Source organism: Esox lucius, chromosome 23 (assembly GCF_011004845.1).
Source record: "Esox lucius isolate fEsoLuc1 chromosome 23, fEsoLuc1.pri, whole genome shotgun sequence".
Lineage (NCBI taxonomy): Eukaryota > Metazoa > Chordata > Actinopteri > Esociformes > Esocidae > Esox > Esox lucius.
The window spans coordinates 11,545,451-11,617,539 of NC_047591.1; the positions used below are offsets into that span (position 1 = coordinate 11,545,451).

The window sequence follows — 72,089 nt, forward strand, 5'->3', positions numbered from 1 at the left end:
TGGTCAATTTTCATCATAATGGCCTTTTTGCATCACAGCAACTTCCTGTGGACTGGGGAGAGTTGAAGGTTAAGCCACATTTCACTAATAAAATAAACTTCAGAACATTAAAACCAACTGATGAAGATCTTAAAGTGAAAGCTTATAAAATAATTGAGTATGTATCAAGTATTTCAACATGAATTCTAGTTACTGTTATTGATGTTGTCTGTAACAGCTTCTGGACCAATCCATACCATGGCACATAGGCTATTTATACCTGCATACCTTTATTACCGTCCATACTACCAGCCCTAAGCTGGTCTTCCTGATATCACACTGCTAACTCAACCAGAGTGGGTTGGACAAAACACAACTGGAAAAGAGCATACCACAAGAATCGTGGACATGTTTGGTTTGCCATGCTCAATATGAGAACCTGGGTTGCGATGACACTGTGATACAGTGCCTTGATCCATGCTGCCAGTCGGGAAACACATATGGCCACTATCAATGTTCAGTTAAATGATTTGTAAAGAACTGCAATTCTACTTCAGTCACTTCTTTAGAGTCGGAGGGAAATTAATGTTGAAGAGCATACAAGTTTGTACATTTACGAATGTAATGGTTTTTTTTTCTGAAGTGTTATCAGGTTACAAACGTTTTCCTTTGTGGATTTTAAATAAAAAGGATGGTTTACATGTTTTTTTTGGATTAGTGCATTTGTTTTTCAGTGCTGTAAAAGACTGCTGTGAGCCAGATACCCATTCTGGCTTTGGCCCACTGCACATTTAGTTTATAGATTAGACAGTTCCTCTGTGAACCAAGGATCATCTCTGCCGTTAACTTTTCTTGGGGGCCTGATTGTCACAGATTGTTAAGAACAGCTTATGGAAATAGGAGTAAGCCCATCACCTTGTCTGGAATTACTCCAGTCTGCTGCCAGTCACAAGCCTAAAGTTTACGCAGGAAAGTCTGTTCACAAAACTGCATACAATTCAGTTTGATTATTATCACAGGGGAAGGGATTTTAGTGTCCCTTGGCTTACTCACACAACTGTGTTAATGATATATTCTTGAACTTGGTGAATTCCAATATACAATAGCATCCTGTGGTATCATATTTCTATCATATGCTAATGGTGATTTGACCTAATTATGACCACTCATAGTCAATCAGCATGAGACACTGTAGTAAACATTGGCCTACTATAAATGGATTATTCTGTCTGTTCAGTACAGTGAATAAAGACAGACATTTCTCCTGTGAAGACTGTGATGGGACTGTCAGTGGCGGTTTTGACGCAACATCATCCCAAGTAAGAGATATATCATGGTTAATAAGTACTATCATGCCATACTGTACTGTTTAATGTGCATTACATTTGTAAGATAACAATAGATCTTCTTTCACCCCAAACAATTGTAGATTGTTTTATGTCAGAACAATATTCACCAGCAGTCCCACATGAATCGAGTTGTAACACATGAACTCATCCATGCCTTTGACCACTGCCGGGCTCACGTTGATTGGTTCAACAACTTCAAACACTTGGCCTGCTCAGAGGTTAGACCAATAAATGAACATGCATTGTAATGTTGCCCAGTCACATGTCAATGAAATGAAGGTGTCTTTTTTTTGTTGGTTTTTTTTTGGGCCCTTACTCAGATTCGAGCAGCCAATCTCAGCGGGGATTGCTCCTTCCAGAATGAAGTATCAAGGTTCAACTTTGGCCTCAAGAAGCACCATCAGGTAATCCCTGGAGAAAATAGAAATTCACTGCAGCCAAATTTCATTAGCCTTTTTCTTTTAGCTCTGTCTTGGCTGGTCACTATTTTATTGAGTAAAATGTACTTCCTATTACTGGGTTGTGTGGTTTTCCAACCTGGGTATTTTGCGGTTAATTCTCTAAATGTTGCCCTGGATAATCAAATCATTAACTCAGAAGACAAAATAAAAGTAGCATCTGATTGTAGCCTATTAAAACAGAGGAAGCGGTGCGTCCCCCTCCTTTAATGACCTGCTGCACACCTGAACCTCGTTTTGATTAGGATTGGAAATGATATGTCTGAGACAGGATAAGGAGGAGACGGGATGTTTTTGGGGGAGCAAAAACTAAAGTGTCACTGTGTGCGTGTGCATGTGCGTGTGTGTAACCCCAAAAAATATTTCCGCAATGTTGGAAATCCATGGTTCAAAATAACCAAATGACATATTCCAAAATATTTTAATGAAAGGTTCAGATGAATGTGTCCATGTCTAAATGTAAATGTCAATATTCACATCTAGAACTCCCTATGTCACCCCACTACTCCCCTCCCCCCAGGCATGTGTTCGGGGACGTGCCCTGCGCTCTATCCTGGCCGTAAGGAAGGTCAGCCCAGAGGAGGCGGAGAAAGTTGTAGACGAGGTTTTTGACACCTGCTTCAATGACCACGCCCCCTTTGGCCGAATCCCACATGACAAGGAGGACGCCAAGTTTGCCTACAGAGAGTTTGAAAGCCGCGGACGGTATTATGCAAACCTTTAATGTGCACAAATGGATTATCCAATTCAAGATGATTTCCTGCTGGTGCGTCTGTGAACAGGAAGCTTGGTAATATCCAGATGACAGGTCCTATCCTCAGCAGAATGTGTCCAAATCGGTATGCAATTATGTTTTGAAGGGAATAATTAGACAGTGCTTTCTCTCAAAATTTAGATAGATCAGAAGATATGCTGAATTATGGTATGCATTTGTGAACACTCATGCTGTAACAAAGGAATGTGATGGAGGGGTCCCCTTTTGGAAATTGATCTTGTAAGGTTCTTGTAATTGTTATCCTAGAGAAGAGGTTCTGAAATCATTGTTACTGTGGGGAATGATGCCTGTACAACTAATTTAAATACAGAGAAGCTGGGGATATGTTTCCATAGGCAACTGACCACCATTCTCTTGCTGGTGGGTTGCCACTGAGAGTTCGCTGTAAATAGATTTGATTGGTCTATACTGAATTAGTTAATGTGTTGAAATAAAGATATAATTCTCATGAATAATAGTACTGTATTAGTATTTATGAATGGTCAAAGTTTAAAAAAAAAACACAAGTGTATAAAGAGCGCCTTAGGGGATAATGCCAAAGTTACGAGGCACCATTCCATGAAGGCACTATGAAATCTAATTTGTCTAAGCATGTCATGCCTTAATCTGTGTTAGCATAATTCCTCTATCCATACAAGGTAATCCTACAATAAGGTTTTACATCCGTATCAGAGAATTCTGGCCTGTATTGTAAGGTTACACTGCTTCCCTTAGAACATTAGTGCAACTGAAACCTCTTCCTCAGTGTGTGAACAAAGAATGAACCCTTCAGTCCCAGACAGACAAACCCTCCCTATACAGTGCCTTTAGGAAATGTTGAGTTTTTCATAGTTTTGTTGCATATTTTTGTTGTATTATTAATATTAATTCAATTGTATTTTATTGTCAACAATTTACACAAAATTCTCTAATGTGAAATATCTTCAAAAATTAAAGAGACCACTGCACCTTTTTCTTTCCCGAAAAAGTTGAAAAGGAAAGTTTTGAGTGAGGAACAGAAGCGTTCAATTTCCAGTGGTCTCTTAATTTTAACCCTTCTGTTCCTCACTCAAAACCTTCCTTACAGACTTTTTTGGAAAGGAAAGAAAAAGGTGCAGTGATCTCTTAATTTTTTCCGGAGCAGGATATTCACGCCCTCAGTCAATACAAGTTAGGAACCCCTTTGGCAAGGACTACAACTGTAAATCCTAATTGGTTTGGTAAGTCTCTAAAACATTTGTAAACCTGAATTGTACAATATTTGTCCATTTTATGTAGTATATAACTTGGCAAGTTCTGTCAAGTAGGTTGTTCATCATTGCTAGAGAAATTTTTCAAATCTTGCCATAGATTGTAAAGCCAATATTTGTTAACTATAATAAGGCCACTCAGGAACATTCAATGTCTTCTTATTAAGCAACTGCCAGATAGATTTTCCCTTTCATTCTCTGTAATTGTACTGCTAAAATGTGAATTTTTCTTCCAGTGTCTGTAATAAAGCCTGAACCAGGGTTTCCTCAAGGATTTTGCCTGTGTTTAGCTCTTTTAAATTTATTTTTATCCCCATAAACTTCAGTCCTTGCTGATGACCAGCATACCAAAAACATGATCGAGCCATCACTATACTGGAATACATAAAGTGGCATTCAGTCATCTGGATTTGACTGAATGCAGAAATATGATGCTTTCTGTTCAGGACAAAACGTTTTATTTAACTAATTCTTCACAGTACTTCTTCAGAATCTGGTTGCAGCAGGATGCATGCTTTGGAATATATTTATTCTGTACCGGCTTCCTTCTGTGCAGTCTGTCATTTAGGTTAGTATTTTGTTGTTGATCCAGCCAGTATATTTGTAGTGAATGGGTGGGATTGATGCACTATCCAATGCCTAAAGAATAATGTTAGATTGTTGAAGTGGATATTTATTATCTGCTCTGTTTATGTTTACCAATCTACCAATCAGTGCCCTTGTTTACCAGGCCCTGGAAAGCACCCTGGTTTTGTGGCTGAAAATTGAGGGACCTTACAGGTGATTGCATGTGTAGGAAACAGAGATGGGTACAGTATTGAAGCCATGGAACTCATGTAATTTGTTAAGCAAATGTTTACTCCTAAACTTATTTTGTCTTGCCATAACAAATAGGTTGAATATGTATTAACTCAACATTTAATCTTTTCATCTTTCAGTACTTCTTAAGTGTCCCCAAAGCAAAAAGTCCACTATGCCTTTATGGGATATTCCACGTAGATTAGTGTCATTTAATTGGTTCTTAATTCCGGCTGCAGCACTCCAAAATCAAAGTCAAAGTGGGCTGAATACTTCCCGAAGGCACTTATACACTCTTATACATGTCCTCTACAAATACAATTTATAGGACATTAGCATTTTGTGGATCAGTTATCTATTTTGGGATTATTGGAGAAAGTTACGTGGAAATTAGCCTTGTAATCCTTCCCCACTGTTTGCTGCAGAATATTGTAGCTTTCAGGCTATCGCAAAGAGTCCAGACATGGTGGTCTGAATTGTAATGGGCATACATCATACATGACAACAAACAACAAGAGTGGGAGGAATAGGATGGAGCAAAGAAGATTAGTTTTATTTGAGAAGCTTCCAGAATATTGCACCCTCATAGCAGGGGATTAGTGTTACATGCATAATGACAAGTAAACAACAGCAGTTAGAGGATATTAACAGGACTATGCTAATACCACACAAGAAAATTTACTGGCAATCAAATAAAAACAATAGAATTACTTGTAGAATTAACTTTTTGTTTTGCCATACTGAACAACTCTGTGTTCTTTTTGGACTTTCTCCTTATATTATTCATGAATGCACACTGTTAAAGCACTGGACTCAGTGAATGTGCAGTACTCTTCACCAAATGCCTACTATCAATACATAAAACCTGTGGACATCTGATACTTGTGTTCATGTGTAGTACCATCAATGTCCTTAGGATGGCAGTCTTGATATATCAAACTTGGGCTACAGTGAACACCAAGACGGAGCAGTGCGATCACATGTATTGATACAGATAATTGAAGACTTTTCAATAAGCCGTGGTTCAGGTGAATGCCAGGCCTATTGTCGGGTTTAATTGCATGGTAAGGAAGTTACCACTGAGCGAATTACTTCTCGTATTACTCCATCCATTTAAACCGGCAGCTCCCACTGAGTTCTAATTAGAATGTTCCGGCATAATCTAAGTCCCCTGCCTTGTCTAAGCTACTCTAGGACAACACATTAACCAATACATCACTAATGAACCAAAGTGAATCATTGGAACATAGCTGTATCCATAGGGTTGTAGAGACACTGAAAACATCCACTTGACTTTGGTCAAATGTTCCTGGAAGTCCCTTTTAAACATGAAAAGAAGTAACTACGACAAGTCCTGTTCAGTGAAAGAATTCCACCTTGGTTCCCGGCATTTTGAAATAGTGGATCATATGCAATGTCGGCGCTACATTCTACTACCTTTGCAAGAGCAGCCCTGATTTATAACATTTGTGCCACAGTACAGTTTTTGAAGAGACAGGTGTGAAACCCAACTTATGCCAGGACTGAAGGAGATACACCTCCAAATCAGCTTTGCACTGTTCCATTCTCTCACTGAGTCGTTGTATTTGGGTGGCTCTTCCTCTCCCCAGAGTGAACTAGGGAGCTTGGTATAGGGTAATCATGAAACATCATTGAAAACTGTTTCAGAGGAACTATACCAGTAATGTACACAGTATATTGAATCTAGTGCCTTCTTCCCTGTAATGTGTTGTGTATAGAGATTTCCTTAAATGAAAATCTCATCCACAGACAACAAAGAGTATTACAGTTGTGTTATGAGGTATGAGGTTTAACATAAAACCAAGTAAATTCAAATGTCAGCTCTTTTTTTGCTCAGATGGTAATGTAACCTACTGCCCAACAGTCCACCCTCACTCTTGGGGAATACTATTCTAACAAAAGAGATATATTTGAGTCCACCATTGCCTGTTCTTTAGCCTGAAGTGGACAATGACTTTCAGCCTCATTGAGGACAAGATTGCTCCTCTAAAGATGGATTCCTGAATCGTTTATTGTCCTGGTAAATCACTTAATACCTAAAAATACAAACAAAAAAAAACTACAAAAATACTGGCTGATTTACTAAAGCTTTTAACAAAGTTAAATGTCAATTCTGAGATCAGTGATAAAATATCACACTGTAAATTAATAAGTGCACTCATTTTGGCATTATAGGTAATAATATGATTAAGGAAACAGTTTTCAGCTTACTTTGATGGTAATGAAATGACTAGCTATCATTATAATTCACAGCACAAGGCCACCTCAGGCTAGGCATCTAACCTTACGATTAACTTGCCCAGCAGGTAACTGCTGTTGGAGGCGCTCAGCATGGTGGTTGGAAATCAATTAATTATGTGTGTAAGAAATTTAATTAAGAAGGTGTTTAGAGGTTGGAACAGACCCAATCATCTATCTATATATATATATATATATATATATATATATATATATATATATATATATATATATATATATATATATATAACATTTATTTTCTTTAAGTTAATGAAGGCTTGGTACTTACACTATATTAGCAATCAAATACCTACAGTATGTAGTCAAACTCCACCATGGAAAAAGCTGCATTGAAAGATCAATACGGGCCTAGTATTCTTGCAAGAACATAACTTATGAGTGACTGTGTCAAAAGCTGTGTAACATATCAACAACAGTCTTATTGATCTCTGTTCTAAGACATACATTGCATGTAAGGTCAGGGCAGAACAACTGCTGATTTGTGATAAGACTTGACACTGCACCTCATTGTGTCTGCTGGATGACACAGATAAAACAAATGTTCATAAATGCCTCTTGGCAGATTGTTAACATTCATGGCAGAAGTGCTCTACAAGTTCTTTGGTGGTAATTAATGTTTGCTGGCATTTGAATCTTCATTTTGCGCTAATGATATGCGTGGTTTTAATTAAGCGATTAACATAACAACCATTGGACAATATCCTGGGGGAAGAGCAGGGGGCTGCTTTTGCTCTCAGAGACTCGTGTGCTCATTAATGAATAATTTCAGCTAACTCCAATAACCTTGACAAAATTTCCTCCCCAAACGAAGTGCTTCTGTCGATATTATTGGGTAAGTAATTAATATGCCCCATTCCAAGAATCTGGAGGCAGATTTGAGACTTCTCGCTGCGCCACCTCGAAAGAAAACATAATATGGCTTAAAATTGCATATCTTATTGATTTGAAATGAGTTTACATGAAAGGTACGTTGTTCAACATAAAAGAAAATTAAATCTTGTTCAGAACGAGTGTGATTAATTGTCCAATACCATATTAACAGGGAGCCAATATTAAAATCGAAGCATCGAGAGTGAGACTAAGAATTGGGAAAACTGTTATGGTGGATTTAGGGGTGGTTAATCCACGTTTAGCATGGTGTCACATTCTGATAAGCTGGACTGTATACAATATGATGCCTTCTGCACAGAATTCGGAAACAGAGAAAACCTTTGTTTTGCTCCGGTAGAACTGAGCCTCCCTTCTGCTAAGCACAACTGGCTGTCCCATAGCGCCACAGAAGAGGCATGACATGCCAGCAACCACTACAGCCCAGGGCTCTGCTTTGCCTCGCAGCTCTAAGACACAGAGAGAGGGATCCCTCCTGATACAGACAGGCAATTAGCTTGAAGTTTGTGCAGCAGAGCTTTTTGCATACACTTGACTTTGAAACAGTGGAGACATTTTCTCCCCGAGCCTTCTGTGTCGTGTCTGGGAGTGAGATGCAAGACAGGAAAGTAACCAAAAGTAACCATAGCTTTGATAGCCTGGGGGTCAGAGATTACTCCGGTGGCTCTGCGTTGAAACATACTGTCACAATCAAGGCCAAACCTGCAACCATCAAACTTGATATGAAATAACAGTATGGCGGTAAATGCTCCCTGACTTTGAGCTCTTTGTCATTTCTCTGCTCCAAGGACACAGAGGAGAATCACTCCATCCACCTAGTAGTTGGCCCATTTGTAAGACAGCGGCCGGCCTTCTCCATGCTGCAGAGTGGCCGGGGGAGTTACACATCATTGAAGGGAGGAGCAGGACTCAGATTGCCTTTCTGGTGGTGGGCAGATCTCTCTCGTGAGCCAATTTAAAGTGACCTCAAGTTGTCCCATGCGTTTGGAAGTCCTGATAAGTGTCCCCTCAATCTGGGGGCTTTGTCACACCCCTGTGCATGAGGTCCTGCAGCAATGAGGAGGAAGTGAACCTGAACCACTCTGACCAATAGGGATTTACCTTGACTTCGCTGAGCTGCAGAACCGGGGACAAAGATAAGAACAGGATTGATGAGTTTTCCCCAAAAATATTCAGCACTTTCCTGAGGTTTAAATGGATTGTATAAGTATGCCTAGCTTACAGTTAGAACAGTGTTTTAATTTTGAGGAAATGTCAAACATTTGATCAGAAATATATGCTTACAATTTCAATTTAATTTCATAACTTAAATAAAATGACATTCTCCTATCCAACCAAACCTAACATGCCATCAACACCTCATCAACCTCTTTAAGATACCCCAGTCAAACAAGTCCATCTAATTGCACTTTGCGTGTTCGTTAACCTGCGCTGGCCCACAGTCCGCAGGGGGTTCATTATTCGGGATGGTGGCACTCTGTGGGACGTCTCTGACCCAGCCTTTGACCTAACCCATGTCACTGTTGCATCCAGCGCTCATTAGTAATAGCAAGGCAGGCGAACCACAAGCCCAGTTCTGGAATGCAACCCACTGTTATTGATCAGCCTTTGTATTAAATGCTGTGTTCGCCCCGAGGCAGTGAGCAATTAAAAAGCAAAAGCTGTGAAAGAATAAACACTTAGCGGGACATAATGAATGCATTCTAATTACGTATTCCATATGGAAGTAGAGAAATGAAAGTCCACTCAGACAATGAGGTTGAGTATGAAGACTGAAAACAAAGTCATATTAATAGCAAAGTTGTCTTGGGGAAAACATAATCATACAGAAATCTTCAATCAAAGAGATGTTCCTTGTCTGACACATCAATCTTCATGGTCAACCATACTATCTACCACAGAGCTTTGCCAACTGGCAAAGGCACTTGGAACTATGGGTAAAATAATGTGGTGTCATGCTCAGTGAGCCAACATCTTAGAGCATTTTACACCATAATAGTTTTATATAGATATAGAAGACTTGCCAGATTTAGTCTGGTTCTGAAGTCCGTCCATGTATAAACAGAATCAGAAGCCAAATATTTCACTTTCGCCAGAAACAGCACTTGTTTGAACATTATCTACTAGGTAAACAACATAGTCAATGGGTTTGTACGCTGGCCAGGTCAGAAATCTGTCCTAAGACTTTCTTATTGCTAGTATGAACACAACATTTTATTCACATACTGAAATAAAATAGAAATAAAATCTCACAATGATTATTTTAGTCTAAATAGACTATTAAAGTAGAACCAGGCATCCTCAATTGAGGGGATAAGATAGATTCTGGGTAAGTGTACTGAAAGCATACTCATAAAAAAAAATTACTGACAATTTATACTAATTAGAGGAGTGTTTTGACCATAGGTGGCAAAAGCCTGCAGCAGTGCACCTAGCAGGCATATTAGTGAGAATGATATTTATGGGAGCTGCTTTGACTTGGGGTGTAATCAGGTGGGAGGCCGAATATTTTGAGAAAAAAATAAAGTGTCTAATTGCGGCTGAACTGGCTTTGGTGGTTGAGAAAATCTCACATGAGGTCTAACTGAGACAGGTTAGCAAAACATTCGCCAGCAATGAAAGCCTCTGACATTCAGGCAGTTTTTCAGAGCAGAGGTGGCAAGAACATCCAATCCGGACGTATGAGCTAATGCTGTCAGCCCGTGGTATTTGGTGAAGGGGACCACCAACGGCGGTTTAGACCCCCTGCAGCCGCCAATTCAGCCGATGCTGGTCCACTGCACAGCGTGAGACACACAGCATTATGAATTATACTTTTGTCTGAGCGAAATGGGAAAGTCTTCCAGCAGTACCATTTCAAATAGAAAAGAATGGGTGCCTGGATAAGTTATGGAAGGCCCTCCCCAGATACTTGGAGCCCCTTCCCTGACAGTACTGTATCTCCATGTCTATCTTTGTGTCTGCCAGTCTGTCTGTGCGTATTCTAATGTGTTTCCCCAAGGCTGTGTTTGGCTGATGGAGGAACGCAGGGACCATGCAGCTGAGCAACCACCACATGTTTTCTCACTTAAACGTTTTAGACGTCTGTAGCTTTCATCTACACCCTCCCTCCCAGTCTCCTTATTCCCTCAGTCCCCTACACCCTCTGAAAGAAAGACGACTCTAAAACCACTTCTAATGGAAAATGCAGCTGTTCGCAAGTTTGATCTCTGAGAGAGCACGTTCCGTCAGGCAAAACCCATGTACAAGAGATTGGAGAGCAAGGGGAGCGGGTGGGTTGAGGAGAAGGAACATACTCAAGGGCACAGACCATGGAGCATGGGGTTGAGAGTTATTGACCAGAAATAAGATTCTTCACTCAGAGCATGGTGGGGCGTTTCAACCAAAAGTATTGCCAGAAGTATGTGAAAATAGGGATTTAAAGCCGAACATAACTGATTTTTATAATAAAACGTAACACTCATTTGCGTGAAACCAGTGAAGTGGCTTGAAAAAAGGAAATTGACAGAAAAGTATTTAAGCTTAAAAACACTTCATTGTGGAGAAGACAGCTGCTAGTCTGGGAATGCTTTCTCCCCCAAGCAGTATTTGCCATCAAACGTGAGAAAATGTTGTTTTTGAACATGGTGCTGAATAAGAATAGGTTTTGATGTTGTTTATCCAAGGCCATACAAATTCATTCAGGGATTTTGTTTGAAATAACAATACTGACTTCAAGAGCTGTGCTATGATCTGGTTGTACAGCCTACACAGAAACAGGCAGTGTCACCTTCTGTTGTTATAGATACAAACACAATTTCATGGCAGATTTACAACATATTTCCCCTCTCTGTCTTTCTTTTATTTTCCGAAAAGTTACGTCTGAACCGCTTTGTGGGTGTCAGAAGAATCATTCGAACCGTGGCGAAGTGATTAAAATCGGACGCTCCTCTTTGATTGATGCTGTATCACCCACATATGTTCTATTGCACATTGATAATTACAATCTGTGGAATTCACCTTCTGATGTGAATCCATCCGCACCGACTTTGAAGAGTCCAACCAAAGGCCATCTCGGATTGAAAAGAAAAACGTGTGTCAGGAAAAGAATGTTACAAAAATACCCCGTTCCTTCTGACATTTGTGTCTTAAAACAGGGCATTAGACCCAAGCGGTCTGATCTCGACATTAGAAAAAGCTGTGACATGTGTCCAGTGTTTATGTCATAGACGACCATATGTTTCTTTTAAGACTCACGGGTAGTTAGAGACGGCCTGAGGAAGGTGTTCATATGAGTTATATGGAGCGTGGAGGTTTAAAGGGGTCAGTGTGTGCCGGTTTGGTGCACGGTGGGAGCATTAAGGGGATTCGCCTATGTAAAAAATGACAAAGCGATTTTCCCCTTAAAGCAGGACAGATGAGGCACGTAACCTAGACTATAATGAAGACGAGCTGTCTTTCCACTTCATTTTAGTCGGGAGTAAAAAGAGCACTGATCAAATGTCCAAATTCAGAGCTTTTCTGTCTTTATAGTACAAATTAACGGCACGATCAAATGCTTTTGAGTGGTCTTTTGGTGTATACAGGCAAACCGAGGAAAAACACTGTATCAGACAATAGTGTTGGACAATGGAGGTAAGTAAGAATAAGAAGATTAAACATAAAGAACAGGTTATCCTCTCTAACTTTTCTGCCAACCAAAATGTGCATGTTTCCTACCTCCTCTATATGGGCATGATTAGTTTAAATGCAGCAAAGCAGTTCCACCCACTACCATGGAAAGCAATGTGTTTTTCTGGTGGGAGTAATTTGTCCACCTGCACTTCTGAACACCAGGTTTGGTAACAATTACTGGCCCCGGGAAAGAAAACATTACAGAGCCATTACAATAATGATAGTAATTCAAGCCAGGATTGATGTAGAGCTCTGCAGGCTTTCTCTCTACCTCCTTTCCTCAACCTCTCTCTTGTTCCTTTTTCCTCTGTTCCTTTTACTTTCCCTCTCCTGTAACTTTTAATTCATAATATATATATATAAACCCACACATGCATCTGAAATAGCAATGATTAGCTCCACTCAAAAGCTGACTAAAGCTTTCGCCTGAAGTGAGTTAGTCCAAATGCAGACTTGGAGTGCCCGCAGATTCAAAGCAGCATATCACATATGAATACAATCTGTGAAAAGTCTGAGTGATTGATGTTATTTGAAATGTGCACTGGGTTTTCCAGCAGGGGGCACAAGACAGCAGGCACACAGAGAGCTGCTGGACTCATTCTGCCACCACCGCCGTCTTTTATAATAATCGTATTTATGTTTCAGAGAGCCAGCCGACAGTGCCAAAACATTATCTAACACGCTGATGGAGCCGCCACAGTGACTTTCTTTCTATTTGGATCATTGTCAATTAGTGTGTCTGTGTGTGTGTGTGTGTGTGTGTGTGTGTGGGAGGGGGGTTAAAGTATAGTTAATATATACAAGACTTTACAAGCAGTCAACAACGGAGAGAAGTGTTTTGTGTATCTTAATAATTTATTGGACTACTCTTCTGGGTGGGCTGGAAGATGTACATCTGAATTAGCCGTTAGGGGTTTAACTGTGCTTCTCCTTGGCTTTGGGGCAATGTAAAGCAATACACTTAAAAGACAATAGCTGGAATAGACCCATACATGAATAGAGAACCCCTCTGGACAAATCCACCTAATATGGAAATACTTGACCTATCGACTAGTCAGTGTTGTATCTTAAACCTACAGACTGGATACCCACTAGCATGCTATTCCTTATGTAGGTCACTTCTTTTGACTTACAGTAGGGCTCTGGTCACAAGCAGAGCCATTTAAAAGGCAAAAGTCTGGGCTGGGAAAGTGGGAAATCCCCCTGCCTCCTCTGTCTCCACTGTGGGCCTTGTCTTTACTCCAGTCCAGTGCCTTAATTCAGCTCTGTAATCCAAAACCAAACAATAAATATTAGACAGTTGAGTTGTTTAAAAAGCAGCAGTGTTTCCCCAACACTGCACGCCAGAACTTGCTCGCTGTACGATGATATATACCTTTTCTATTGTCAACCACCAGATTGAATACTTTGGGTGATGTCTAGAATTCCGGTTCCCTGAAGGAGGGAGTGGGTTAAGTGGTGTTGAGGGTTCTTCATCTTCACAAACCTACTTTGAATACGGAATTCAGCCAATAATGGCTGGAGTCTGCCTGGAAGCCCACCTTTCAGGTGATAAAACCCTGACATGAATAAACCACAGGTCTGCTCTCCACCAGGTCCTCGAGGTCTCTTACAACATTCAGGCCTTCAAAATATAGACATAACCCAAAGATCCCTTTCAGTCTGTAAGTCATTACGACACTATGGGGACTAATACAATCTCGCCCATAAGCCAGAAATGTAGAACACTGAATGTTGCTGCCTAAGGCAGCCCACCTACAGAAGCAATTGGACACACCAGCTGTCACCTAGGGCAATGTGGAAACACAGGCTACCTAATCACCTACTTCCGTTCTGACTGACATCACATTATGTGCCAGGCTATGAGCTGTGATGTCAAGAGGCTAAAACCTAACAAATGTGTCAAGTTTTTAGACTCCCTGACAATGTCCGCCACAGACACTTTTGAACAGTGCCCAGGGTGCCTTTATACCTCCAGTGGAGTAAGCACGTAGCATGGTAACCCTTTCTTTGCTGTCATTAACTATGGAAATGGCATCTAGTGGCACAAACGCCACCAAAAACCACATGTCCAGAGGGTGCAGTCCTGGGCTTGTTCCACTTGTTCAACTCCTGAATAACATGCTGATATATCAGTAAGAACATTAAAATGACCACAATGCTTTGCATTCAACTTCATGCCCCTGGGTCATACAACACATAATCATAGACCCTACAGGTCTTGAGTCTTCAATAAAGACTTGAGACTGCGTGTCATTAGGTACATGTAATGTTCTGTAGTTTAGCTGTAAAACCCTAGCCTTAACAGGCAGTTTTGTAGTTTAGCAAACAGTCCAAGCCTTAACAGGCTGCCAGGGTAGAGAGGCTAGTACTAGAGTAATGTTACTTTCTTTTTGGTTGTAGACTTGATACTACCAACTATATTTAGCAATAACTGAACTTTATTTAGTGTCTTTTCAGGGTAGCTGGAGAGAATAGCATTGCAATTAGCTTTCCTGCATAGTTCTTCGACAAAAACGTTCAAATTCTTTGAAATGTTACTGAGATGAAAAGACACTCAAGGTCAATTTTGAGGTCCTTTACAGATTTTTTTTTTTTTTTTTTTTTTTTAGAGATGACTGCAAATTTGTATGGTTTAATGTTAGATCTGAGAGCAGATACTTTTTTGGAGGTGACATAAAACAAGCAAAATGTTCTGTCATCCACTTCCTTATGTCTGAAGCTTCCAGGGTAGGAATTTTGGATTTTTGTTTCATTGGAATGTACAGCTGTGTTGTCTGCATAAATGTGGAAATGTTGTCTGGATGACACCAGGAGGCATTACATATAGTGAAAATAAATGTAGTCATAAAAGAGTGCCTAAGGAAAACCAAATAACTTTGATTTTTCAGACAAAAAGCTATCCAATGATACAAACTGATATCTTTCTTATAGCTAGGACTGAAACCAAGCAAGAACTTGTCTGCGTAGACCTATGGACATTTTCCAACCTCAATGGTGTCAAAGGCAGAACTACAGTCAAAAAGCACAAGGACCAACACAGAGCCTTAATCAAGCCAAAGGTAATGTACAACTTTCACTAGTGCTGTCTCAGTATTATAATTGGGTCTAAAACCTGATTGGAGCATTCTGTAAATATTACTTGTCTTCAGGAAGGCGGTGAATTGCTGGGAAATAGATTCTCTTAACTGTTTGAGAGGAACTATTCAATATTTGCCAACAGTAATTTAATTTTTCTGTATCAAAGTTTGGCCTTTTTAAGAGGCCAAACTTTTACTGCTCCAAGTTTGGTACACCTCTGGAGGATAGAGAGCAATTTATTTGGAAAGCCAAGCACAGGAAGTAGCTCCTTAAGTAGTTTAATTGGAATTAGGTCCAGTTGACAGCTGGTTTTTACTATTTTAGAAAAGGTGTCTAGCGGTACAGGAGTAAAATATGTAAGTTCCCCATTGATTTCAGGTCCTGGTAGTTCCATGCCATCGCATTGCATTTAAAGTTTTAGGTCAAAGAATAACCACTCAGATCAGAAACAAAGTTGATCGGAAACAAAGTAGAATGCAGGAATAACTATGTAGGGAGTCTTGGCTAATGTATCCGCAATAGACAGAACAACTCAGGAGAATGATATAAGCCTGCTACTGTACCTTTCTAGATATCATTTAAAATTATTTTGCTTCAGCTACTCATCTATGTTCTTGTGGATTTACATGGACAATTTACACAGAATTGAATCTGGTATGATTGTTTTCAAATCTCCAGAGCCAGTGAGACGTCAGAATTCCAATTATTTTATAAATCTTACCGGCAAAAGCTATAAGAAGAAAGTAATTTTCAAGAGTTTTCTTCTCAGATATTGGAAGCACACTTTAAAACAAATGTCCTTTGAATTATATTTGGAGTTCATGTTAGCCTTGTTTGCATATGTTTTTCAATGAGTATCTATACACTATAGCAGTAAAGGCCAATTGCACTGTAATTTTAAAATCTATATTATTTATTATTACAGTTCCTAAAAAAAAATGTATTGCTATATTATGATCCATAATATGACCACCTTAATGCAATTGTTAGTAAAAATTTGCTACAAAGATAAAATAATTTTACATATTACAGGTTAAATGATTTACGCACAACTCAATCACCTGATCTCAACCCGATTGAGCATGCATTTCACTTGCTAAAGACAAAACATAAGGCAGAAAGACCCACAAACAAACAACAACTGAAGACAGATGCAGTAAAGGCCTGGCAAAGCATCACAAAGGAGGAAACCCAATGTTTGGTGATGTCCATGCGTTTCCAGACTTCAATCAGTCATTGCCTGCAAAGGATTCTTGGTAAAGTATTAAAAATGAAAATTGTATTTATGACTGTGTTAATTTGTCCAATTACATTTGAGCCCCTGAAATAAGGGGACTGTTTGTGGAAATGGTTGCAATTCCTAAACCTTTTATACAATATATTTTTCCAACCCCTTGAATTAAAGCTGAAAGTCTGCACTTCAATTACATCTCGGTTGTTTCACTTCTAATCCATTGTGGTGGCATACAGAGACAGAATTGTTTAAAGAAAAGGTTTGCTATTTTTTAACTTGGCCCATTTTTTCAGATCATCTAGCATTTTCCTGGACAGTAGAGACATTCTTTTTTGGATTTAATTCATTTCTGAGTTTTTTTAATGAAATATTCAGCGATAACCATGAATAAACAGCAATAACCTTTGATGCAATGCTCATTTTGGCACAAATTGTTTTCGGAGAACATACAGAGACCTTTATCAATATACCCTGGCCTTCCCGTTTTATCATACATTTTCTAACACTATATCAGTTGCCCCATTCACTTACATTTGCCTGGAGAGTCTTCCTTAAATAATTTGAAAAAACTCAAAACTGCATTAAATCCAAAAAATTATGACTCTACAGTCCAGGAAAATGCTAGATCATCTGGAAAAAAACTAGGCTTATGACTGAACTGGGCTTATGACTGAACAGAGACTGAACCACTAGTAAAATGTATCTTTGTGTTAAAACAACTTTGTCAATCTCACTATGATAACTGTCCATCCAATTCTACACCTAGGAGTTCAGATAAGGTTTAGGTCTTAATGTTTTGAACCAAATGCAATGATTTTGGTGAATGGTTTATTTAAGACCAGTTTAATGTTAATCACCTATTCTGAGTTTTTACACCTCTTTCACACTAACCTGACCAAATCTAAAAAAAAAGCTACCCAATAAACAATGGCCAAATGAATACTACAACTTCCCTGACATAGGTAACATATTAACCCACTTTTATATGTACAGCACATCTTGAAAATATGTGAACCCTACAGGCATGTTCATTAATTATAATAAAATATTAAAATAAACTCATAAAATCCTTATCTAAACCCATTCATTTATTCCATTAGGAATTTGAAAATAGCTTAAAATAAGGTCTGCGTTTCGTTTAGACGTAGTCCTACTCCGGCTCAGTGTTTAAACAACCATGTAGATCTCGTCAGGAGGTGGTGATGCTTCAATTAGCTCTACAAAAAAAATATTTGCATATATTTGGCCAATGTTGACACAAGTCAACCTGTCCTATAGATATTTACATGGTTATCAAAATGGTGGTGCTGTAAGCCTACACGAAACACAGACCTTATTTAATTTGGATCTCAAAATCCCCAATGGAAGAAATTAAAGGTGTAAGAAGCAAGAGAGACATTTTTTTTCAGATGTGCCGCAAGGATTTATGGAAATTGTGACTCATACTATTTCAGTAAGCATTGTAAAATAGCATTGTGACCTATTGTCACTCCTGAATATTTGTTCTACTGATGCCACAGTTGATCTATTGAAATGAGTCTGGACACACGTCCGATCTCACATTGAAAGGTCATAATTGACAGCATGGTCAATAATGGGGTGCATGAATTTCATCAGAAACTATAGTCCTTATTTTCAGATTTGAGCTACTCCAGCACCACACATCTGAATACCCTTTTCCTTGTTCTTCTTCCCTTGTTTGGTCCATTCTTAAAACCTAATTTGAGCACGAATAAGGAGTGACTGCTTATTAAACACTTCTGCAAATGTGCAGATGTTCATATCTACTGTGACCAAATGTTTTAATTTTGACGTGACAATTGAGTTCTGCGTTTCATTTGTATAGAGCTGTTTACTGTTAGGCAAAACGTTCTCAGCATTGACATTGTGAAATGAGAAACTACTATTTTGCAATAATAAAATAATACTGCTGCGCTCATTGTTATAATTGAGATCAACAGGTACCTAGTGTAATTAACATTAACTTAGCAATCGAGGAAAAACAAACATTGCACACACCTCTTCTAGATACTGACAGTTTGCACTAGATGGCCTTAGATGAGGTTTTAGATGAGTCAGTCAAACCTGCAATTTGTATGCGCAGATACGATACTGCCAACGGAAATGTGTCCTTTAAAGGCTACAAATGCGGGGTCGGGTCACGGGGACTGCAATCTCCTTGAGCAGATGCCATGAAATAGATCGTTCTAACAACGTGCAGTAAAGTGGGTGACCGTGTAAAGAAGCTAAGCTAGCTAAGCTTCCTATTTGGGTCTAGCTAGCTTACCCCAAATAGGAAACACCTAGCTTAGTTAGCTAATGCCAGGCTAAAAGAGAATACTTCATTTAGATTCATACCTATATAGCAAGCCTACCTGTTTGGAGTTCTGTATTTAATTGATTTGCCAAGAAGACTCCTGAACTGCCGGAGTACTACTTCGATCAAGTTTTGATTTGACGACAACTATAGTGTGTACTTGAACATATTTTTTGTTAGATATAATTTTATCAAATCATACGATTTTGTGTTGTTAAAATGGTCAAAATTCCACTATCATAAATATTGAGAAAGTTAATGAAAAAATAGTTTTGGGCAATCATAGCAAACGTCAACAACTTTTAAAAAAAGCACTATCGGATCAATACTCCGTATCGGCTGATATTCAAAGTTGATCGACAATGACATTTTTTTTTTATGCATCTCAGCCAGCAACCAAAGCACCACTATTTTTGGTTTTGCACTTTAGTCCCATCCATTAAAGTACTGGGAAGAGATTGAAGAGGTATGGTGCTATGGCATAAATGTCATTAGAGCATTGTTCTTTCTTTCTCGTAAACCTCCTGTCATTCTTACTCTACAATGTTGTCATCCATTGTTCCAAAAAACTGGTTAACTAACCTGTGACCTAATTTATTCATGGCAAAATCCTGATTGCTTCTTGACAAATTATGCTTGTTATTAAATCTTAGCAGCTGTTTGTTGAGAAGGAGCCTGGATTCAAATTTCCACATTTTGGTGTTTGTTTGCTTATGGTCAACAAAGGCGCATCTTCCATCCTTTCATTGCAGAGCATCAATCATACCTTCTGATAGTGCATCAATTGACTTGTCCTAGGTCATCAGCAATGTAGTTAAGTGGAGTCCAAATGGTGCAAAGAAGATATGTAATTTAAGTGCTTGTCAAGAACTCTACTCCACCTTAGTTCCCCGACAGCATCCTCAACAAGCTGTCTTGTTTTTTAAATAAATGAAGAAATTAAATGACAGCCTATTGAGGTCAGGCCTTAGCCCTTGTTTGTAGGGTGAGTTGTTTAATTGAACGTTTCTATGTGAGTGTGCATGCATCCGCCCGTATGCGCACTTGTACGGTAATCTCCTACCTGGTGGTGCAGGTCTGGTACAAACACTCAGTTTCTGTACATTTGACACTGAAGTGGCAGTGCGCCAACAGGTCAAGGGTCAGATGTCAGTAGGTGCTGCGGTGTGGGAGTCTTGCTGTTGTATGGAAGATAAAACAATGTGTGGCACCCCAAGTTTTGCTCCATCTTCCTTGCTGTTCAGGTACTTTGAGAACAGACTTCAATGAGCAGGTATGTCTGATACATCTTTATCTACCCTATTAAAGAGGAAGGTCATTCATTTTTAGGTGGCCTAATTTTCACTCTTTCTGTACTTTTAGTTGACCCCCCCCAAAAAAAATGCATTACCATACTGGCTTGCCTCAAGCAGGGATGGTCCGGGTCAGTGACAAAGCAATAAGGTAAAATAAACTATCATCAAGCGTGCAAAGGCTAGATATGGCTACATATGATCTAGATGTTTTATGTGGCTGGTAAAAGTACCATAAAGGGCATTATCCGTGTATATTTTTGTTTATTCATATATTTTTCAATTTTCTATAATTTTCCTAAATATACTTTATTGTTTTTGAATGTTGCCTACAAGTTGCTTCTGGAAGTAAGTTATGAAGTGCAGGTTTGAATCGTTAAACAATAATATACACCGATCAGCCATAACATCTTGACCACTGACAGGTGAAGTGAATAACATTGATAATCTCGTTATCATGGCACCTGTCAGAGGGTGGGATATATTAGGCAGCAAGTAGACATTCTATCCTCAAAGTTGATGTGTTAGAGCCACGAAAAATGGGCAAACGTAAGAATCTGAGTGACTTTGACAAGGGCCAAATTGTGATGGCTAGACGACTGGGTTAGAACATCTCCAAAACTGCAGCCCATTGTGGGGTGTTCCCGGTCTGCAGTGGTCAGTACCTATCAAAAGTTGTCCAAGGAAGTAAAAGCAGTGAATCGGCTACAGGATCATGGGCGGCCAAGGCTCATTGATGCACGTGGGTAGCGAAGGCTGGCTCGTGTGGTCCGATCCCACAGTTGAGCTACTGTAGCTTAATTTGCTGAAAAAGATAAAAAGTGCCTACTATGGGCATGTGAGCATCAGAAATGGACCACAGAGCAATGGAAGAAGGTGGCCTAGTCATGAATCATGTTTTCTTTTACATCATGTGGATGGCTGGGTGCGTCACTTACCTGGAGAACACATGGCACCAGGAAGGAGGCACTATGGGAAGGAGGCAAGCCAGCAGAGGCAGTGTGATGCTTATGGAAATGTCCTGCTGGGAATACTTGGGTCCTGCCATTTATGTGGATGTTACTTTGACATGTACCACTTACCTCAGCATTGTTGGAGACCATGTGCGCCCTTTCATGGCAATGGTATTCCCTGATGGCATTGGCCTCTTTCAGCAGGATAATGCACCCTGCCACAAAGCAAAAATGGTTCAGGAATGGTTTGAGGAACACAACAACGAGTTCAAGGTGTTGACTTGGTCTCCAAATTCCCCAGATCTCAATCCAATCAAGCATCTGTGGGATGTGCTGGACAAACACCTTCAGAGGTCTTGTGGAGTCAATGCTTCGACGGGTCAGGACTGTTTTGGCAGCAAAAGGGGGACCTACACAATATTAGGCAGGTGGTCATATAATGTTATGGCAGAGTATTTTCCTAGCAACCAGTGGCGTCGTTAGGCCTGGGGGTCCGGGGTTATCTCAAGTTGACAAAAAAAAAAGTTTCCCCTGATCTATTCATCTACAATTCCGATCGCGCATTATGACAATGTAGACTTGTAGGCCGCCAGCGTGTACATCGACATTTTCCGCGTGTACATTCAAAAACCTGTACTTTTAGTCCCGGGCGGGGCGGGGGTGTGAGCTAAGCCCCGAATGTATTGTGATCCTAGCGACGCCTCTGCTAGCAACTAAGCGTCAACATCTGCATTGTTGTTCTTTGGTTTAGGGAGGGTGTCTGTATAAGAACTTTGTGACAACTGCCGATGTATAAAGGATTTTATCCAGTGATAGATTCATACATTTCTTGATTTATTAAGTCATGGCAATCATAAATAAGGGCTCAGTTTCCGTTTAGGTATTTCCCCACAGAGATTTGTGGATTCCTCTGACAGGAATCCAGTCATGGTAAATACAAATAATTAGGTTATTTAGCTTATTCTTTGTTTAACAACCTCCTGCCTCCCTCTCAGTCTTAGTAGACAAGTTCCGTTGCAAAAAAGCTTTCACACCATATTTTGAAGGTTTTAAAAAAAACGTTGAAAAAAGGTTCTGATATTTCCAATGCCGATGACAGTATCCACTGGGCAAAAAGTCACAAGGAGCATTGTTTATTTGATGCAGTGGGTCTTTGCATACAGTGAAAGAATGCAAAAAGGTTGGAAAATCGATCACGTTGACAGAAGGAGCGGAACTAAACAGGCAATATCTCTCTCTCACAACCTCTCTCTCCACTCAAAAAGATGCCCCAAAGACATACACTTAACCAGTCTGGATTTGTCTAAGGCTGTAATTTCAGTGAGACAAAACACAGATAACATTTAGGTCTTTATTGGCAATTTGTTTAGGGATTATTTCTGAAGGGCTTGACAACACCTGTATTTTAACACCTAATGTTTTTGATTTGGATATCCACTGGCTACTTACAACTTATTGTACTAAATTCATGTACTATTCAAATTAATTAATTTCCAAAAAACATTCTTGTTTTGATAAATTATGGGGAATATGCCATGAAAGGAATCAAACTGTTCACTCTGAAAGCACAAATACATTGATGGACTTGCTGTTGTGTAAAAGTTTAAAAAATACTAGCCTACTTAGGAAACCTGAAAGCACACCCTGCAGTCAAGCTTCTAGGCCACTGCAAACCAAAACAAAATTCTTAATAGGGTAAGCCAGGTGCAGGTGAGCCTGATGGCCTCTAGCGGGTTGCTGTCACCATCACCTCCACAAATTCTGACACTTATCCTCCGGTCAGTGCAATCCCCCATTCCTCTCTCACCCAGGGTCCTCACCCTTATCCTTCACTACACTCAAAGAAGAACGCTACTAAACTCCCATTACAAAGTTGGGGAAGTGAAAAGACCACTATCAGTTAGACTATATTTGACCTGCAGGGCTTGCCTAAACTGAAATGGAATAAATATGGGGGCATTTACACTACAGCAGGAAAATGTTCGACAGTGATAAAGAAAACATTTCATGAATTGGAATTCAAACCCATCTAAAGATGGATGGTGTGGAGATAGTTTTCTTGTATCCTACTCTAATTAAAAGTAGAATAGATCGATGGACAGTACCGTGTTATCTATTATTCTGTTATTTGTATCTACAGAGCAAAATGTCTTTACCCCTGGATTTAAACATTAAATCCCACATAGACCCTGTCCTAATCCACCATTATTACGTTTACAAATTATTTTAGTAATGAATATTTAACAGACACTCTTATCCAACATGACATACAGGAACCCTTAGGGTTAAGCGTTTTGCTCGAGGGCACGACGTACGTTTCCCCTCAGGGATTGGAATCAGCTACCTTTTGGTTGCTGGCCCATCGCTTTAACCACTAAGTTGTCTGCTTCCCCCTCATTGTGAAATTAAGTGGGATGGGATTCCCATCATGGGAGTAGTGTAGCTCTAAGGCTATGGTGAGGCAGCATCTTTTTCAAAGCCTTCCAGAGTCTGATTAATGGCCTTGGTCGTCGCCTCAGTCATCATGGCTTTTTTTCTGGGGTGGGGGTGTCAACTAACACCATCCACGGTGGCTTAGACAGTCTAGCTAGTTCAGCCGGCATCATTTTGTCTGGAATTAGTCACAGAAAAGGTTGCGTTAGACACCAGGGAGTTTCAGACCGTAGCCCACATTGTGGAAATAAACTAAAGTGTGAAAGAAAGAGAATGCTGGGTGTGGGCGTTTTTTCCCTTCCTTTACGGCCCATTCAGGTTCCCACCTGTGCTGACATGGCTAGGAGTTTACAATTGTCCCGAAAGAGTTACAAGCAGCTTGGTAGAAATTCCAGACTTTTTTTCTCTTTTTTTTTTATGGGAAAGGGTGGGGTGGGGGGCTTAGTTATTGTGGAACGTTTGTCAGACAGCCAGTTGCCGAGGCAGGGCCGGCTAGTGATTTATTGCAACATCTGCAAGATGAAAAATGCTTGTATCTGCTTTTAATCATATGAGCCCCTATGGTTCATTGGGAAAGAAAGCAGAGTATTTTAGTGGGGAAGAGGGTGGGATCTGCATCTCATATGAAGGGGTTAACTTAACTGACCATGTTTAACTGAGAGAAACCATAAGCCCTGTTTTTCAAAGTCTATGGTCAGGAAGTCACTGGCCACTATTCCAGTGTTACCAGCCAACTCTCAAGGAACTGCAGCTATCTCCACACTCGTGGAAGATCTAAACATTTTATAATGTGGTTAATGACAATGAGCCAAAAACTGAGAACCTCCTACAGGCAAAACCAGCAGTGGGTTTGAGTTACTTGAGAAGGGTAAACTGTGACTGCATGAGCAAACTTGCAAAGTCCAAAGTCTTTGGTTTGGGGGTGGTACTATTGTTTACAAATGACATGATGGGTGGAAAAAGCAAGCGTGCGTTCATTATTTGTATTTCGCTTCATCAACAATAAATCCGTTTTGAACTAGTTCAAAGTCCGGAATGTCTATAACAAATCTTAACAAGAATCTACACTGACCAAAGAATCTAAGACATTGCCACGCTAAGAAATAAATACAGTACAAGGACCCCCCCCCCCCACCCCACTGATTATCTCAGTGAATACACATGACTTTCTCAAAGTAGATGTCTGAAAACACCTTACTAACAGAACACAGTGATACTGAGGTATTAAGTTTGACTCCACTCCCCCAACAGATATCCTGAGCTTCACAACAAAAGAATAATTTCAGAGGCCATTTAATATTGCAAACATCTGTATCCATGTCACCACATCTGGCTAAAACCAAGGCCAATTAGCTACAAAATTCTGCCTGGCAATGAGATAAGGCTCTGGCATTCTACATTTTGTGGGCTATAAGAGGAAAGAAGTCCAACGTTGGCCTGAGGAACTGATCGGAGATCGTGTTAAAATGTTCTCAGTAAATGGGTGAGGGTCAATAGGTGGGAGTCAGAAGTGGATCCAGGAGCAGGGGTTGCAGGGACTCAGTAAATCCTCCTGCCTGTCATTGGTGGTCTGGGAAATGGTTGACTTCCTGTCTGATTTGTCTGGAAATAAAAGAGGGGAAATTATTCTGAAATCCCCCAACAACTGAAAAGTAGTTTCTCACTAGCTGCAGTCTACACAGGAGCTTATTTCCTCCCAAAATAAAAATGTGTTTTTCAAGAAATCCTTGTTAACCCCCTTCAGCCCAAGCCACAAATAGTTTCTTGATTATAGTTGATTTAGAAACGTTCATTAAGAAATAAACTATTTGGGGCTTACAATCTAAATAAATACTTAGAAAAGTACATTTCATGTTGTTGCATGAAACTTGAGCACTGTTTCATCACACTAATTACATTAATTAGTACATTAATTCACTAAACTTTAAAATATGGGAAGGTTTATATTGTCCAAGGTTATCAAACAGCACATCTTTCTACGATATCCAGGAATATTGACCACAAGGATTACCACACTCCTGACTATATAACGGGAGAGCACTGCTCCTTGAAAACGCTACCAGTGCTGTGGTCAAACTTGAACTCGAATGCCAGGGAGTAGTCATTCTCCCCTGGCACTAACCTATCTGTAACCAAGTTAAATTTGCTAGACCCCACAAGCTGCTCCGCAAGCTAGAGTGAGATCATGTGACTTGCGAGCAGCCCGCTCATGTTTGAGGACTAGCTTCAACAGCTGTGTCCCAGGTGTTTGAATGTGTGTGGTTCTGATTCCACCATCTTGTACTAATCCCATGTTCCTCAAAGAGCTGGCAGGACTTCCAACAGATTGTTTCGTTCTTTCACACTGGGGTGAATGTGTACTGCCCAATAAGCACTCAGTGAGTAGCAAGGTGTAGGCAGACATCAATGAGTCTCAAGGACAGGGGTTTTCAAACAAACCTCTCTGGATAAGATTCCATTGCCAAATGAGGTTTAAACAAAACACTTTTATACATCTTGGAAACGTGTTATTCTAAGTTGATGACATCTTTATAAATAGTAATAAATTCCACTTTGCAGGCTTTAGCAGGTAAGTTGGACAGCTGAACTGTATTACTTCAAAAGATAGCTTTCTAGACGTCCACCTCAGAATACTGGCACCACCATCCCTTCCCAATGAATCAGCCATTTTATACACAGTCTCCCTCGCACACACCTCCAGAGAACCCGCAAGACACTTTCCAAGTGCAAGTTTCAACAGCTAGCGCCCAAGCACACCCTTTTTCCTTCGTGTTGAAAAGAAGCCTGAACACGTGCGTGCACACATGCATTTTCAAGTGTACACTTGGGGAACTCTATTTGGACGGCATAGGGGCGCCCTCATGGCATGCGCAGGTCGTCCTTGGCGGTCTGTGGCTGGGCTAGGAAAGCCACCCCCCCCCCCCCCTTTCATCTTGCTTCAGCAATATGCTCATACTTTCCCTTACCTCTGTTCTCCATTACAGAACAGTGGTGTCTGCAAATGATACAACCATGTGAAGTATGGAAAGAGTCACAGTACATCTATGTATGTAGCAGCACATGTTATGGGGTTTTATTATGTGTAGGGTATGTGCAAAAGGGGCAAACAAAAAGCTAGAATAACTGCGGGCATGTTCGGTTGCATAACACATACAAATTTACAGGAAAATGTAAGCAAAAATAATGGGATGGATTTTCACACTATTCATTTACAAAATATAATAAACTTTGTATAAAAAATTTATATATATATTCAATATATATCTTCAGTTGAAGATATTTCCCATTTTTTTCTTTCTTAAAAAAAAAAGAACAGTCCTCAACTATCAATATCTCCCTATATAATGTTTTTGCATTTTACTGGAATGATGCATTTTCCTTTTACATTCACGCATTGCACTGTTGCAGTGTCCATTGAGTGTCCAGTCACTGAGGTAGTATTTTGTTTGGTAGTCCTTGTAAGAAAAACAGAAAGGAACAAACATTCAGCTATGTGCTCGGTCGAGCTAGCTGATGAGGAGCAGTCCTGTTGATATCATATGGCAGTTCATAGATACTACTGGCACTCTGTTCCGACTGCGAATTATAATCCTTTGACTGGATGCTGTTCTTGTCTTCCTCACGTTCTGAGTCTGTTTCCAGGGCTGTATAGGGGTTTTCATGTAGCATCATGCCATTGTGAAGGGCCAATGGCGCTGGTCCGAACCCGGGGTGCAGTTCCTGTTGAGGCCTCCAGGGGGCTTTCCCAAATGTTCCTGAGGGACAGAAGAGAGGGAGATACAAGGTTATGTCTGATGCATTTCCATATTAGTTGTCACGTGAGTAAATGTACATTTACTAAATGAACTTCGGCCATACCATTTATAGTATAACAAGTGATTAAATAGTGCCAGAGCTAGACAAGAAACCAAAAAAAGGTTTCTGAAAGCAGAATGAAGTCGGCATTGGCATTCGGTAGCAATGGAGAGTGGTCATTCAGTGGTCACTCAGTGGTCATTCCAGATGAGTCCACTTTGTGTGAATGAAGATTAGAATGTGCAGTTCCAAGTTTAGGGACACTGAGAATAACCTTGTGTGCCCCGACCAGTCATCCTGTAAAAACCCCTGCATCCCTCCGTTCTAATCCTCCCCTTTAACAGGAGAGGACCACACAACTGAGACCTGCTCTGTGTGTGTGTGTGTTTGTGTGTGTCAGTGAGAGTGGGCCCTTGCCAGAGAAGAAAAAGTGAGACAAAGTAGTTAGCCACCTTGCTTTCGAAGCTGTCTACCTAATCCATGTGATCCTTCATTCACTGAATGAGAGAATCACCATGTTAGGACATACACACGTTTGGCTCTGATGGTTTCTAACAAAGATGGGCCAACCATCCAGCAGTTGTTCTGAGGGCCCCTCTCCAAGCCCCACCCCAATCACACCACTACAGGACAAGACCTTGACAAGTCTTGGTGTTATTCAGGGCCGGATTAAATGCCTCAACCCCCAGCAGCACTCCAGATCAAGTTTGATGTGTTTTATGCAGTAGCCTAAACGGCAGTTATGGTACTTGGTGGGGGGCATTTAAGTGCCACGATCCACAGCAGAGACCAGCTGCTTTCTACCACCTTTTTAATGGGATACAATGAGACCTATTATTCTGAAATGTGAGTTGTTAGAGGTCTCTGATAACAATGTCCTCTGTATATTTCTGTTTAAATGCCAGTGTTACCCAAACCTCTACTCAAATATTGTGTAGCTCTTTTATTTTTTTTTCAGGTAGACAGTTTATAAATTGCTTGCTGGGCCAAGGAACTGTGGATGAATATCGATAAATCAAATGGAACAGTCGATGAAAAACTCTGCTATCAATCAATCAATCAGCATACAGGATCCAAATAACCTGTTTCATATGATAATGTAATTATTATTTTGGTTTACAGGATTGGAAAGTGATGACATTGATAGAAAGAGATCAAATTCAACTGCCCTCAATTATTAGATTATTAGAAAATAGTAAATATCCTCACACCTTGTTAACACAAGTGTTTCTACATTTCACTGGTACAAACAGGCCTATACATTTACTGGTTTATGCAGAACAGAATATCCAAAATTCATAGTGATTTCCCATCATCAGAAACAGACATTCATTCACAATGTTAAACAGACTGGCTAGCAAGCTACTGAGAATCTGTAAAAGCTAGCACCACCACGATATGAAAAGCTCATCTTCAAAAGGGGGTACATAATTTGAGAAATGCAGTTTCCATTAGGCTGTAGTCTTTACAAAGCAAAAGAAAGCAAGAAAGATATTGTCAACCTGGCTATCCTGCATTGTTGTGGCCCACAGGAACACTGTTGAGTCCAATGGCTCTATTGAACAAGTACAATCATATCTACCCGCCACTAGTGGGATCGAGCAATTGGTGAAACACAAATACCAGAACATTTGCTACAAAATATGACAAAACAGATCAGACAGCGGGCTCAATCAACCAATAATGTCAATGGTTTAACTCTCCCGAAGTGAACTTTCAAATATACTGCTGTGGTGCATAATTATGTTTGAAAGACCTCAATTATCTAGGAAGAGTGAAAAAACAGGATTTTACTTTTAAGAATCATACACAGATTGAGGATAACAGTGTCACAGAAGGACGGTCATCGTTTTAAGTATATTTTTGTCTTTTAATGACTGTTTTTGTTGGGTTTAGTCTGGCTAAGTTCATTCTAGTTAGGTGCTGTCCCGCTACCTGGCAGGCTACTTATATCATTTCTTTGAACTGCAGAATTCTCAGCACTTGCGCCTGTGAAGTGTGGGAATATTTATTTTTTCCCAGGGCAATCTGTGACAGCTTTGTGATAATTGGTCTGTTGGACAGAGTATTTTGGTTCACCTTTGCTAGGCAATCATCAATCAGTGCCAGGTCATGAGTCCTTCACCTCTGCCACGCAATCAGCAATTTATTTCAGCACTTAGTCTCCCATCATTCCCCAGTGGCAGCTGTTCGTGGCAGTCTTGTCAAGCGGTGGCGCTATCTCTCAAAACGGACGCAATACAATTTCTTAGGGCGCCCGAAATGTGCTTGATTTGATCCCAACCCCGCCGAGAAACATATCCAGACATACCCATGAAGGTGCTGGAGGAAGACAGCCTGGTCTCTTGAGGTCGGCCATATCTGCTCTCCTCTCCCTCGTCCGTGGAGGGGGCGCCATCACCCTGTAGATGTGGCAGGCCGTGACAGCTGGCGCTGCTGGGCATCCGCATAAGCACACCGGGGCTCCCGTGGTCGAGGGGATCCTGGAGGGCCCCGCCACACGGATAATAGTCCCTCCTCTTGGAGCTGGTAAGGCTGCCGTAGGAGTTTATGCAGACGGATGGCTGGTCCACAGCACAGCCTTTTTAGGGAGGAGAGTGGTTGGCCGGAGATTAGAAGTCGACTTCAAATCCTTATAGGTTCATACCGTCAAATTCATGGTAGCGCTTGTGTTTTTTTGAGATAATTGTTTCCCCCTTACTTGTGTAAGTATCGGAGGGTTCCCCGGTGTACATGCCCCTCATGAGGAGAGAGCCGATGGGACCTTGGTAATGGCAGAGCAGGGGATCTATGGCCGCCTCCATGTCTGCTTCACTTCCTGTGTCCAGTTGACACAAACCTGTATAACACGATCCATTAGCAATGTTTGGTACTTCCCCCAAATTACCCCCCCACCCCAATTAAATTCTGAAAAATGCTCAAAGCTCTGTTGAAGCATTGCAATTGCATTATTAAAAAAAAAGTCCCCATGGATTTCCAAGGAAAGAACTGCTCTCCTACCATTCAAGTCTTTAGACTGCATGTAGAATCCACTCAAGGAGGAAGTCATGAACTGGTGGTTGCCGCTACTGCTCTCAGAGGGGACATAGCCATCTTGCCTGTCGGCAAGCGTGCCCTGGGACGACAGGTAGCTGGGGATGTCCGCAGGCAGGTTAGTCTCGTCTGCGGGGAAACAACCGGGGCAATTTTTTTTTAGACATTCGTCACAGAAAAACACGCGTCATGAAATGGTCGGCCAAACTATTTGAAAGCATTCCGAGAAAGGTGGCTTTTTTTTGCAACATGCCATTACGTTTTCCCCAAACACGACGCCATTCAGACCAATCCGGTGCCTACAGGAACAAAATCTCACCGGTGTTGGTGACACTGCAGTCCTCGTTGCGCCGGCGTGTATGGTAGATGATGACCACCCAGACCAGCGAGGTGCCCACCACGCAGCACACCACCGCGATAATGACAATCCCCACCGTGGTCCAGCCGTCCTCATCGACGCCCCCCGACACGCCGACCCCAGCGCCCCCCAGCCCGGAGTCGCAGTTGGGATTCGGCAGCACAGCCAGGCGCACATTGCCCCTCTCGGTGCCCAGCATGTTGGACATCTCGCACGTGTACGTCCCCGCGTCGCCCTCCGCGGCATCCACAATGATGAGCAGCTGGTTGGCCGCTGCGAAGAAGTGGCGCTCGGTGACCAACAGGGGGCTGTCGTCTTTGGTCCAGTTGAGCCTGGGAGGGGGGCTGCCGCCGGCGATGCACTGGAGGACCGCCGTCTCCCCTTTGACCACGGTGCGGTCCATGAGAGGGCGCAGGAAGGAAGGAGTTTCTGCAGGGATAGGGGGGCCCACAGGGAGGGGGGAGGGGGGGGAGAGATGGTCAGTTGCCTTACAGCCATGCTATGCCTAATTCATCTGTCCATTTTGTGGGGAGAACTAGCAGAACGCGCAACGTCCGTGTCAAAAAAGCGCAAGCGCCCCCATACAAATGTAAAGAGCTTCGACAGCCGGTAAAAACGGACAGCGCTCACCTAGCACGGTTAGCGTGGCATTGGCCGATATGGCTCCGGCCGTGTTCTGGGCGGTGCAGCTGTACACGCCGATGTCCTCCGTCTTCACATCCACAATAAAGAACACGTCATCCTCAGGCATCACGTGCATACGCCGCTCCCGGGCAGCCGGAAAGTCAGTGCCGCCGTCTTTCTGCCAGGCGATCTGCGGAGACGGGTGACCCACAGCAGCACACTCGAGTCTGGCCGTGGCGCCCGCCCGGATGCTTAGGTCCATGGGCATCTTGGTGAAGGATGGAAGCACTGAAGGAACAAAACAAACGGATGTGGACATTTGATATCAACGCTACAACATTTAGCAATACAGAGTCCTAACATCTTTGTAAGCCACTTCCAGTTGATATTTGCAGTTCCGATTGATCATAGTGAGAGTACTGACCATGACCAAAGTCTTGAAGTGATACAAAGTTAAACAGTTCCCCTACTTACTGTTGACGATGAGCTTCGCTTTGGTGGAGTAGGAGGAGCCAAAGTGGTTGGAGATGACACACTGGTACTTCCCCTCGCTGGTGAACGCGACGCTGCGTAAACGCAGCGTGGTGGTGTACTCGGTGACCTCGGTTTCGCTGCCTTGCGCTCCCCCCTGGGCTCTGACGTGTGCCTGGTTGTGGATCTCCGCATCGTTCAGGACCTCGTTGTCCTTCTTCCAGGCGAAGGTCATGGGGGAGTCACTGGAACTGGCTGCCGAGCACACGAAGGTGACATTGGTGCCCTTGATGGCTGACTGGGTCTCAGGCTGCACAGTGATCTGAGGTTTGGGGAAATCGTCTGCATGAAAGAAGAGGAGAAACACATTCATTAGAGCTAAACTCAAATTGACATTCACTTTTGGCTAACGCGTTTTTATTTAACCTAGACAGCTGACAACCAGGTTTTAATTTGGAAATTACACAACATTATACGCACCAACATTGAAGGTACCTGTCTAGGAAAATGCTAAACGCTCTGAAAGCAAAGCACCTCAAGAGTAGTAATTACTAAAAGAAACTGGTCCCAGAAATTCCTCAACAATTATTTATTTTCTCCCTGGTCTCTCACAGTGCCGGGCCAAGCTGTTAACTCATTGAGTTTCCATATGGTTCCATTACAATGCTGGCTCCATTAGGGTGTCCATGAGTTGGGAGGAAAATACAGAACAATCTGTGTCAGTTCATAAATGGAAAACCTGTCACAGCTAAATGGCTGTTTTTAACAAGGGCTACAGTAAGGGGTTTAGGTGTGTGCGTGTGCGCCTCCATTCACATGCATGTGTGTGAACGTGTGTGTGAATGCACTCCTGCACGTGTGTGCGCGCGCGCCTCTGCGTTAATACAAGCTGTTTTTGTGTCACACTCACCACACACAAAGTCCTCCTGGCTGACTGTGAACACGCTCTTGCCCTTCAACATCTGGGGATGGGCACAGCTGGCGTTCACACAGGGCAGGAAGGCCTGCTCCGCCACCCACAGCGGCAGCCACTTGAGTTGGCAGTCACACAGCAGACTGGTTGTGTTCAGGTGCCTGAGAAGGGAGAAGGTGCTGCGTTACGGCCAGGAATCACAGGAGACCTGCGACTCTGCAACATGATGCTTGAGCTACTTTACACTGGTCAATTCATATTTACATATGGGGATTGAGTAATGTCTTCTAGGAAATATTCTTGCAATTGATGTGAAGGTAGTTCTGGTATAATGTTAATATCTCCAGAGATACTTACAGTTCTTCGAGCTTCTTCATCTGAATGAAGGCGTTTCCTTGGACTGACATGATGGCATTGTTACTCAAATCTCTGAGGACGGGGAAAGAGAAGAGAATGGATGGATCAGAACCACGGGAATGTGCAGACAGAAAGAGGGCCAACTATTCCCTCTGTTGAGGCCTATCTGGGGACCTGGAGGCTGCTAACACTTCAATAATCACAGAGAGAAGGTCTGGGCTTCAGAACAATAAAAATCTGGGCAGCACTGTGCTTTGTTAATCAAGAGGGGCCTGACTTCAGCTCCTTTGAGCTCAGACATGACTGGGAAAAAAGCTAATTAGAAATGTAGTGCAGCTGTTTCACAGATATACACAAACACAGGCATATACACAGACTCCTAAATGGGCATGTGGAAACAAGCAGATAGCCACGCAAGCATTGCTCGTCATACAGTGAGTGATCAATAGTCTCTCCCCATATATGGAAATACTGAATAAGAGACAGCTTGGTTGTGGTTCTCACAAACTGGGTTTGTATTTCCTGGTAATGAATCCCCCCCCCCTTATCAGTTCACAGCTTTAAGACAGATGAGAGACACGTGAGGATATCGATTTGAAGGTCAACTCACAGGTGCTCGAGTGTGTCCAGGCCAGAGAAAGACTTCTTGGTCACCGAGCGGATTTGATTTCCTTGGAGGAACCTGAGAATGAGATATGCAAGTTTTTATTGAAATACAGTCGTTCGTACATTATGAACACCATCCCATCCTTCCAATTCTGTTAGTCCAATTCATGGTTGGTTCTAGTAATCAACCGAAGACAAAGCCAAGCGATGCTCAGCAGAGTCATCAACAATGTGGGAAGTAGGAAATGGGAAATGTTTCGGTCATGAGACTTCTGTTTTTGGACTTTAACAAGGCTACTCTATTGCAAAAGAGCAGATTCTCATCAAACCAGAAAATACGAAACCTATTTACAAAAAATGTATTTTACACCCATTTCTACTTCAGGTTAAAAGCCACGGTAAACGTCAAGCCAACTCACAGTTTTCTTAGTTTGTCCAGAGCAGAAAATGGTCCATTCATGTCTTCAATGGTCCAGGAGATCTCGTTGTTTTGCAGATCCCTATTTTGAGAGAAACAAAGCAAAACCACATTGTAAAACTCCACACCCAGAAAACAACTGCACTGGTATACTTCATAAAACATGGCGAGGCTTCGCGTTTCGTGTGAAGAGGGAGAAGTAAAAGGCTTTAAATTTGTATTCAAAGTGGTCCCATCATTGCAGGAAGTTTCTCACTGGCTTTTGGAGGCTTTTTCAAATGTTTGCTATGTATTTTCATGTCTCACAGAAAGATGCTTCACATGCAACACATAAAACAGGGAGGAACTCAAACCACACATTGGTGCTACTTCCTGTTAAAAAAAACTATTTGTAATTGATTTTATGGCTTGGGTCAAATGTTTTTAAGACAATATCAAAGGATATTTAAGTCTGAAATCTCTTAACCTTACTGAATGTCATGTGCACGCAGCATGTCTGCTAGAGGTAATTGCTGGATGTCTTTGCCCTTTCCCCCCTCTCCTACTCAGTCTTTTTAAATGCTTCCAAACAGCAGTTTCCTCCTTGGCATGCCTGGTTACAAATGATTGGGGTAGATGAGTGGGTTGTGGAGAGGAGATGGGGGGTAAAACCCCCCAGGCCATCCGTGCTCCCCTTCCACCTACCAACACACCTGCCCTCTGTTGACCCTTTCACGCACGGTTAACATTTGGTTCCATTTAAGAGCGGGACCAGGGGAAATGTTATGGGGGGGGGATGGAGCAGTGGACTCAGCCGCACCATGTTGGCCTGTTTAGGACTGAGCTGTGCTGGACCTAGTTTTTATATGTGGGGAGAAACCACAGGCAGTATGTTAATCTATTTCACAGAGCAAAAACAAACAGGGCAGAACATTTCCACTCACGCCTCAATGAGCGAGTAGTGGGACAGTGAGAAGTTAGCTAGTTACTAATGCACTACTGCAAGTCACTTAGGGCTTATTTTATGGTGTACTGAAGTCCCTTAGAGTATGTAAACAAAACAACACGTCTAATAAAATAACGGTGTTCATTTAATGAAAAGGGGCATTTAGATTTTAGATTTTATTTTGTAAGCTATTTACCTAAACAACCCTGATTGACTGGTAGGATTGTTTAACTCCCACCCCTTTCTCTATCAAGGAGTCACTGGTCTATTACCATCTGAGTATTTGTGACGTCAAAGTAGGCCAAAAATTCCATTCAACCATAAACAGGCCTGAAATCAGCATCATCACACTTTTCAAGTAATGTAAGCAATTTGACGGTAAGTTTTACATGTTTATAATACTAATAATAACGTAATAAGCCATTTCTTTGTTACATTCACTGCTAAAGTAGACAACCTTGGACCTCTAATGTACTGTATAGTTCATGTACACAAATTCTGTGATTCCCACAAATGGTAGCCCTCAAGAGCTGGGCAGGCAAAAAAGGATATCCCAGAAGGGAAGTTGACAGCTGCTGTGTTATGGAACAACAAACTATAACAATTGTGCTGATGACTGTTATAACCATGTTTTTCCGGAGTTTTTAATATGATCCTAGAGGCATCTCACAACAAAAACCGGGAGTCTCAGAAACAGGGTTAGGATATTAACTATGGCTAATGCATTCACCATTATTAGGATGTTGAAAATCATATTATCATACTTTAGCACCCTGACAATTATAAAGCTTTCATTTCTGAAAAATACACTGAACAACAATATAATGACAACATGTGACATTTTAAAATTGTACCATGTAAAGGAAATCTGCCAATTGAAAAGGTCATCAAGAGAAATTTGTTCACACTATATTTAAGAAATGTGGCATTATAAGCACATGGAATAATTCTGGAATGTTTCATTACTGCTCAATTATCATGGGACCAATAGCTTATAAATATAATAAATAATATTTGTTCAGTGTAATTTCACAGAAATCAAATCAATTGAGTTTAGTCAGCCTTTTTCAAACTTACAGCATCTGTAGGTGGGAGAGTCCTCGGAAGGCTCCGTCCGCGATGAAGCTCACGCGATTGTTCCCGATGTGGAGCTCATCGAGCAGACTCAGGCCCACAAAGCTGGACTCTTCCAAACGTGCCAAGTGGTTGGACGACAGATCCCTGTCAGGCGGAGAGAAGCAACATTAGCATCATACACCTGAAACACCCAGGGCAAATGAAAAAATAAAAAGAACAGTTGGCATAAGATCACTAGGAACTTTCACCAAATCTAACAGTCTATGAATTACCAACTTTGTAAATGACCATTATGGCCACTGATAAAAAGTTGCCATGGAGTTATGTTGATCTGTAACTTAAAATTCCTTTACAAAAACGTTTTGGAAATTAGTCAACACTATTTAAAAAGTGAAATTTGATCTTGCCCAGCTGCTCTTAGTTGTTTTAAATTATTAAAAAAATACCTGTTATATAAAAAAAAACGAAACAAAAAAATAAATAACATAATGCTGAAACAGTTAAGGCAGAGAAACTCACCGACAAACAAACACACATTATACAAACCCATTTTCCAACCCTGCCCCCACGCACATTTTTATTTTTTTACCTTTGTCCTAGAAACCCTCATAAGCAAACATCAGACAAAATAAACAAAACAAAAAGAAGACTTATCAAAGACTGGGCATAACAATCTCTTAAAACTGCCAAAAACGGTTGCGCCAAGTCACTGCAGACAGTGTGAGGAAGGGGCAGGAAGTAGGGCGAGAAAAGAGAGAGGTGTCGGGAGTTCACGAGTGAGTCGTGAGGGAGCACAGAGAAGTTGGGAGGGACCGAGGGACCGAGAGGGGGGGGGCGGTGAATAGAAGGGTCACTTACAGCTCGCTGAGTTTCTGGCAGAACTCCCAGGCGTCTGTCGGTATCCGACTGATGGCCGTTGTGGCCCAGGTGAAGCAGCTGCAGAGTCAGCAGGCCGTTAGAGCCAAGCCTTTACTCACCTCCGTCAGGTTGTTTGTAGTCAAGCTGCCTGCAGGACAAATGGACACACACAGGGGTGAGTCATCAGCTGAGGACGTTGCAGGGCTTCGGGTAGGCTCATGAAGAAGGTCTGGCAACAGACTTGCTCCACCATTGCCAGTCACATTAACCCAGACAGACATGAGCTCTGTACGTTGTGTATCAACTCATGAGTTCAGCAGAGCAAGTTATAATGGACACATCCATTAAATCCATTATATCTATTCAGAGAAATGTCACACCAGTGGTTTGATGTCAGCTCTTTGGCAGTGCTGGATTCTGCACATTCAGTCTCTCAATTCACATATTCATACTTAGGCAGTCATTTATTCACAAATATTTTCATATTTGTAAGTAATTTAAAACATTTGGCAGATTTTATTTTGGTATACACTATAGTGTTGTGCTATAAGTGCCTGAGTGCCTTTATTCCAATAAAAAGTTAAAATGAAGAGATCTTCTGTCACAAAGCCAAAATCGTGGTTCCTTCCATTATGGTCCAGGTCAGGAGGGGCAGCTAAGCATCCCCAAATCATCCCACTACCACCACCATGATTGAGTGTTTGGATGAGGTTCTCACTGTGGAATGCAGTGTGTGGTTTAAACCCAGGACACAACAGGACCCATGTCATCCAAAACATTCACTGGAGTTTGCAACAACAAAAAAAGATCCTAAAATCACTTGGATTATTGTCAATACTGCGGGGGAAAAATGGTCTAATCAACGATGAGTCAAAAGTGGATGACCAAGGCCCGTTACGTCTGGCACAAACCACACATCGCATTCCGCAGTAAGAACCATACCAGTAACTAATGGCGGTGGTGTTGGTGGTGGGAACTGGAAGACCGGCCCTGACTCCTCCACACGAATGAGATATTGATCAACCACTCTAGGAAGCTTCTGGCCCCATTTCATCGCAGCTGAAGGTGGCGTTAGTGAACGTAAGGGTGCAAATTCATATGAAGACGATGAAGAGAAAAGGGCCAAATCTTTATTACTTGACTACACTACATACACGCGTTACTGAATTGTGCGTTACCGAATTGTGCGTTACCGAATTGTGCGTTACCGAATGTGCAACAGACAACAGTAGTCGAGCGGTTACTTACAGAACTTCCATGTTGCTGAGGCCCCAGAAGGCTCCGTCCATCAGGCGGCTGATTCCGTTCCTCTGCATCTTCAGAGAGCGCAGCGCATGCAGACCGTGGAACGTCAGGCCTTCGACCCGGCGAACCCGGTTCCTGTTTAGCTCCCTGTAGGTTTGGACCACAAAACAGGCCGTAAGAGACGCGCAACGCCAAATACGTGGTGAGGGGTTAAGACAACAAGAACTAAAGACAACGCGAGGACTGGGGTCACGACGCATTTGTCAGGACGTTTCCAGAAGTCAGAGGAACATTACGGGCTATTGATAATGTGATCTGTGATTAGTTATGGAACGCTACAAAAACATTGCCTTGGAAAGAGTGCTGGTCAATTCCCGCAGTGCTGGAAGTGCAATGATCACTTACAGGTGCTGGAGGTTGGGGAGCTGGAAGATCTTGACAGGCAGGGTGGAGAGGCGGTTGCGGTTGAGCCGGAGTACCTGCAGGGTACTTGACAGGTTGACAAAACAGTTCGTCTCCAGGGTGGAAATGCGATTGTTGTTCATGATGCTGGAGGGGAAAACAGTCGAAAACATACAATGATCATACGATCAATAACAAAGAAAGGAAATACCACCAAAATGCATATTCTACAGTATTTTGGGGCTTTAGTTTAATCACAGAGTAAGGGGAATTGTTCAAATCAAGGGACTCACAGGTTTTTGAGAGGCAGTGCAGGGAAGGAGTCAGCCTTGATATCCACTAGGTTGTTATTGCTGAGGTCAAGCGTATCCAGGCCTTGCAGGGGCCTCAACTGCTCCAGGGAGATCTTTGCAATCCTATTGTTTGTTCTGAAAGTACAGATGGAGCAGCTCCGGTGAACGATAGAAAACCTGGTGTATTTTAATAACGCAGGTGATCAGTCTAATATTTCCAGATACACAAATACCCGGAGGTCAATAAACGTGCAGAATAAAAACAATAATGAAAACCTCCCTGAGCGTTCTCTTCACCCTCACAATCCCATCCTAGCAGCACCCCCACCCCACCCCCATTCTCATTACTGTCATGTTAATATTCATAAAACATTATGATTAGATTTCATCCTGAACCATGAAAAAGGACACTTTCATGGTTAGGCAAAGGAGAGAATGGTGGATGGGGAGGGAGGGGCACTAGCAGGGCTGACCAATGTCACTTCTGATCGCAAGGTCGAAACTGCCATTTGGTTTACTGCTGTGTTATTTTGTTTATAAGGTAATTACTAACAAGGTATTTAAAAAAAATAACCTGCCAATTACTTGGCTGATGAATACCATTCCCTCAGTGAAAACATGCCCCGGCAGAGGACGGCAATTTCCTGAGCTGCACGCCTCCTAAATTGCAGTGCAGGGACTGCTTGGTTATAAACAGTGGCTGTACAGTACCCTCTTTGTGTGTGCAGCTCGCCGGGTAGAGAAAGAGAGAGCGAGGGAAAAGGAGAGTGAGAAAGAGAGAGAGCGAGCGAGGGAAAAGGAGAGTCAGAAAGAGAGCGAGCGAGGGAAAAGGAGAGTCAGAAAGAGAGAGAGGGAGGGAAAGAGAGGGAGGGAAAAGAGCAGGAATTCCCTCTAATAGACTAGAGTGTGTAGGTCCTGTGTCAGTATTAACTGCGAGGCTAACATAGCGGCCAACAAAAAAAAGATTTCAGTTTTACGTTCTTTATAAATCATGTTGAAACTTTGAAATATTTTTTCCAATATTCACAAGGTGAAAATCTTCTCTATACTGTGCATGCAATAAACACATCAACAGACAGTCCTTTTGATGAATGGTTGGTCACTAACATGGTCAAGAAGCACTGGTCCATGTGAAAACAACGAATACCCTTAAAAGGATGCCAATGAGAAAATAAATTAAACATACACATTGAAGCAGCACTAGTCTCAAGAACCAGACTCAGAGTCCCACACTGGCTCAGCTTTGCTGTACGTCTGGCCAGAGCGAGACTAAAACCGCACTGAAGATACAATCAAGCGAGAAATGGGAGCGCGCAGTGGCAAAATAGCTTCCGAGTCCCTCATAAAGCCTCATAACGTAGGGATCTTTGACTTGGACCAAGCAGTCATTTTCCACACATTTCCCTTTTTTTTCGGTCATCCATACCTCCCTTATGACTGGGCTCCCCACGTAGAGCCAGCAACACCCCTTGGCAGCCATGCCACCAAAACATACAGACTGAAACAGACGAGGGTGTCTGTCAGTCAGTCCGACCTCAAAGGCGGTACCAGTATAGATGGATAGAGGCCAGGAGAGGAGAGGCTGATGAGATGGCTGGGGAACGTAGGGGTAGAACCTGCCACAGCATGTCCCTCTGCCTAGCCTCTGGCAAGGCCACAACTCAACCCTTGCTTCTATGCCAACTGTAAGAGAGAGGCGTCTGAGAGCGGCGGTAGAGGACGGTTTCTGGGAGGCTGAAACCCAATCCCCTTTTTTCCTTCAACACTCACTGCCTAAAAATGTTTTTTTTATTTACGGTAGTAAAATAAAATACGGTTTAAGCAACAGCTACGAGGCCTTAAGAGGCACAGTGCTGCACGCCACTCTCCCCAGTGGGAAGCGTACAAGTCAGCCTTTTGTGTGCAGATTTGCAAAGGGCTTTCCACGCACCGTAGCCTCTTGGTCCCAAACAAAAGGGGCACACACCACCTGAGTCTCGGTTTTCATGTTCCCCCGACTGGTCGCTGATAGAAAAGGAGAAGAGGGGCTGGCAAGAAGAAAGAAAAACCTGTATTTCCAGTTCTCTGAAATAAAAAAAAGAGAAAAGCGGGGACCCAAACTTCAATATAACGGTTCTGTAGGAAAGCAACTGTCAGCACTGGCCTCTCAATCCATGTCCCTCTACAGAAGAGCGCTGACCATGGAGCCTCTCAGGTGGATTTGGGTGTGATGTGATAAAAATGATACGATAATAAGGCCCTGGTCTTTGTACCACAACACCCTCCCCAATGTAAACACCTAGTTGGGATGAGCAGTGGAGCTCATCTTAAACCAACAAACTGACAGCAGCCAACTCCACGACCAAACCTCATATTTGAATGCAGCTTACAGTATATTTATGTACAGTATGTTTAAATGCAAATCCAAAATGATTTGGAGTTAAAAGTAATTTTTTGTCAGCTCACATCCATATATCCACTGTAGTTGCGAATAATAAGGGCCTTAACCACCAACCCTCATAATAAAAAATAATTGAATCACATATCTCCATTGTAATTGCTGGAAATTGGCTATTCAAGCAAGAGAAGTGTTCAAGTAGCCTATCGGACATATTCTCTCACCGATCTGAGATCTTTGATTGGACGGTCAACCCCATAATGTTGTATATGACCCAGTCGTATACCAGATCGGATCTCAGTTAACTGGATTTCTGACCAATCAATTAAACCCTATTATAATATGGAATTGAGGAAAAACGTAAGACATTTGGGGTAAAGTTTTTTCAGAAATTAAGTTATTGAAATTATAATATTAAAAATTGTCACTGGGATCCAGTGGTCTCAGCCACTCTGTTTGGGGCACTGCTCTTACAGACGATGGCTGCCAGTGTAGAAACAAACATTTGGTTTTGAACGAAAATCCTACATATTTAAAGAGAATTCGTTTTTTTCTGGTTAAAATGTTTTGAACATGACAAAGGACAGTTTGCAGATCTGGTTTAGTACAGAGGCAAAGACTCTGATCTCCACTTGGTCGTAAGATCAGTTTCTGGCGAAGTCAAAGCACTGCGCACATGCACGTTGTCCCAATAACTCTTGTTAACGCGAATAAGCCCAAAAACTGCTTCTTTTTTTTTGTCCAGAGATCTAATAAGAACCTTTGAAAGGCAATCCACAATGGTGTTTACTGAAGAGTTCCAAGAGCCTATCTGTTGATCTCCTACCCTCCCGGGCCAACTCTGCAGACAAACAAGTGGGTCATTGTTCATTTTAACTATCCACACTTTAAATTTGTTCTTCCAATTTTCTTGCAAATAAGGTTATTATGCATCATTATGTTAATAGTTTCTGAGCTTGCCAGACTGTCAGTCAGGTTTATGTTTAAGCTTCTCACACATTAAAGTATTTGTTCTGAGGAATTTATAATGTGTATCAAACTGATTATTCATGAAGTTAGGCAGGTAGCATATGCATGTCGCCTAACTAAGAAATGTCAAGCCTTTGGCTACAGAAGCCAACTTAATAAATATATTAATAGAAGGCATGTAATCTAAATGAATGGCCAATAGCTAAAATGATCTGCCAGATTTGTGATTAACTCTTGTAACTTTTCTGACTGATATTATACCATTAGTCAAATGTCTTAAACATTTGACTAATTGCATTAAATAAATGATCTAGTAAATAAAACAATAACCCACTTTGGCAGTTTTCGAGCAAATATACTCCACGTTTTTGTACATTGTTGCCATATTTGGAATTCGGTTTATCGGAATTATTAGACAGCAAGACGACAGCATGAGTTGATCACAAACATCTGCCACTGCAACTAAAATGTTTATTTTTAACATTAAAAAAAAAAAAAAAATCCACATAAATTATGGCTAAACAGCAAGAGCAGCTGTCAAACAGACAAACACAAGTAATCTCCCCGAAAGGCACCAATACCCTACTCTACTAATAAAAAGGAATCAACAACGAAGCCATCCTAATCCCCCAACCCATTTTCCCCCCAATTTAGTACAGTCAGATTTTTCCTTACATTTGTAAATGCTGGACATTTTCTTCTCCTAGCATTTCTCTGGCCTGGGAGGCGAGTAAGGGGGGGGGGAAGGCTCTGGGGTATAGAATGCCACTTATTCAAACAGCCTAGCAGACATAGCGGCAGCTCTCATCAACTTCCTTGACCCCACAGCCCAAAGTAAAAACAAACAGCCATAACCCTGCAGCTGGTAGTAATTGAGTCGTGATCATCTTAATTAATTGAACAATTTCCCAGGAATTCCTGTTGGGGGGAGGGGGGGGGGGGCTTTGACTCATATGCTATGAAATCCTTTCCAACTTTGGTGGGCTCTACCAATAACCTTGTGATTTCAAGATTAGGTGTTTCGAGAAGATGGTTAGAAGGAATCTCTTTGTATATAATATCTATATCAGTTGGAATGGAAATGGAAAAATTCTTTATATTCTATTTATTGTCGAAAAATGATTTGTTAGAGAGTTTATTGTTGATTAGGATGCCCATCAGGATGAAGATTGGCCTCAGTATTTTGCCGGGATCCAAATAAACAAACGTTGACCCTGTTGTTGTTGTTGTTGTGACTGTTGTCATGGTTACCTTTCATTCAAATTTCTTCACATTTACAACAATAAGTTAAGGGCATGCCATTTTTAAATAATTACCTTGCATTATGGTAATTTTCCTGTTATGTTGAATAAAAGGTTGGCAAGAACATCCTTGAACACTAAGTTTAGGTATTCTAAAATGGCTTGCTGCAAGCCTTTCCCCTAAACCAACATGGCACAATTAGCCCCACGCTGAGTGCAACCAGCTGAGCATATAATCATATCCGGTAACAGCATAAAAATCTATTCCTTACAGTCGAGGAATGTCAATCATTCCACAGAGGTATGGTGTCTGCAAATTTGTAATTTCTCCTAGACAACCAGGTGATCATAACCAATTACTGACCTTAATTAAATCAAGTCCCCACACAGTCCTCTTTGGAATAAGTTAAACATTTATGCTTTACAGTGTGTAACCTCCATTTATTGTAATATAGTTATAAATCCCTATTTTCATTGAATGTTTCTCGAAAGGTACGGAGGGACACGACAACTATTCACTCATTTACACTATACAAAATACTCCAATGCAAATTGGTACATATTGAGAATAGAAAATGCTGGGTAGATTTGAAGATAAAGCGACTCAAACATGTTTTCATTACAGCCCATTATAGACAGACCTTGGGTCTTGGCCAAAGTTTGGTCCCATCACATTTTCAGATATGCTTGAGTAACTTGCTAAACAACTTATTGAAAGTTGTTTTCAGTTGTTTTCTATGTGATATATTTTTTTAAACAGCTGCGTGTACCAGCTCATGGTTTGGACAATGAAATATGCTCCAGCCCTGGTATAAACAATGTTCAAACCACAGAAAACTCTCTCATTGGAAAAGCATGGATACAGTGTCATCTGACCCCATTTACTGCACCTCATCTGCACTTTCGATGAGTGTGGCTGACTCTGGTGCTCTTTGGCGGATTGCGGGTGAAGCACCGCTCAGTTTCACGCAGCACGCCACTGTTGGCATGACATATGTTCATAAATGTTAATCACATGGAAATAGCGGCTGTTAAGCTACCGCACCCACAACCGAAACACAATAAGGGCCTTGGACTGGCAGCTTGAGGAATGAGTAAAATCATTCTGCGGGGAGACAGCTCTACTGCCTATACAGTAAGTAAAAAATAAAAATAAAAGTTATATAATTACATGAAAGGACACATAGTTGGACTTCTAATTACTTTGTTCAGATAACGGAGTCCTTATGAGACCGATTACATTCACAATATTAAACATGACCTTCTGGACGCACCGATGTGTCAAGTCAATCTTTGTCTTTTAGGGGCAATAAATGTAGTCCTGGATTGAAAGGAGAGGATTATTTGTTTTCGGCCATCCAGTGGTGGATGTGCAGTGGCCTAGATAGTTTCCCTGTTCCTGACTGTGTCCACTGGCGGGAAATTAAAGCGCAGACTTTGTTGCTGGCAATGACTTTCAGATATAAAGAAAAGCTAGCAAAAAGTTGGCGGAATGCTAGAGTTGGCACGTTTTCATTTAAAAAATGTATTAAAGCCCTGTAGTCCAACCGCAACTTGACAATGTACAGTAACAATGCTGTGATGTGCTAACTGTGCTATTAGCAAATTTGGGTCAGATGCTGGCGTATTATTTAATATGGCATTGGATGCGATGTGTGCCTGAGCCTCCCCAGCAGCCCTGCTTCTCATTACAGGCGCCACAGTCAAAAAAAAAGTAATCTGATGGCTTCTCAAAACTCTGTTCTTTTTCCAATAGGAAATACCACATGCACACACACACACACACACACACACACACACACACACACTCCATCAATGTGTTGCCACTAACAAAAAGAAAGAGAAAAGTGATTTCAAATTTAAATCTAACCCAAGTCATTTGAGCAGCTGAGTAGACACTAAGCAATGCAAATTGGAATGCTTTACTGGCAGACAAACAGAAAAAGACATGTGCACAGATCTAGCTACCTACATATTTATAGCCTATATTTTGCGATTTTGTGTTTTAAAAGCTGTGTAAAATAACTTAGCAATGCAAGTCACCGCTTTAGAATTGCAATTTATTAACGGCATTCATTACGGTTTCTAAAATATAAAATTCTGAGACATTAAAATAGTGTTATTCCTTTAAGACATCAATCTTAATGCTACAGTAGGGAAATGTGTGCACTGTTTAATACTGAACGTTAGCTTTTGCAGTTAAATAAGTTCAGTGAGTGGACTGATGGGTGCTTCCTTTCGTTCAGGACAGCTTGGGGGTGCTAAAACTAAAACGTAGCCTACGGCTTGAGTGCTGGAGGAGTTGGAACTCGTCACATGCAGGAGTGTTGTGGTGCTTAAATGAACACAAGCTTAAACAGCCCCAAAATTTTCTAATTCTTTTGAGACTCATTTACAAAAGTGTAATGGAACACTGCGTCCGGTCAGGTTTGCTGACCTTAACAATGTTTTCACTGGCCGCAGCTGATCATAGTTACGGTCAAACCAACGGTCAACGTAAAGCACAACAACAACAACAACTCTCTTCTAAACTACAAGCTCTTAAATACATTTGAAATCAGACCCACCGGATTTCAAACATACCCTGGTGAACAGCTTTAGTTTCAGATAATACCACCAACTGCACCTGCAGGCTGTAGGCTATGCGCCCAATAGTCTGGAGACAAATTGACTAATAGCAATGTCTGAATGCCCCATGGCTGTTGGCTTCCTTTTCTGGTGTTGCTGCTTGTCAAGTTCAGGCTTGATGAGGAATAGGCCTCTGGGGTTTAGATTAATGCACGCTTGTGGGAATTTTTGTTATAATTCTGTGGGACACATGTTGTGCCTGGGGAAAGTTGAAAATGAAGGCCTTTGAAATACTGACATTGATTGGACTATTCATTTGTGTAAAAATCAGACAAAAGACTCAGGAAAGAAATACTCATATCACAGAGCAAGCAGTAAAGCTTCATGACACCAATGTTTGCTTTGTAGTAGCTACAGGTGAAACATCATGGACTATTAACAGAGACCTGGGTGTGACCAAAATGCCTTAAATATGTCAACTTATGCATCTTATGTCTGCTCTTGGATACATTGTCAAATATATGTCAACAATATTCCTACAAAGGACCCTTCTGTGGATGGAATATCATGAGAATCCATGAGTCTTTGAAAGACATTTCAACAGGCTCCACAGTGTCTTGAAGCTCACAGCATGGCAGCACACAAATGGCACTCAGATTTTTTTTTTGTGTGGCTATTTCTATTGGCTATAGTCTAATCCATGCCGGCCAGGAAAATCCCTTCACGCGAGGCTGAAAACCAAATTGTCAATACCTAGCCACCTTGGCATATTATAAAAGCCAAGTGAAAGTTACGAACACTAGATTATAACCCCAATACTCATGTACGAAAAGAAAAAAGAACAAGAACTACATTTTATAACTTAAGCCTAATAAAGCAATTATTATCACCAAGTTTGGAAGGCTGCAGATTGCTTTCATCCAATCCATGATCTATAACCTAACTCACTAACCCCAACCATACCAGTTTCACACGCAAGCCGCTCCACCAGCGGAAAGGAATATTAGAGAAGTCGGTATGCACTTCCTGTGTTTAAAATGAATTCATACTTACAGAATGAGGGTGGTGATGGTTGCTGCATAAGGGCCAAAATCAGGTACTGCCTCCAATTCATTGTTGTTTAGCTTTCTGTAAACACACAAGCATTAAGGTTGTTGGTCACATGTGGCATGTAGGGCTGGTGGAGGGAGGGTGTCTGGGACAGACGTTGTTTACTCTAGGAAGTAGAGAACACAGAATACTTACATCTCACTTAGGTGCCGCAGTTTCGTAAACAAAGTGCTGTCAAGCGACTGCAATTTGTTATGGCTCAGGTCCCTGTAAAAAAAAAAAAAAAAAAAAAAAGAAAGACGTTTGTTAGAGGAAAGTTACACCACAAGAAGGGCATTTCACTACACAACCAATTGTATGCTGGCCTCTGTTTTTAAACAGCAGAAATAACTTGTCTGAGTGAGCCTAGCCTATACAGATCCAAGTAAATTAATGTTGGAAAGCAAGTCATTTCCAAAACAAACGACTGTATACAAAAAATAAGAACACTAACCAGTCTAGGCCAAGTACTAGCACAGAACAATCTTTTGAAAACACTAAGAGAAACTCCATGCCAGATAAACTTGCAAATCCAATCTACTGGCGAATCACTGAGCCAACACAGACAACCTTATAAGTTATGAAGGGGCACAATTTTAATATATATATTTTTAAGAGGGGGTTAAATATGAGAAAGGCCGGGGATGAGAATGCCTGGCAAGCCAGGCCTGGAGTGTTATAAAGCTGTAGAGTTATTAACGCTGCACGATCAACATTGTGGTGCCAGACACCACCACCCCCCCCCCCCCCATCTGGAATCCATCAAGGGGAGCAGAGGGGAGGGAGCGGGGAAAAGCTAACAACTGGTAATCTATTCACAATGCTGGGAAAGCGAGAGGGCCGCCTTTGATTTCCAAGCCGAAACACTCCTTTTGCATTTTTCTAGCTCCGTGCCTGGTGTTGTTCTTCAGCCAATCATTTTCAACTCTTCAATGAGAGTTTTACTTCTCTCTCCAAAACCTTTTTTCCTTTTCCAACATTCAGCTCTGTTTTTGTTCCACTACTCATGGCAATGTGGGAGAGGTGGCAGACAGGCGGCCAGGGTTTCTGATTCTTTGACTTCCACCTAAAATGCCGGGACCAGAAGTGGACTAGATATAATCATCACAACACTTACAGCCTTGAATGTGCAAACTGTGTTTCCCTAAGCCCAAGAAACACAGATTCCTTATCGGTCATCTACATTTTCAACTTTATATCTTAACCAGGCTACTTTTCAAATGTTTAATATACTAACCAGAAACATCATGTGATCCCTCTCCCACTAGAATTAACTATATCAATCTTCTAATAGTCCATCTATTAGACACATCAGGCAGTCACAAAGCAAACAATGGCTGGGAAACACTGGTGGAGTGGAATATTCCTTCAATTCTTTTGTAAACATTACATTTTAGAAGTAAAACAAGATTTTGGACAAATTCAGGAATGACCTTCCCGCTTCTGTTCAGTTTGCTTCAGTTGTCATAATACGTTTAGAAAAGACAGAAGCGAAGACACAGTGAATACACTCCTGGTTTGACAGTCTGCTCTGTCCTACCTCCTGGTATCTGTGTAATCACTGTGGCTGCATTCAAATTTCTTAACAATGAGGAAGAGCGCATCATGTTCCTTTATCCTCTCTATGAGTCAATTTGTACATTCCATGTAAAGTACATGGTAGCAAGACTTAATCCACTAATTTGATGCCCATTCATTCATTTTCTTTTGTATATTTCAAATAGCCAGCCACAGTCATTATATAGGCTTTTCAATGGGCTTGGACAAAAAAGTAATGTATGTTTTCCCACCACACCCATGTTGTGCAGTCATGTTTTGATATTAAATTAATTTACATAAAATCTTACTACACAAACTAGTCAAGACTACTATTCCATTCTATATTTGTATCTTGACGTACAACCCCATTTCCAAAAAAGTTGGGACGCTGCATAAAATGCTAATGTTAACAGAATGCAATCATGTGCAAATAATTTATCCTTATTTAATAGAGAAATAATACAAAAAAATTTTTTTTTATATACATGCCCATTTTGAACTTGATGCCAGCAATACCGTATGTGTCGGAAAAGTTGGGACAGGGGCATGTTAACCACTGTGTTACATCATATCTTCTTATAACAACACTGTAAGCGTTTGTGAACGGAGGAGACCAATTGCTGTAGTTTTTAATGTGGAAAGTTTTCCCATTCTTGTTTGATACAGGATTTCAGCTGCTCCACAGTTCAGGGTCTCCTTTGTTGTATTCGTCATTTCATAATATGCCAAATGTTTTCAATGGGTGACAGGTCTGGACTGCAGGCAGGGGAGTTTAGCACTCGGACTCTTTTACTCTGGAACCATGGTGCTGTAACACGTGCAGAATTTGATTTGGCATTGTCCTGCTGAAATAAGCAAGGGATTTCTCTGGATTCTCTGGATCTTTTAATGACATTACGTACCGTAGATGATGAGAACCCCTAACTCTCTGCAATTTTGTTTGGTGATACATTATTCTTGGATTGTGTCACTATTTGCCCATGCAGTCTTTCGCAGAGTGGTGAACGCCTCTCCATCCTCACTTTTCTGACAGATTCATCCTCCTCTGGAATGATCGATTTACACCCAGTCATGTTACTGACCTGTTGCCAGTTGACCTAATTAGTTGTGAGATATTCCATATAGATATCATATCATTTTATCATTACACAACGTTTCCAGTCTTGGTGCCTCTGTCCCAGCTTTTTTGTATTACTGGCATCAAATTAAAAAAGTGGGCATATATTTTTCAAGAAACAAAACATTTCTCGGCCCAATTTATTTATAAAGCCCTTTTTACATCAGCAGTTGTCACCAAGTGCTTTTAAACAACACCCAGCCTGAAACCCCAAGTGGGCATGCATTTTCCAAGAAACAATAATATTTCTGTGTTTCAACATTTGATATGTTGTCTTGATATTATTTTCTATTGAATATAGGGTTTAAATGATTTGCACATCATTGCATTCTATACTTTACATGTTACAAAGCATCCCAACTTTTTTGGAAACGGGGTTGTATATTGTTAGTAAGGCCAATTCCAAGAGAGGTTTACACCAGAAGAGAACAACTCATTTTCAATTAAGTCTGTTAGGTAAACGTGATAAAGAATGAAATATGTTCATAGTACATTTCAAACGGATTTCAAACGGATTCAATGTACAAGAGAACAAAAATATAGCTAGTTTGGCTACCATTTCCAAACAGGGTGGTCCTAGCTGGCTACCTTTCCTATTTGGATGGCTACCACATGTACTTGGGGAAAACACTGTTATCCATGTCTTAAGAGTGAGTGAAACCAAGCTATCCATCCTCTGAATGATGAGATAAGATACACATGTTGGTTCTTTGATGTTGTTCTTAAGGCACTTTGACTAATACCGATTCCCAAGGACAAATTGTAAAGTAACTGATTTCTTAACTGACAAATGGCATTCCCTTGCCACACCAGATAAACCTAGTGTTACAATCCAGGACACTTTTTTTTATTTCTTTCAAGTGCCATATAAAAAAAATCTGCAAATAAAAAGACCAGGATTTGTATTTTCACATGTTGACATTTGAAATATATAAAATCATAATTAAGAAATGATTTATCAACGTTGGCCTCTTTGTTAAATGTCTGCCGTACCCATGCAACCGTTAAGACTTTCCACTGTTTCATATGTAACTGCTACCCAAAACTTGCTGTCATATGAAGCTTCAAAAACTAAAAAATGTCTTGCACTAATTTATGAATGTTGAAAACTTTAAACAAAATATTGAAAATACACCGAATTTGATTGCGGAAAATGTGGACATGATATATTCTATGGGCATCTCTGCTAATTAAAAGTTATGATTCTATTAGTAGACATTACCAACTAAGTGGATGTGAAAATGTATTCAAAATGTTGCCCTCTGCTGGTCATTTGCAACATGTTTTATGATACAAGTGAATGGAGGGATGTGATAGGTTACATTTCACACTATGCCAAATTCTCTGTAAATCTCAGTTCTGTAAATCTCACTTTGAGATTAAAATAGCAAACAAATAATTTTTCCAAATGACAATAGAATGGATTGTTATAAATTGCAAAAATGTTGGTTTTTGTCCTTGTTGCAATGGAATCAAGCAATGGCTTGATATCACACTTGAACAGGGATTCTACAACAGAAAACAAAGCCTGTGGATGAAATGATGGGCTGCAACTCAGAGCAATGTTGAGTGAGTCTTCTCAAATTCTACTACTGGCTACAGACCAGATTAAACACCAAAAACCTGTTCAAAGTGAACAATAATAACTACTAACTATGAACTCTTTAATGCCTATATTTTAATTGGAAAACATCTCTCCCTAACTCATTCACGTTGAGATATGTTAAGCTCAAACCAAATGCCTCCTTCTTTCCTTCCTTCCCCCAACCTTGATTCCCTCCTTTTCTTTCACAGAAAGTATGTAAGAACTAATCCAACAACAGCTTCTTAATCGGTACCATTGGTGGCTCTGGAGTTGCTAATTCAGCAGAAATAATGGGGTGCTGGAAAACAAAGGGCCAAGTGGTTTAAGACGTGCTGGAGAGCCACTCGTAAATTAGCATGCCGGAGAATTTTCCCCCCATGTGGAACTTATTTTCTCCTTTTTTCTTTTTTGGAAGGGCTGCCTTGGTTACATGACTGCCTGTTGTTGTTTTTTTCTGGTAACATGACCCAGCAAACCAAAAATGGTTCTGTAAAGGTTCCCAAAACATTTTCTAGGTTGCATTAAATTATCTCTTGAGACAAGAAACAGTTGTCACAATATTAATACAATGCTTGTATAAAACATATGGCTGATGTTGCATAAACAGTGCCAGAATGTTAATCTTAGATTTTACAGCAGGAGTACATTCTACCAACACAGCTGCAATTTCATTATTTAATGGGAATATTTAGGGAATGTTCTGTGACGATTGTTACAGCAGTTCTTCACAACATTGTAGTGAATGTTAGGAAATCATTCCAAGGCTTTTCTTCCTGGAAAAACATCATTTGAAAGTTATCCTCCTAAAGTTATATACAAACACTTAGGATATGTTATGGGAATGTTCGTGGTTGGTAGGCAAAATGTTCAGAGCAGGCAGTATACCATCAATTGCCATAAAATCATTTTAGCAGGTGACAAACCTTGCTTTGTTGTGATTAATGAACTATAAAACACAGGATAGGCTACATCAACATGACGCAGTCTAAATGGAACATATGCTTATTCAATTGCTTTAAGCAACTATTTGAGGCATTGGAATAGATTGGCCCTTGAGTGCCTGTTTGACGTTGTGCCTTTTTCTAAATAGACTTGAGGACTGAAGAAATCGAGTTCTCTGAAAATGTAAAGACCCAGCGTTACCATCACTTAAATGTCACCAGTGAAGAGGAAACAATTGTTGTTCGGAGACATTCAACAGCTTGTTCCACCTAGAGCCTCTTGTAGGGTAAACTGGCATCCTGCATTCTTACCATGATAACTTTCTGAATTAACCACCGAGCAAACTCTTGGATTTATCAAGCTGTCAAAACACAATTAAATTAATTGTTGTTTATGATGACATTGCAGGCCTTTTGATCATAGAAACTGGGAAAGCTACAAAATCCTGAACACCATTAAAAAAAATCAAGCTCTCCTTTAACAAACCCAGTAAAGCTGGCAAATATTATCCTTCACTGCACAAACAACAAATTCAGAAGCAAACATTACAACTGACTAGCCTACTGAGGATGTCTTTTTGGGCCTACTGACTGATTAGAATAATGGTAACAAAAAGCACAACCCCAGGCTGTAGGTAAGCCAAATAATCATTATCTAGTGAAGAAAGACTGACAATGTGACAATTGATGTGCAAAGGACAGTATGGTTATTTATTCTGAAACGACCTGCTTTAGTATTCAGAAGATAGGGCTCCCCTGCTGTTCCTGAACAGTATCCACCACATGTCGTCCTATAGGTATTCACACGGAATAATTTAAAGCGGTGTGAAACATTGCAAAACGTTTGATTTAAACTATTAATGTACATCCCCCTTTCCTTTTTTATACCTTAAAAAATGATGGTGTGATAAAAAAACAGGTTCGGGACGTGCCATAATATCAATTCATTATTCAGAATGAATAAACCACAAAAAAAAAAATTCTATAGAAACAAGTTATGAACAAATAAATTGCGAACGAAACCAATGTTTTTTTTAGTACATATATTGCGGAAAGTGAGTACTCAGTTCTGGCCCTCGCACCTTGGATATGAAGAGGCCTGTCGTGCGTCATTGCGAAATACTTTCTAAACAAACAGAAAGTCTGTTTTTGGGAATAAATAAAGTAATTATATAGGACTGTTGTTAACTATGAAAGAACGGGATCTTTATTTACAAACTGTTTTGTTATTTTCAGATTGCCATGCGGCAACAATGTAACCAATCGTGAAATTCTTTACAAAAACAGGCTATTTTAAATGATTCCATCAATACATACACCTTATAGCTGTGAAACACCAAAACTATTACACTATAAATAATTGTAATACACAGGTGTGAAAATCGCTGATGATATCTATGGACAATCAAGATAAGATTGCAAGTCAAAGAAAGCTCACACGACTTACAACTGTACGGTCCATTCGGGAAGACTTTCGGGAATTCCACGCCTTTTCAACCGACTGCAGTCCAAAAGGTCTCCAAAACATGTGCATGGAGACGGACACGTCCTTGTGTTTTCATCATATCCAAATATAAGTTCAATTCGGAAAAACAATAGGAAAACCACCGCATACCTCACAGAGCTGAGAGGCTGCATAGAGGCGGTCATTTTGCCACACTAGTTCTCCCAAGTTTTAGAGTAAAGCGCGAGGAAATCCGAACAAGGAAAAATTCCAATTAGGCAAACGTTTTAGCCCTACGGTTTAGTTAAGATTTTATTTGAGCTTAGATCCAATTCATCGACCGTATTCCTTTAAAACAAATAAAATATAAAAGATTTGTACTGGACCCAAACTTTTCCATATCTTCGTAAAACTTCCTGTCTGTAGCCTACTTTTCGTTTTGAACTCGATGCAGAAGTCTACTCTCAAGAATCCCTACAACGCGCCTCTATTGGATGTTGAACTAATGCGCAGCACCCTATACCAAAGGTATGCGGGGGCAGCTACAGGGAAATATGGGAAACGTAGTCCAGACTTTTGCGGGGATTAAAGGGGAATGCCATTTTTTAAAACTTCATCATTGTAGGACTCAGTGGGCCAAAAACTGACAACTGGAATCATGGAAGTTAAACTTTAGCCTTCACTACCAAAAAAACAATGAATGTAAGTTGTTTTTACATTAAATTCTGAAGCTATGCTGAGTCAGTTACCATTACTGTATCTTAGGACAGTTATGTGGGACAACCACACAACTCATTAGTTAGTACTCAACTAACTAGATTTCAAGTCAGTGCCAGAAGCAAGAGAAAAAACAAATAATCATTGCAAGCTTAAGTTCACAAAAGGCAATTAAAAATATTAGACCCTTTTCAAGTTTTCAGATGTTTTCTTAAAAGTGTCTGGTTCTACCACTGTGGTGCCAGATCAGACAAGAGTAAAATAACTAAAATAAATAATCAAAATCAACTCCATATTTGGTTCAGTGTTATTCAAAGTAATTTTACCTTTAAAAAAGCACGCTCACCATTACTTCCATAGATTTATTGCTAGGGCTGTATAAGGAAAACCATGGAATGCAGTTTCTCTCGGCCAATGGACTGCTTTCCGTGTTAGGAACAATCTAAAGTCAATGTACAAATATGAGAACAGAAAGTCACACACAATTTTACTAATCTAAATTGGCTTACATAATTGTTAAAAACATGTTGTGGATTTAATGGGGCCCTTGTTAAAGCACATTAGGCATAGACAAATAAGATGGACAGTAGGCCAATCGTACAACAGTACCAGTACAGTTACAACGACAACCTTGTGCACATAATATTGATGATGGAAATGGGACATTGAAGATACTTCTCCGTGTGTAACCTGTGATAAATGCATACATTAGCAAGACAAGACCTACTTACCCCCACAATTGTTTATTACCATGTGAAGGACACGTCATGAGTTGTTTACAGCCCATTGTAATGTGCAAGACCTTCCCTCAGGCAGTGTGAAAGAGACATTTCCTATCAATTCTTTTCTCTTTGGTTTTGTTTTTCGCATGTCATTCACTGTCGTGTGTTATTAGGGGTCGGACACAAATTGCTTGGTTTTATATTGTATTTTGCTGTTCACTAAGTCAGAACATTCTGGCAAAATACACAGATTATTGCATACTTATAATAAGTCCTGATTGCTTGGAGCATTGCTGATACAACAATTTCTCACAATGTCTTGCCTAATTAGTAAAACACCTTAACCCCATTTCATAATGAAACTGCACACCCTCAAGCTATCCCAAACTGGAGCAAAATCTTTAATTTTGCACCACAGTCTTGTTTCAACAGAACAGAAACAAAACACTGTTAGGATTTCCCCCTCCAACTCACTAAAGGCCCCAGTATTTCTTGGTTGCGTGACACAAGTGGACGTGTAAATAAAGCTTAAGTTGAGCCATTTGTACTGTTGTCTTTGGGTAACTGCTTTATTGCATCAATAATTGAAGCAACAAAAGGTGTGAGACTTGTTCTTTTGCCCATTTGCCCTAATTATAATTCCTAATTTGTATTTCAAGTGGATCACATAATCAACAGAAAAGGAGATTGTCCTCCAGAATCAGAATACAAGTCAGATTCGGCCCAGGTCAACACATTGCTAACAGTCCAGCAGAGAGCAACTTTTCATTTTATTTTGTTCTACAACTCCAGCAACCATTTAGTAGAGGATCTTTTTGGATTGTCCTGTTTATTATCTTTACAACTTTAGCTCTGTGTTTCCAATTCATCATTATGTATAAGGTACATTAGAGGTGTGGATTGCAAAAATGTTCCTTGCTTACAATGCAAATGGTTGGTGGAAAATAATATTGTTTCCTATTTTTTTTGAAGGTATACATTTTGAAGTCATAAACCAGTCTTCCTTTCAGCTAAATTATCACCTGATTTACAGGTGCATCTCAAAAAATTTTAATATCATAGAAATTATAATTTTATTCTGTAATTCAAATAGAAAAGTGACAACTTCATATATTCTAGATTCATTACACATAAAGTGAGGCATTTCAAGCCTTTTTTGTTTCCATCTTGATGATTACGGCTAACAGCTCATGGAAATCAAAAATCCAGTATCTCAAAATATTTGAATAAAATATTTACAATACATAAATGTCAACCTGAGAAGAGCGCTAATCAGCAAATTATCTCCCGGAGCCTTCAGTACACACAACCACAATCATATGGAAGACTGCTGTCTTGACAGTTGTCCAGAAGACACTCACTGACACCCTCCATGAAGAGGGTAAGCCACAGAAAGTCATTGCTAAAAGCCGTTTGCAGAGTGCTGTATCAAAGCATTTTCATGGAAAGTTGACTGGAAGGGAAAAGCGTGGTAGGAAAAGGTGCACAAGCAACAGGGATGACCACAGCCTTGAGAGAATTGTCAAACAAAGCCGAATCAAGAACTTGGGGGATCTTCATAAGGAGTGGACTGAGACTGGAGTCAGAGCATCAAGAGACACCATGGACAGACGTGTCCACGAAATGGGCTACAAGTGTCACATTCCTAGTGTCAAGCCACTCCTGAACCAGAGCCAACCTCAGAAGTGTCTTACCTGGGCGGAGGAGAAAAAGAACTGGACTGTTACTCAGTGGTCCCAAGTCCTCTCTTCAGATGAAAGTAGATTTTGCATTTCATTTGGAAATCAAGGTCCCAGAGTCTGGAGGAAGAGTGGAGAGGCACAGAATCCAAGTTGCTTGATGTCCAGTGTGAAGTTTCCACAGTCAGTGATGGTTTGGGGTGCTGATGTCATCTGTTGGTGTTGGTCCACTGTGTTTTATCAAGTCCAGAGTCAATGCAGCCGTCTACCAGGAGATTTTAAAGCACTTCATGCTTCCATCTGCTGACAAGCTTTTTATAGATGCTGATTTCCTTTTCCAGCAGGACTTGGCACCTGCCCACAGTGCCAAAATGACTGGTAACTGGTTTGCTGCCCATGGTATTACTGTGCTTGATTGGCCAGCCAACTCGTCTAACGTCTATCTATGGGGTATTGTCAAGAGGACAATCAAGCACAGTAGAGGTATGCCAGACCCAACAACACAGACAAGCTCAAGGCCACTATAAAAGCAACCTGGGCTTCCATAACACCTCAGCAGGGCCACAGGCTTATTGCCTCCATGCCACATCGAACTGATGCAGCAATTTGTGCAAACGGAGCCCCGACCAAATATTGAGTCCATAAATTAATATACTTTGGAAATCTTTGAGTTAATTAGCTGATTAGAGCTCTTCTCAGGTAAACAGTTCTGTATTATGAATTTTTTATTTCCATGAGCTATTAGCCTTAATCATCAAGACTGAAACAAAAAGGCTTGAAATATTTCACGTTGTGTGTAATAAATCTAGAATATATGAAGTTGTCACTTTAATTTGAATTATGGAAATAAAATGAACTTTTCCATGATATATATATTCATTTAAATCACATTAACATAAAATGTAAATCAAATTTTGGATTCACACTAGCAACAAGTTACTCGTGCTGTACCGTAAGGCGAAACATATGCATGAGCAGCACTTTGACAAGACCTCTGACCTGGAAGGAGTATAAACTCACTGACAGTGTTGTTTACCTGGTAACTTTCAAGGCAGTGTCACGTCCTGGCTGTGCCCCTAGCCATCTCTGCGCTGGGCTCGGGGCATAGCCAGGACAGGACAGGAGGTGGCCTTTAGCCACCTCTACTCCTTTTTTTGGTTTCCCCAATTGGAGGCAGGTGTTAGTCATTGCCTCCAATTGGGGACCCTATTTAAGTTTAGTTTGTAGGCCCCAAGGCGTGGTTCATTTTGGTTTTGTTTATCCTGTGTAAGGAATACCCACGTCACTGGTTGCTGCTTTTTGTTTTGTTGGAGTCCTGCATTCTTTATTTTGTATTAAATGGATTACCTTACCTACCTCTACTCTGCGCCTGTGTCCTCTTCATCCCACAACCGTGACAGAATGAACCACCAAAAAAGGAACCGCAGACGCACGAGGAAGACCCGCCATGGCCACAGGGACAACTCCCTGTGGTTGTGGGAGAAGCCAGAGACGCCGGAGGAGGAAGCTCGGCGTCTCTGCGCTTATTCCGGCTACGCCCCTCCGGTACACCCGTTGAGAGGGGAGTATGCCTGGAGAGGCGATTGGGGGGCTGACTCCCTCTCCCCGGACGACGAGGATGTGTATGGGAGAGTGGAGGAAGACCCCCCGGAGGCGCAAACCCGGAGGTCGCCCCAAGACTTTTTTGGGGGGGTGCTATGGGGCGTGGACCAGTGGGGTGATGTCAAGCCCCTCAGCCGGCAGGAGGAGGGGGTCGTCAAGGAGCTCCTACAGGAGATGCAGAGGACGGAGAGGACGGGCCGTAGGAGAGGAGGCCAGAGGAGGAAGCAGCAGCCCGTGCCTCCTACCAGCCACGGGTTGGATGGTACGAGTGGTCCCCTGTCCAGTCGGCGTGCCCCACTCCCTACTCCGCAGCCTACTACCACCCCGCGGCCTACCCCGCGGCCTACCCCGCGGCCTACCCCGCGGCGCCCTGCTTCCCCTGCTGCCCGGGAGCCGCAGCAAGCGCTGCCAGCGCCCCCCGCTGCCTGGGAGCCGCAGCCAGCGCCGCCAGCACCTCCCGCTGCCTGGGAGCCGCAGCCAGCGCCGCCAGCACCCCCTGCTGCTTGGGAGCCGCAGCCAGCGCCCCCCGCTGCTTGGGAGCCGCAGCCAGCGTCCGCCGCTGCCTGGGAGCCGCAGCCAGCGCCGCCAGCACCCCCCGCTGCCTGGGAGCCGCAGCCAGCGCCGCCAGCACCCCCTGCTGCTTGGGAGCCGCAGCCAGCGCCCCCCGTTGCTTGGGAGCCGCAGCCAGCGTCCCCCGCTGCCTGGGAGCCGCAGCCAGCGCTCCCCGCTGCCTGGGAGCCGCAGCCAGCGCCCCCTGCTGCTTGGGAGCCGCAGCCAGCGCCCCCCGCTGCTTGGGAGCCGCAGCCAGCGTCCCCCGCTGCCTGGGAGCCGCAGCCAGATCCGCCAGCTCCTCCCGCTGCCCAGTGGCCTCAGCCGCCAGCTCCTCCCGCTGCCCAGTGGCCGCAGCCGCCAGCTCCTCCCGCTGCCCAGTGGCCGCAGCCGCCAGCTCCTCCCGCTGCCCAGTGGCCTCAGCCGCCAGCTCCTCCCGCTGCCCAGTGGCCTCAGCCGCCAGCTCCACCCGCTGCCCAGTGGCCTCAGCCGCCAGCTCCACCCGCTGCCCAGTGGCCTCAGCCGCCAGCTCCTCCCGCTGCCCAGTGGCCTCAGTCGCCAGCTCCTCCCGCTGCCCAGTGGCCTCAGTCGCCAGCTCCACCCGCTGCCCAGTGGCCTCAGCCGCCAGCTCCACCCGCTGCCCAGTGGCCTCAGCCGCCAGCTCCTCCCGCTGCCCTGTTTTCGCCGCCGCCAGGACCCGCCGTGGACTGGCCGCCGCCCGGGCCCGCGGATGACTGGCCGCCGCCGCCCGGGCCCGCGGATGACTGGCCGCCGCCGCCCGGGCCCGCGGATGACTGGCCGCCGCCGCCCGGGACCGCGGATGACTGGCCGCCGCCGCCCGGGCCCGCGGATGACTGGCCGCCGCCGCCCGAGCCAGCGGATGACTGGCCGCCGCCGCCCGAGCCAGCGGATGACTGGCCGCCGCCGCCCGGGGCCGTGGATGACTGGCCGCCGCCGCCCGAGCCAGCGGTTGACTGGCCGCCCGAGGCCGCGGATGACTGGCCGCCGCCGCCCGAGCCCGCGGTTGACTGGCCGCCTTGTCCCGCAGCGCCTTCACCTGCCCAGGAGCCCCCGCATCGTCCCACGGCGCCCTCGCCTGTCCCGGCCTCAGCGGCGCCCTCGCCTGTCCCGGCCTCAGCGGCGCCCTCGCCTGTCCCGGCCTCAGCGGTGCCCTCGCCTGTCCCGGCTCTCCCTGTCCCTCCGCCGGCTCTCCCTGACCCTCCGCCGGCTTCCCCGTCTCCGGCTCCTTCGCCGGCTCTCCCACAGGGTTCTGACCCTCCGCCGGCTCCCCCGGCTCCTGCTCCTCCACCGGCTCCTATTCCCCCGCCGGCTACCCCGTCTCCTGCTCCTCCGCCGGCTCCTGCCCCCCTGCCGGCCGTCAACCCTCCGCCGGCTCCCCCGGCTCCTGCTCCTCCGCCGGCTGCCGACCTGCCGCCGGCTCCTATTCCTCCGCCGGCTCCCCCGTCTCCTATTCCTCTGCCGGCTCCTGTTCCTTCACCGGCTCCCCTGTCTCCTATTCCTCCGCCGGTTCCCCCGGCTCCTACTCCTCCGCCGGCTCTCCCGCCGGCTCCTGCTCCTCCGCCGGCTCCCCCGGCTCCTGCTCCTCCACCGGCTCCTATTCCCCCGCCGGCTCCCCCGTCTCCTATTCCTCTGCCTGCTCCTATTCCTCCGCCAGCTCCCCCGGCTCCTACTCCTCCGCCGGCTCTTCCGCCGGCTCCTACTCCTCCGCCGGCTCTTCCGCCGGCTCCGGACCCTCCGCCGGCTCTTCCGCCTGCTCCGGAACCATCGCCGGCCCTTCCGCCGGCTCCGGACCCTCCGCCGGCTCCCCCGGCTCTTGCTCCTCCACCGGCTCCTGCTCCTCCGCCGGCACTTACTCCTCCGCCGGCTCTTCCGCCGGCTCCTGACCCTCCACCGGTTTCCCCGTCTCCTACTCCTCCGCCGGCTCTTCCGCAGGCTCCTGACCCTCCGCCGGCTCCCCCGTCTCCTATTCCTCCGCCGGCTCCCCCGGCTCCTACTCCTCCGCCGGCTCCCCCGGCTCCTACTCCTCCGCCGGCTCTTCCGCCGGCTCCGGACCCTCCGCCGGCTTCCCCGGCTCCTGCTCCTCCGCCGGCTCCTACTCCTCCGCCGGCTCTTCCGCCGGCTCCTGACCCTCCGCCGGTTTCCCCATCTCCTGCTCCTCCGCCGGCTCTTCCGCCGGCACCGGACCCTCCGCCGCCTCCCCCGGCTCCTGCTCCTCCGCCGGCTCCTATTCCCCCGCCGGCTCCCCCGTCTCCTGCTCCTCCGCCGGCTCTTCCGCCGGCTCCTGACCCTCCGCCGGTTTCCCCGTCTCCTATTCCTCCACCGGCTCCCCCGGCTCCTGCTCCTCCGCCGGCTGTCGACCCTCTGCCGGCTCCCCCGGCTCCTGCTCCTCCGCCGGCTGTCGACCCGCCGCCGGCTCTCCTGCCGGCTCCGGTCCTTCCGCCGGCTCTCCCGTCTCCTGACCCTCTGCCTCCCTGGCCTGTCCCTGCAGCTCCGCCTCCCCGGCCTGTGCCGGCGGCTCCGGGCGCTGAGCCTCCGCCGGTCCGGGTGTGGTCGTCCCGGTCTTGCGGTCGGGAGCCCGCACCTTTGGGGGGGGGTACTGTCACGTCCTGGCTGTGCCCCTAGCCATCTCTGCGCTGGGCTCGGGGCATAGCCAGGACAGGACAGGAGGTGGCCTTTAGCCACCTCTACTCCTTTTTTTGGTTTCCCCAATTGGAGGCAGGTGTTAGTCATTGCCTCCAATTGGGGACCCTATTTAAGTTTAGTTTGTAGGCCCCAAGGCGTGGTTCATTTTGGTTTTGTTTATCCTGTGTAAGGAATACCCACGTCACTGGTTGCTGCTTTTTGTTTTGTTGGAGTCCTGCATTCTTTATTTTGTATTAAATGGATTACCTTACCTACCTCTACTCTGCGCCTGTGTCCTCTTCATCCCACAACCGTGACAGGCAGTCTCTATCAAACAAGTCCAGTTATTGGTTACAGTAGAATTGTTTAGGTGCCAATGTAACAAATTTTTTTGTTGCTTCCCAATTAATGTTTTTTTTCTGATTCTGTTTATATTGGGAGGCGGACCAGACTTTATGGGTCACCGCTCATTCCACTCCAATGCACTCTGAGCGAGATAACTTCTTTGGAACTTAGTAGCCAAGGGTAGTATCTTATAGGAAAGTGTACCATGTAACCTTAGGAAGGAAACATGCAAAAATAAGATTTTTATGTGATAAACAATGTATCTCTGATGCAAACCCGGCCACAACTGTTGTTCATTTAGAGCTTGTTTACATTGAGAAAGTGAAAATAACGCTAGATAGACTTATCTTAGTTTGCATGATCATTTCCATAGTGTTTGAATTTACACCAGCATGATGCATGCAGGATTGTGGACGTCAGTCGTTGGAAAATGTAGTGATATGAGTATGCACTGCACATAAACTTGATACAGTTCTGACAGAATTGTCTTCACACTTGCAAAACTTGAGGGTAGAGTGTGGGGGGGGGGGGGGGTCTCAAGTCTTCACATGTCTCTGAAAATGTAGCATAATGTAAACAAGCCCTTCGATCAGGCATGGGCAACTGGTGGCCCACTTGTGGCCCCCACCCCCTCTTTGTGCGGCCCTCAGATGAATTTAGAAAACAGTAAAAGGATATATACACAAAAAAAAGAAAAAAATATATATCATGTTTGACCTAAAATTTGTTGGAACCTAAATCTATGCTGCAAACAAACATGAAATAGACTTGAAATCATTTCTTGCCTGTTTACATATAAAACAGTCATTTCAGGTTCTCAGAAAGCTGTTGTGATGTCTTTCTGATAGTGTAGCTGAGAGTGTGCTGATGTTTGAGCCATAAAACACATAGTGAAAACAGCCAAAACCTATAGCGTATAAGGGTTAATAATTACATACAGTACATGGACATGTGTGTGTGTTACAAGTTAATCTGTGGCCCCCTGATGACCATGGTGGGGGGGGGGGGGGGGGGGGGGGGTTAAAGGCATTTCTTCCTTATACTCAAGCAAGGGAGGCTGATTGCATCACAAATCCCCATTCGACCAACACCTTTTTTGCTCTTCTATTAAAGTTTGCAATTATGTTGAAAGAAATCTACCATTACCATTTTTTCACACCTTAATGTGTGTATTTACATTTGGAATAATAATAGTTGGATTTACAACAGTAACACATGAAAACATTTCTGCCTGGTGTGTGTGTGTGTGTGTGTGTGTGGTGCCCAAAGGGCCTTAGGAAGTCCATTCCCTGATCAGTTGATTGCTTCCTCATGTTTCCTCACTCTGCAGTGGTCTCATTCTCAGACTGGAGCCGGGAGACGAGACACCAACCAACCCGTGTAAAAAAAAAACACTGGATGAACGCTAACCAATACATGTCTTTGCATGTCTCCACAAACCTTTATGAAAATCTCTTGCCAGTTAGAGAGCAAAAGTACTGCACGATGACACAACGTTTAATGTGAGTGACATTTATTGTGACAGATTCCAAAACATTCATCCTTTGAGATGCCTAAACACACTTCAGTGTTCCACAATTCACGAAAAACAGGAATGTGATTCCCTGAAGCACATCCCCTTCTCAACTAAAACGCAAGCCAGCTAAAGCTTTATGCATTCCCTACTGAAATCATGTTTTCTCTTGGCTGCTGAGTTGTCTGGTCAAAGGCGCCTGGATGATGGATGTTTCACTCTGGCCAGAGAACATCCAGCGCATACAGAGGATAGCTTTGACATAGGCTACACAAAATGAACAGGCCCATCAAGTGTTGTTTAATAAGACAACTGTGTGGAATGTAAAGAAAATAAAGGCTGTTACGACCAAGTAACGTCCACCGCATGTGAAGAAGTTGGCAGTGACCTGCTTTCACAAGCGAACCCTCTCTAAGTGGCTAGGTGCCAGTCATTATACTCAGAATAGTAACTGAATTCAAAAATGGCTACCCAGCATGCCTAGCTCCAGGTATCACAGTCGGCCAGTAAAAACATTTTGGAGATTTTCACGTGTGTGTATGATTCTGTGTGTGCGTGTGTGCCCATGGGAGGGGTCTCTCTACAAGCAACAGCAGGCAGATGCTGTTTATACTGATCAATTTTGTCTAACTACAGTTGAAATGCGGGACTGTGTTTAAACCTGCAATCTACTTCATTTAATTTCAGACACAGTTGCACTTGATCACATTTGAATAATTTAGGTGGTGGTGTTATGAAAAAGAGTCGATAGACAGCATTTAATGGAAATAAAAATGAACCGTTAAAAACCATAATTTAAAAGCAAGCAATTACAGTTTAACCTCACCAGCTACTGGAGAATCATGATACATTCCAGGTTAATGAGACATCACCTGAAACCTATCAACCGCACGAACACCAAAACACTGCCACCTTTGCTGGACTCTCGGCTCATCTACTCCCTCCACCATGTGTCAGTGTCGGAACAGAGTGGACGTCCTCAGGCTTACACACACAAGCCTCCTATCCATATGCCTGTATGAGGTTTCTGTTGATAGGTGACTGAGTTGGTGCAAAAGTGGTCTGTGTTCGGGTCTAAGTTGTGTGGCCAATTACAGGTCGGAGACCCTGGAACAAAATAAACATTGTGCTGACCGGGGCATAAAGACGGCAGTGTGAGGATGCATATTTCATGGTCAGGGATACATGCCTCATTATTAATGAGACGACAGACGTGGGCGTTGAGTGTGGTCGCCAGTCAATCACCCTGCAATTTGTCAACAAGCCCTCACTCACCCAATAACGTGTAATAGCCCATGAAGATATAGCACCACTTTCACTTCGCCATAGAGCAGATCCACGTTTGGACCAGAGTGAGATGTTTTTTTAGTGGTCAAGATTACCCAAAATCTTCCCCCTGTCCAATTAGGGACAGTGAAAACAAGATTACCCCTGTCAAATCGTCTCCTATTAGTAGCTTTCGTCGGTACACTGGCAAATCTCTAGTGGAAAATGTTAATCATGTTTTTGGTTCAATGCTAAAAGTCTCCAGCCTCCAGTCATTATTGATTGTTGATATGTCCGCATTGTGTCCTCTAAACCAGTACATTTTTTGGAACTTAAAACAATCAAAGTAAGCAGTGTTATAGCAGATGTATAAACAAATCATGTTGTTGCATATGGGGATCAATTGTACAAAAAGGCTATTGTCATAATGTAATCAATACTAAAAGGAGAGCAGGATACATCACTACTAGACATTGAGTGGGAGTGCCCTAATTTTGGCTTTCAATCAATACCCCACCAGAGAAATAATCTATAGAATAGCCAAATGTTCACAATATGATGGTCACGACAAGCAATGCCTGTGGGAGTGTCCTAATTAACTCATTGTATAATTAGTCTTGCTAGTATATGTTTTTGTGCCAAATGTCAAATAGATTGACCCACCATTTGGACATGCTAAACACTGGAGAACAGTGAGTTCGCAAGATTCCCTACAACTGGATTTAAAGGTGATTTACAAATGAATAATGTAAAAAAATACATTCATATTGATATACAGTTGGTGTATATTCTGTATTTCAGTTAACAGTGAAAGTTCAAGTTTGAAACTGAGTGGATTTGGGTTTGAAAGGCAGAATACATCTACGAGACGTATTAGCCTACTCCGTGATTTACTTGTCATGGAAGTACTTGTTGGTTCAAAACACTGAATCAATCAAATGCTGCTCTTGTGGAGTGGCATATTTTGAGCAATCACAAAATGCTCTGTTCTGTACATCATACACTACATTGGCTTTAGGGTGATTGTTTTAAGGTTTTGTGGGTAACACTCTGATTACACAAGTCTGATCATGACGCATCAGTTAGGCGAAAAGAGAAGAAATATTGAATAGGCACAAACGACATTAGACAGAGCAGTTTGAGCTCCACTCGAAGGTCTGTAACAGGTGAGTTTAGAAAGGTAGCTCAAACTTTCGTATTCCATATGGGCTGGAATCTGAACCATTCCCAGAGCTAATTTTCACTGTCTGCTCTTATTCACGGGGCACAAAAAATTATGAATTAAAGGTTATATGCATAAATGTAACCATTATTAATTGATGCTACATTTAGACATTTCTGAACAGCTGTTTATAACCATAACCAATAAGGCACAAATAATTTAGAGCGCAACTGGGTGATTCATAGCATATGCATAATAGGCTGAGTTAAAAAAGGTCCAATTATATCTATAGCACTCTGCTATTTAACTCCGGCTCTGGAGGGCTGAAAAACATCTGGTTTCCATGCTCTTTTCTTAAAGGAATTGATTCAGACCTGCAGCACCAGATTAGTGCAATTACTACAACTAGGCGAAAGCTAAAATACACATGTTTTGGCCCTCCAGGGCCAGCGTTGAATTGCCCTGCAGTGGTATATGCTAAACTAACCCTCAAACATTTTACCCCGTTGTTCAAACCACATGACACGCATCAGTACAAACTGAATAAAGGCACACAGAAACATATTTACTGCTAAAATGCAACCTTATGATTATTAGGTCAAATTGCAATAAAATTTTTTGCAAGAAACTGAAAAAACTGTCATTTACAACTTCATTTTTAGATCAGATTAGCCAATATCAACTAGAATTGTTATTTCTTTTGAGTCTTGACTTGATGTTACCTGCAATGCTTGTAGCCAACACCCATTCTTCTCCTAAAATAGTGTAATTCGCATAAATTCACCTTCTTCATCGTATAATATAGAAGTAGCGCAACGTTCATATAGTCCATTATTCTTCTTGCACATTTCTGTACTTAAGAGAATATTAAACTATATTTTAAATGGCTAGGCTGTTTACATATGTAGAGCCATGACTGTGGTCTAGCTGACAAGTGGTTGGGAGGCCCCATACGATGCAAATTGGCCAGCATTGCCTGGGGAGGCTTTGTCAGCAGGGATGTCAAGATCTCCTCACGCTCTAGTGACTCTATCAGGCAGGTCTGGCTGCTGCAAAGCTAACCGAGGGTGTCAGGTGAGTCAATGTGCACTTGCAGGCATTGAACCACAAGCCTTCCTGGTTGGAAGAGCGGTGTGGAAAACACCAGAATGACTTGGCAAAAATGCCTATGAGGATAGCTCACTGCCATCTTCAACTTTTGACTCGGTTGGGGGGTTGTTGTAATGAGACTGGACCGTAGAAACCACTGGATATTTGAAAAGAATAAAAATGAATTACGCATTTCATTGTTTTGTGTGCAATTAGCTCACATGCTTTTCTCTATGTCGGCATACAATATAATGGAAAAAGGAATGGAACCAATACTTGCCAGTGATGATCTCTACCTATTCAAAAATGTTAGTTCAACCAAATGGTTCAACATTACGCGTGGATGGCCAATATGTTGATGCATGCCATGTATGTGTTAAACCGTAGGCTTCGTCAACAACAAAAATGTCCAGGGTGGTGATTAGTGTGACCGGGCTTAGCGCTAACTTCAGAGGATAGAACAGAACCCGTAAAGCGCTGCAATGGGTTTTCTAAAGCACTATCCACCTCCTGTGACAGTCTTCTACTGAAACAGAAATGACAGAGTCACTGAACACAACACTTACTGTGCCTTCAACAGGCATTTGGGGACGTTTCTTTTTAAATGTAACTGTGACACCTGCCTCAACTCCTTCACCGGCGCTCGGCGTCGCCTGTCTGCTAGCTGCCACCGTCCCAGTCCCTTCAAAGATCACACCTGGACTTGACCCGTCGTCGTCATGCCCATTACACACACCTGGTTCCCATTACCTTAATCACTGTCTGTTGCCTTGTTACGTGTTTTGCATTGTTTAGCTCGCTACATGTTACTTGCTCTAGATATTCTGCTGTATTTTACTTCTACACTTTCTACAGTATTCTCAGTTTTTTTTTATACCTTCGTTCACGCACCACGCTTACATGAGTGCCATTAGTAACATCACGGTAACATACATTATACACCTTGTGGATTTCAGCCATCATTCCACAGTGGTAACAGCTTTACAGAGTCATGTCTCAAACCTAGACTGACAATTCAGATGGCACCTTAGGTAAACCCTGTAACCCCCTGAACATATTTAAATAGATGTTTAATGTGTGCATTTGATTTGCGGACTCAAAGTATTTAAGGGTGGGTATGTGTATGGGAGTTGACAGGGTCCATTGTTTTAAATGTATTGTTAAAAAAGGTCATGAGAAGAACCGTGGAGACGGTTCCACAGATGCTCAGTTTTCCCTCTTCTGTCTGGACCCAAAACCCAGACACTACCTCTGCCAAAAATTTAAATGCTAAACATTTAAATCTAATCCAGCGTTATTAAGAGATGACTAGGTACGTCATTTGAAGGATGATGCATCGCTTATGGTGTCTCTGATTGATGGGAAGAGCAGATCTTGTGTTAAAGTGGAGGTCGGCTGCGGCACCATTCATCACAAAACCATCTGTGTGAGACTCCCTCACCATAACATAGCTGTGTCACAGTTGTCAGGCAGGATGTGGCTGTCTCAAATCTCATTTATTTGTCCCCACAAGGCTGGACTGTCCCCGCAAGGAACCCTGTCCCCACAAGTCAGTGAGAAATTACTCACAAAGATTATCACTGTTGTTTACTGCCATATCTGAGTCTAAGGTTTTTCCTAGGACCCTGTTGAGTTTACAAACCTCTTCTGACAGCCCTAAATCATGTCACCACTGAATCCACTACTAGGAATTGTTTTTAATGACCTATAATTACTCACATAGAATATACCAAATTATATAACTTATCTGATGTTCAAGACTTTTATTTCTTATAAAGCCGGAGCAGCTAATGTTTGAAAGAGCAGAATCTGTTTTAAGGCATTGCAGTTTGTCATAGATTCACAGTGCATTGATGGTGGCTGCGGTTATGTACTTTCTGGAATCCAAGGTCTATGGCTAATGATACAGAGGTTTCTGAGCATGGACAACATCTACTGTTGGCCACTTTCCCTTCTGAGTCTCAGAGCTTGTGCTCAGTGCTCTTTTAACTCTGAGACTCTGTTGCTTTTTGTACATAAAAAAACAATTAGAGCGAACATAGTTCTTTATTGGTGAATCATGAATAGGTCGGCTAGCTTGTTGGGCATGCAGTGTGAAAAGAAGCGGCATGGCTTGGCATGACTGTATCGGAAGACACCTTTTCAGAGCCTGTTTAGACTTGCTGTGAAATGAGAAGGTTCTAAGAAACTGGGAGAAAAGGGGTACAATGTGGGTGGGGGGGGGGGGGGGGGGGGGTATGATTTTATAAAAGCAACAAAATGTAATTTCAATTTGAAGCAGACAAACAGGTAAAATCAGAATTTAGATCAAATTGATTCAAATGTGTTAATGTGTGAATGCGTTAATCCCAATACTTAGCTTTGAGAAAGTGGTTTTCCGGCGGGAGGGTGGTAGGGTGTGAGTCGTGGGTGGAAACACTGTATCCATAGCCAAGGCTCAATGCATTGGACACAGACTTAGGTTCCAGACAGTTCATCAATCTTACGATGATGGGAATAGCATTCCTTCCAGTCCCAAGAAAGAAGTTTGTTTTGCTGACAAATTGCTTCTACACTCGGTGGCTGGAGACTATACAGTTATCATCTTTCAGACTAATACTTTGTGTGCGTAAACATTTATTCCTCATCTAGAGAGAAAACCTATCTGTGTTGGTGATCACTAAAAGCTATCTTAATCTAGACTGTAGTTGCAACCTGTAGAAGGTCCTTCCCTCTCCACCTCTTTCCTTTGGATAGTGATATCACGTGATAACAGACAAGGTGATAAGTTAAGTCAACCATAGATAGATAGAACAATGGCTATTGTGAGCATTTTTACCAAATATGGAGGCCTTGTCATAAACCAGAAAACTGTAGTTGATCAAATAGGGATGCATCAGGCATATCAGATCTTTCTCCTGCTGATGCCCATAAGGGAACCTCCCCTACCAGTATGAATAAGTGTCAGACTCAACGCTAAGGCAATACTAGCTGTTCTAAAAGTTTGCAGAGATGAACCCAAACTGAGATCTGAGGCACACAGGTATGAGAAGAGTGTTCAAATGTTTGTGAATAAAAATACCACCTCAATAGAAAAAATTAAATAAACTGCACTAGTCCCGGTCGTCTTACTTTTGTAGTCAAAAAAAGCTTGTACATAACACTTAATATTAAGCATTCTTAAAATAATTATGTTAAAGATGTATTTAACATGTTCTAATCTGTAATTTATATTTGTATATATAAATAAGCATCTCTAGTCAATTTCACATTTATAAACATTATTTATAAATATGGACTGAATATGAATGAATATTTTTCTCCTCTAACCCAAAACTAAATTAAGCTGGCTACACAACTGGCTAGTAATTAATACATTATTGTCACTGTAGAAAACATGCACAGCTAAACCAAGTGATCAACCTGTCAGGCTTTATGGTTCTTTGACATGGAGAAGAGCAGGAACTACATGAAAGAGTAGAAGATTCCGGTCTCATCACACTTGCCTTTGCTTTGTTTGCATTGTTTCCCTATTAGTTATTGGATATTTACTCGTCAACATCTTAAGATGCGCTCCGTTACATAGGAGGATATTGAACATATACCTAAAATTCCTTAGTTACGAATCAAGCTCTCAAGCACATCCATACCACATAGACATCAAAAATGTTGACTTGGTCGGCTTCCTTGGTCGGCTTCCTTGGTCGGCTTCTTTGGTCGGCTTCCTTGGTGGGCTTCCTTGGTCGGCTTCTTTGGTCGGCTTCCTTGGTCGGCTTCTTTGGTCGGCTTCCTTGGTCGGCTTCTTTGGTCGGCTTCTTTGGTCGGCTTCTTTGGTCGGTTTCCTTGGTTAAATAGTGTAATGTTATAAAGGACTGTGAATCCCTTTCACTTTAGGGATATCTGTTGTGGGTTGGATCCATTGCCAATGTTGGTGATCACGTTTGTTGGTGGACTCATTAGTTACTCAAGCAACCTTTGGCTGGCAGCTACTTCAGTGGTCACTGAGTTTCACCATGCATTGCATTATGCTTAAAAAGATTTACTGTCTTGTTAAAAAAAAAAGATTTACATTAAATCACCCCTTTAGTGCTCTAGTCATGCTACAGTCCTGGACTGCTCCAGCAGGTCTAGGAGGAATCATGTCCTATCTTCCATTCTGAGTTTATTTCAGTTCCGTACATTAAATGATGCTGACGGAACAAACGTGCCTATTGTGAAAACAGGATGAGTGCATCTGAAAAGAATGGGACTTCATTTGCTGCAATAAATGGCCTCTTAGGCTGAATGTAGAAAGTCTTTAACACAAGGTAAAGTACCTCAGGGAGCCTGGCAGCCATGATAGATCCCCCAGATCTTCAGCCAGCTGTCACTGCTGAGATGTTCATTATTTGTCCATGATCATGACAAACTTTATATCCCTGTCTCACTACAGATTTATTCCCGCTGTGCCCGTGGACCTTCAGAGAGCATTCATTTTATTCATGTTCTCCTATTTTTGTCAGTGGTATATCATCCTATTTTGTTACTATCTCCAAGACTTACAGAGCATTTGTTTGAAACTAACTGTTTAGAGGAATTTGCATTTCAAAGACTTAAAAAGGGCAAGCAAACCCAAAACACTCAGACCAGCAGTTAAGTGAGATCAAGGAAAACAATGTAGAGTTAATATGTTACTGATTTCTAATTTGCAAGAGGAGGTGCAACAAGTCTATTATGCTCCTCTGGATAACAACCACAATTAGCTTGCAAGTGCTAGAACTGCCAAAAGGAGTTACTGGAACACAACCTGCCCGACCTTCCCTCCCACACAAACGGATGGCGTTGGGTCAGTGTGCACAGCAATTTGCAGGACTCCTGAG

General features: G+C 42.5%; 2 protein-coding genes across 2 annotated transcripts in view; one reads left to right on the plus strand and one right to left on the minus strand.

Moving 5' to 3' along the window:
* atp23 (ATP23 metallopeptidase and ATP synthase assembly factor homolog) overlaps window positions 1–3,013 on the plus strand; it is a 6,945-nt gene extending 3,932 nt beyond the window's left edge. The window contains exons 3-6 of the mRNA XM_010887080.4: window positions 1,217–1,298; window positions 1,409–1,546; window positions 1,649–1,732; window positions 2,307–3,013. Of these exons, the coding sequence (XP_010885382.1) occupies window positions 1,217–1,298; window positions 1,409–1,546; window positions 1,649–1,732; window positions 2,307–2,510 (508 nt within the window). The 3' untranslated portion in view covers window positions 2,511–3,013. The remainder of the gene's footprint in view (window positions 1–1,216; window positions 1,299–1,408; window positions 1,547–1,648; window positions 1,733–2,306) is intronic.
* A 23,753-nt stretch (window positions 3,014–26,766) lies between these two features.
* On the minus strand, window positions 26,767–54,457 carry lrig3 (leucine-rich repeats and immunoglobulin-like domains 3). The gene is given in 19 exon segments (XM_034290243.1): window positions 26,767–27,474; window positions 29,826–30,095; window positions 30,216–30,353; window positions 30,515–30,676; window positions 30,867–31,334; window positions 31,536–31,817; window positions 32,004–32,342; window positions 32,911–33,074; window positions 33,271–33,342; window positions 33,881–33,952; window positions 34,296–34,376; window positions 36,297–36,440; window positions 37,155–37,298; window positions 38,403–38,546; window positions 38,805–38,948; window positions 39,095–39,229; window positions 47,303–47,377; window positions 47,495–47,566; window positions 53,968–54,457. Coding segments are annotated over 19 exon segments (3,375 nt in total). The 5' UTR covers window positions 54,171–54,457; the 3' UTR covers window positions 26,767–27,208.
* Window positions 54,458–72,089: the final 17,632 nt, after the last annotated feature.